Source organism: Culex pipiens, chromosome 3 (assembly GCF_016801865.2).
Source record: "Culex pipiens pallens isolate TS chromosome 3, TS_CPP_V2, whole genome shotgun sequence".
Classification (NCBI taxonomy): Eukaryota; Metazoa; Arthropoda; class Insecta; order Diptera; family Culicidae; genus Culex; species Culex pipiens.
In genome coordinates, this window is record NC_068939.1 from 55,726,457 (window position 1) to 55,787,404 (window position 60,948).

Below are 60,948 nucleotides of genomic sequence, written 5' to 3' on the forward strand. Positions count from 1 at the left end.
AGAAATGGATCAGGAGAGTCTCCGACGATGCTTTCAAGTCCTTGATAGCATACGTCGTGATGGTGGCGGTGGAACCATCTGGGACGCACATGAAGTTTGCCTTTGAAGAATTGTTTTCTCACAGACTGAATAATTCAACGCCGGGGCATGACGATGGAGAGGTATGCTTGGACTTGTTCGTATCGACTTGCACCTTCGGTATAGGGTCTCCTAATGCAGTTCGCAGTACCATTAGTGGAAAGAGGATTGTAGAAATTTACTCGAACAAATAAACATCTCACTGATTAGTAATGTAAATCTATCGGATTGATCTGGAAAGTATAGACAGCACCTGATCAATCACTGGCAAACGGTATTATGATATTGAAGATTTATGATGTGGAGCTTTCAATCATCACTTTATACAGTACCGTCAACTAGGGTGAAATATCCCACGAGTCACATGCTGTACTAGCTTATTTTTGGGACTGTTTTACCATTATTTACAATAAGCTGATAGTTATTTGTTCGTTGAATATTCTTGGTACAAGTAACTTGATAAATTTGATATTTTTGAACAAAAAATCCTCATCAAATGTCAAACTTTTTTTTTAAGTAGCTAAAACAGAGTTGACTCAACTTGGAACGGAAAGAAAATCATTTATTTCATTTTTATACATTTGCATACATCGCTGCTTCGAATTTCCTGAGTAATATCTCAAAAAACGGATATCTCTGGGTTTCACGAAATATTTTTTTTACAAATATTTCTAAATTTAATTTAAACATTAAATCATTTAAATTTTAATCGACATAAAAGTTTTCAGACCGAAGTTTCGGTGATCAAACGGTCGATTATCCGTAGGCATAGGCAGGTACTCAAAAAAAAATGAGTGATCAAATTTTGAAAAAGAAAACGATTTGACGAATTGATTATCACAAACAAACAAACTCGCGCTTTTTCGTATTTGACAGTTTGCGAAACTCGCAAACAAAGCAAAATGTACAAAACGTTTCTGCAAACAAATGCAACCAAACAAACAAAGCAGGCAAACTGCCAAACTATCAAAAAGTGCGAGTTTGTTTGCTTGTTTGTCATAGTCTAATACCTCCTTGTCAGATCTTGTGTGAAAAAAATGAGTGATTTTCACGAGGAACTAGGTAGTATTTTTATCAGTTTCTGTTAAATTATTTTTAACTCATAATTTTTGGTAAAATTGCTCAAGATAAAATTTAACCACCCAAAATGTTCGACCTTTCCAATTATTTTTTTACTGTGTATCCATGTATTCACGTTGGAGATGATTTTAAGGGACATATTTTAGCTCAAAGATCCTAAATGGGATAGTGCAAAAAATCGGGATTCGATTACGAAATGAAATTGTTCGAGTATGGACTAAGGACCCTAAATAGGGAGACTGGTCGAAGTGAATTTGACGTACCAAAATATACACGAGTTTGAGTTTACGCCCAGCAAAACTTGGCATTGTTTGGCAAGCTCAAAACATACGTTGCCAGATCGATTTTCGATTTCGAGGGTCTCTAGTATGGACTGTATCTTAAATCTAGATAATTTGTTTTAAAAAATCTTACCCTAAAAATATTTTAGTATACACGATTTTTACCTATACTTGTTTTATGAAAAAAATAATTCTTTTGTTTAAGGTTTATCTCGTTTAGTTTTTTTTCTAATTTTATAGCTTTAGGTTATTCCTTTATTTCAACCTTTAATCACAGACAAACAGACGGGTCACTCGAGTGTCGAACCATCGTCCTCCAAAAACGGTTATTTCAAATGCAATTTTGTTTCGGCATCCTCTCACCTGGCGCTGATGGCGCTGCTGCCTGTGACAGCTCGAGCGTCTTTTCTCAGTGTGTGTGATAACTGTTTTTTTTTTAAGTTGGGCGTGATCACGTGTGAGGCTGCAAATGATTTTATGAGCCCTTTTTTTATTTTGGGTGTTTTCATGCTCCACATTTTCTAAAAAAAATGTAGAGTTCTCCTGCCCAATGCTTTTTCATCTTACAAACTTGGTTTAAAGTTGATACTTGGCGAATTTTTAGATGGGTACTAGAGCATTAAAAATAAAGGAATTAAAATTACATTATTTGTGAAAGAAATTTCAAGATTTGCAAGCCAAGAATCGGATCCAATCAAGCCAAGAGGATCACCGAAATTGCAAATAACTAGTCGAAAATCCTTACCGAACTCCTGGAGTTTCTATCGCCGGAGCTTAGCACTGTTTCCGGATGATGAAAGTCGTCAACGGTTACTGAATCATTAATGTTTACCAAAATAAGTAATATGACGAATTATAATTAATTTAAAAATAAAATAGATTGAGCTGGATTTTTTTTAACTAACGGGTCTTGGCTAAAATTCAGGGAATAATAAAATAAAACTACTTTGATGATACAATTCAAAAAAGTGCTGAAAGTTCTACGTTTTAGCTTTGAAAACAGAACGGAAAAATCTACTTTTTCAGAAGTGTTTTTTTTTTTTCAATTTAAATTCAAATATACAAGTAACAACTGTTCTGGTCCTAAAATGTTAAAAAATTAACATTAATCTGAATGGACTAGGCATTAAGTAAAATGTATATTTGGAATTTCAGACAACATTCGTGAATTAATTGCTGTGTACAGATTCAATTAATTAGTCTGTTTTTTTTTACTAAATGATTTCCATGGAATAACCATGGAAAAAACATATTTATATCAGATTTCCTAGGTTTAAACGCATAAAATTAGATCCCTCGTGAAGCTATAAAGATTACACAAACCACACTTTCATCCAGAGATTTATCCTCTTTCAAACCATAAACTATAAATAAACCTTCAAACGAATATCTACCGGGAGGGGTAACTTTGAAATCGGCAAATTTATATTCCACACTCCAATAATCCAGCATAATACCTTTGGCCACCCATCGCGGCTGCAGTGCTTCGCCCGTTGGAACCATCCCGGCACATTCCTGAAGCCAATCGCACTTGTAGGTACAGGAATAGAATCGAACTGAGACGGTGGTAGGACGAAGGATATTTTATTCGCCGTTCGATGTGTGGCATTTCAAACGCTTTTCCATCGTCATCGTCGGGGGCCATTTTCCTGGAGGGAGAACGAACGGAATCATGACCCGAGGTGACGCTAGCGCTGACCGGAAGCAATAGAAAGGGGAAAAGCAAAGAAGAGAAACGGGAAGAAAATGGAACCATAGAGAAAAGAAGGAAACCCGGATGAAAATCTCGGACGGGAAAATCAACACAAAATAAAGAAGAATTCTGCACTTTGCTTTTGTGAGTTCGGAAAACGGCCACGGGGGGAAATGCAATCTGTTTCACCTTCCATTCATGGCTTGGTAGGGTGACCATTTTGAATATGGGTGCAAAAGATGACTGATTGTAAAATCCAGTAGTTGTAAGAAAATGTTCCTCAATTATTTTTTTTAAATTTTATTTTTTACTCTCAGGTAACCCTACCGAGCCAACTCACTCTAGCTCTTTCTCAATCGCCATTAGTTCGTTAGCGATCGAATCATTTTTAACGAGCTCGATTCGATCGTTTCTTTTTTTCCCTGTCGATTCTTTTCCTTTTGCCGCTTCGTAACACACACGTCTCGGAATTAAATGCCCCTCAAGGACACATTTTCTCCGGGATTTAGAAGAAGAAAAGTACAGAAAAAAGAAATCCAGAATGCAATTCTAGCTTCTTTGACTTGGCGCGCGAGATTGCAGCCACATTTTCCGGGTACAACTATTTCTTCTCCTGTGCAAGAAAGGTTTCCTCTCGATTGAAGCCCATCCTCCTTCCTCCTTTCGACCAATGCCAATGGTCTGGAAGTTGCTGCAGTTGGTGGATATGTTGGAGTTATTTTTGTTGCTTGTTGAAGCTTCACTGGAGACGCCTGGTGATTTAACATGAATATGCTTGCCTTGCACGCTTCATGAACTTTTACTGGAAAGTTATGGAAATGGCTTTAGCACTAATTCAACGAAACTTTTCGTGTGCATTTCGCGGTTTCCCACGAGTTTAAACTTATTCGACCGTTTTATTATATTGTTGGTCGATAAACATATCATCAAACTGTTTTGTAACAACAAACTTTTACAGCTGCATTTTTTATTGAACATTATGGATAGGAAGCAGGAATCTTACAGCATCTATTGCTTAAAATTACACAAATGCATTTCCATTTCAAATGTTATGAGTCCTGGTAGCAGCAATTCTTCAGCAAACAGATTGGTTAATTTTATCCTTAAAGTTTGAAAAATAAATCTAACATTTATAACCTTCGAAAACATAACATAACATTTTAGTTAATGAAATACTATAAAAATATGGCTTTCTTAACAGTAATTCCCCACGAAATATGTGCCGAAATAATTAGACCCGTATTTTTTTGTTGGCCCATTAGGGTGACCTACGCCGTGTCAGGGTGGTCTGAATTTTTCAAAAAATCATAACTCCGCACACTTTTAACCAGTTTTAGCTGTCTTGAGCGCAAACGAAAGAGTATTAGATAGGCTTTTAAGGAAAAATAAATAAAAGATTGAAATATCTAACCTAACATTTGAAAAGGTCAAATGAAAACTTAAAATGCTCTTTTGAAGGTCTCGGGGGACCAAAGAGCCTATGTCAGAAAATATTTTTATCAGATTCCTCGAAAAAATTTACATTACATATAAAAAAAATGGTGAAGTAATGTTTGCAATATTACGAGATAAGATTTTTTGAAAATGAAAACTGGGTTTTTCGACGCGCCGCACGAATAAATGGGAAAATGACGAAATTGCCAAAAAATCAACTTTTTTCACTAAAACTGCGATAACTTAAAAATGTTAGGGTACCAAAAGTTGCGTATTTCAATTACGAAAAGCGACGATATATTTACAAAAAAAATATATAAGGCCGTTGCAAATATTTTTCAAAGTTGTCTTTTGTCCTGAGTGGTTATTTTAGCCACTGATCACAAATTCATTGAACAAATTTTAAAAAAAGTATTTTTTCGTTACTATGATATAATGATGGTAAACTATGATAAATATTTGGGACATTTCATTTAATCCATAAACGACATTAGAAAATGGTGGGTTGTTTGGGTGAGACTTAGAAAACATCAATTTTCCTGTTTTTTAACCTTTGCATGGCAATATCTCAGCAACTAAGGGTCGTATCAACAAAGTTCAAAAAAGCAAAATATAGAGAATTTTCTCAGCTTTTCAAAAATATTTTTTCCAAAGGTGGGCAAACATGGGCACTAATTTTAAAAAATGAAAAACTGCGACTATTTTCAAAAAAGTTACCTAAAATTGGTTATAACTTGAAAACGGTGCACTTTATCAAAAATTCACTAAAGTACTTTTTGATTGCAAATTTGATTTTACATCGAAAAATGAAGTTGAAAAATTTTTGCGACCAATATTTCGATTTTTTGAAAAAATCTGTATTGATTCAAAAAATCATAACTCGGTCAAAGATTTTTTGCCCATTCTGGAAATTTCAGAAAAGTTGGCATTTTATGTCCTCTAAAACATATAAAAAAATAGTGTTTTTTTGCAAATCAAGTTTTAGTGACAAAAAGTTAAATTAAAAATCACCAATTTTTTTTTTACCGTGTATCATTTTTTTTCATTGTAGTCCATATCCATACCTACAACTTTGCCGAAGACACCAAATCGATCAAAAAATTCATTTAAAAGATACAGATTTTTGAATTTTCACATATCATATTTGTATGGACAGCTGCCAAATTTGTATGGAAAATTATATGGACAAACTAATGATGCAAAATGGCTTCTTTGGGCATACCAAAGGCACCCAAAAAGTTTCAGCCGGATTAAAAAATACAAAAATTAAAATTAAAGAAAAAAGACCGATTTCGTAGAGAACTGCTAATAAGAGTTCCTTTGGCACAAAATTTCCAAATCATAACCATTTCAGGGATAGTTCGCAGCTCCAAAGAAAAGGGGCCAAGAAACAGCTTTACGAACAGCAGACAAAAGAGAGGTAGCGATTTCTTTGGGCTTTTCTTCACCTCTCTAAACTATTGTCTTTCATATGGTTATAGGACCTATTCAACAAAAACTCTAGATTTCTTCATGATCAGTTCCTTACTACACAGCAAATTTTGGATTGCAATTTCAGTAAAATAAATAACTGAATGCGATTCAGTAATCATCATTTTTTTTTGGAATTCAGTAATGAACAAAAACATTGCTGAAAAATCAGTAACTGCATATCTGTTAAACTGAAAAATCATTTTGACTTGTTGTTTGGATGCTGCCGAGAGATAATCCTCTTTCAAATGTGTTGTGTTTTTTTAAATTTCGTATTGTGATTTTAAGAAACAAAGGTAAGAAAATTGTAAATAACAAATGCCTCGATGCTCACCAACTGTTTTTTTTTAGGTTCGGACGATTGATGAAATGAATGTATTAATAACAGTACTGGAAACATATTTAATGACAAGCAAAATCAAATTTTGATAACTGAAATACCAGCAACGATTGCTGAATCTTCAGCAAATGATCTGTCAAACTGCCACAAGAAAATTACTGAATTTTCAGCAAAATAATTTGACGTTTCTTTTGCTGAAATTTCAGTTGTTTTGACAACCATCTGTCAAAGTGACAAATATCAGTTAACTGAGAATTCAGTAAAATCTAAATTACTCAATCGTTTTCTGAAATTTCAGTAGATGAAAATTCAGTAAAACTTTACAGAATTTAGCAAAAAAAAATTGGTGTGTAGGTTTGTACTCTAAATTGGGAGCGTTCTTTTAATACGTAACACAACAATTTGGATGTTTTACCGTAGTACACTGAAACCCGGATAGTTTGATACCCATTGTTGTCAAACGAACGGGGCTACTTTTTAGTTTGACACCCTCTTTACACGGAGCTCACACGCCGACACGCACTACCTAAGGTTTACATTGATAGTGTCTGTAAACGCCGTGTAAAAAGTGACAATTCGACGTGTTCGGAATTTTTTGAACAATGGTGTTTGACAACTGGTTATGACGGTTGAGTGCTTTTTAATTCGAATACGTTCGGATTATCGAACATTCGAATTAGCGGACATTCGAAGTAGCGAAATTCGAATTAATGAATCCGCTCTGTACAAACTAAAAAGTGACAAACGAAAAAGTGACCAACCACCGGGGGTTGAGTTTACATAAAAATTGACATAAGACTTTAGGACCCTATTTAAGCTTAATATTAGGCCTTAATTGGTTAGGATCGAACAACTGCAAATTTGAATTTATCGCGTCACGCGATGTTAAATTTTTACGTGATTTTCACATGAAATTCAAATGTAAAGTCTTATGGGGTCACGTATGGGGTAGATTCACGTGCGAAACATGTGATTATGCTTCGTAATATATTAGGAGTTGGGTCCTAAAATGAAGCTTAGATTGCTGATATTATTGTTTACAGCGTTAAAGCTTATTTTTCTGAGTACAATGACCCTTTGTACGACCACAAAGAGTTTAAATGGATTTTTAAATGAATTTAAAAAAAATTAACCTCGCGGTCCTTCTTGACAGAAAAGTTCCTACTTGACAGCTCGTTCCAAGGGGACCATAGTTGATCCATCGATAGAATGTTGTCTTGGCATTTATTTTTATTTATTTATTTTTGCTTTAAAATGAAAAAAATGATCAGAAATGGTATTTGATCGTGTTTTTCACCGTTGTACATAAAAATTGACATAGTGCTTAAGTACCCAATTTTCACAAACAACGCCATCTTCACGCCTTCGTCCCGAAACAACACCCTTGTATGAAACTGCAACTACAATTTCAACGCGCCAAAACAAACCCCTCGTTCGTGATACAGCGACGCTTTTTTGCCTTTTTACCGCGTCGCTTTTCTTTTACGTTTGCTTTCTTCTCTCATTCGCGACGACTATCATTCATGACTTTTTGACATTACGCGCGTTCCTCTACTTCGCACACACTGAAAACTTCGTCTCCCTCGCGCGCGTATTCGCTCACACACACTACCGTCGAACTGGGTTTCTGTTTTTCTCGCTTTGAAGCACCGAGGGCGCATTCATATTTTCAGTTTAAATTTTATTATTATTTTTTTTTTTTGATTAAATTTATATTTTACAGAATCTTTGAAAATAAGGTGTAGAATAAATTTCGGCGAATGTTGCGAAAATGAAATTTATTTTAGAAAAATTTACTTCATTCAATCCAAAGTGGTGCGAATGAAAACACCCCTCTCTGTCGCGATTCATTCACACACAAGCCTGACTCTCGAAAGCAAAACCATAGAGCTTTATGACGTTTCGCGTACGCACACTAGCGCACCATTTGATTTTGCTGGCTGACAAAATTTAACCTCACTTTATTTTCGTGTACGTACACGCAATACATACGCACGTAGATTACTCTATTCACAAGCAAAGCAATCTGACAGTTAGTGCCCGTTCGAACGCGCCTTCGCGCACACACGCACAGTTTATACTGCTGCTGCTGCTCTGCGAAGCTGTCAGTGTGACGGACGACGAGAGAAACAACGTAACGGAGTTGAAGAAAAAAGTGGCAACCATTTTTCTCCGCGCGACGACGACGTTCCGTCCGTCGATCAAAGCAGTCTCCAAGCAAAATCGCGAGCTGTCGAAAGTTGTGGCCGTGCGCGTTTCGTCGTTTTTTTCGCGTAATATTTCGCGCGCCGTCGTGCCCTCCAGCGATTCCCCACGGGTGTGGGTCCGGCGGTTCCGACGCGAGTGGCCGTACCCTGTTGAGGCGAAACTTCCCGACCAGATCTCCCCGGGTCGTTCCGCAAAGAGTGAGTGTGTTGAAAAAAGAAGAAAGAGAAAAAAAGTTCGTCGCGCCAACCCTTCCGGATTTTGGGGAGGAAAGAAGAGTTCCGGATGTTTTAAGCGTTGGATCCAGCAGGAGAATCCCGAACCCGTTATCGTTCCGGAGCAGGATCGGTTCCCCCATGGTACGCAGGTGAATACACACAAACAAATTATCCGCTTGAATCGGGACAGGGGGACTGCTGCGCGGTTTGCTCCGGGGGTCTATTACGCGTCGCATTTACCCGCAGGCTGTCCGCTCTCTCCCCGGAAGTGCAGGAATTTTTCGTTCCGAAACGGGGTGCAGGTTAGTGACATTTTATTGTTGCTTCCGCTGCCTGCTGGATCGAAACGGGGCCCTGCGAAGAGAAATCTTGCCATCAGGCCTGCCGAACCAGCAGCAGGCCCATCAGGAGGAGGAAATAAGAGAAACAAAATCCACCCGAACTGGCGAGCGCAAGTGTATGGGTTGGACAGTGCGCGTGTGTTTGTTTGTGTGTGCACGAGGAATGGATCGCAGGGTGGCGACTGGGAAGAGGAGATTTTCAGATGATTTTTGGATGTTCAAAGGAATTTTCCACTCCTGACCGTAAATAAAAATGTTAGGAAATAACCTAACGAAAAAAATAAACACAGGCCAATTTGCTGCTTTTCACTATCACACCTAGATTTTTTTTTACCGTAGTTACGGTATTTGAAAAATCGGTAAATTTTGAATCAGTAAACCATCTGTCAAAATGAACAAAATTTTACCGAATTTGGGTTGTACGATGAACAATAATGAACTTTATTACCGAATTCGGTTATTTTAAGCTTTCCGAACTGTTCAGCAGTTGAAAATTCGATAAACTTTACCGAATTCTGTAAAAAAAATCAAAGTGTGTTACACAAATAAACACAACGATTACTAATTATTTTACAAAACTTTCAATAGAAACATGCTTGCTCACTTCCTACTAAGTTTGTTATTTATGTTGTAGAAATAAAACTGCAATTCAATATTAAACAATGATTATTACAAAATGTGTTATACATTGGTACACACATAGATTTGTTTAACCGAATTCGGTAAAGTTTACCGAATTTTCAACTGCTGAACTGTTCGGTAAACTGAAATTACCGAATTCAGTAAAAACACCGAAATTCGGTATTGCCCTGACTGAAAAGTCCGTCCGACGTCCGTCGTTTGTCGTACGTGCAATCGTACGACGTCGCACGACAATGTCGTGCGACATTCGCACGAATGTCATACGTTTTTGCACCAAAATGTCGTATTTGTCGTGCGATCGATCATCGAAATTGTTCGACATTGTCGTACGACATTCGACCGACGTCGCACGGTTTTGTTATTTAGGATGTCGTGCTATTGTCGTGTGCTGTCATTTCGGAATTTTTAGGTTATTTTCGAAATAAAATTCATTTTATTTGTTGTTTTGCTGATTTTTATTCTATATCTATTAGTTTCCACTGGCCTGGTACTTTGTTTTCCAAATATTCACTATCACTGCAGTCACAATTTTCCAAATTTCGCTTGATGATGGCCAATCCGGTAGAATTCGTGTGCTGCCCCGTGAGTAGTTCGTTCACCTCCATCGCTTTCACTCAGAGGTTGTACTCGGCCGCAAGTTTGTTCTTTTTTCCAGGTCTTAGTATTGATAATGGCGATTTTGACATTCTCTAAAAATCAAACACCACCAACACTTTCATTGTCCTGTTTGGAGACTGTTTGATACAGATCTGAAATGAATTAAATAAAAAAAAACTGTAACTAGGGGAACAGCATCTAATTCCAGCGTGCCTTTTATGTTGCCATATCAGCACTTTGACATTCAATTACAGCTCATAAAAAGCGTTTTCAACTGAAATCAAATGATAAATCGGCCAATAAGAAGTGAGCAAGCAAGTTTCTATCAAAAGTTTTGAAAAATGAGTTGTTTGAATAGTTAAAATAAGTAAATTGGATGGAGTCAGGAGCGAGTGCTTATTTTGCTAAACATACGAGAATTTCTCCTATTTGATACCTGGCGAAAATATTCAAATTATTTAAAATTTCTAGAAGTTAAGAATTTTAGAAATTAAGAATTTCAAAACATAAGAATTAATAAAATTTAAAAATTGTAGATAATAATTTTGTGTTTGTCAAATTTTCGATTCAATAATTTAATAATTTAATAATTTAATAATTTAATAATTTAATAATTTAATAATTTAGTAATTTAATAATTTAATAATTTAATAATTTAATAATTTAATAATTTAATAATTTAATAATTTAATAATTTAATAATTTAATAATTTAATAATTTAATAATTTAATAATTTAATAATTTAATAATTTAATAATTTAATAATTTAATAATTTAATAATTTAATAATTTAATAATTTAATAATTTAATAATTTAAAAATTTAATAATTTAATAATTTAATAATTTAATAATTTAATAATTTAATAATTAATAATTTAATAATTTAATAATTTAATAATTTAATAATTTAATAATTTAATAATTTAATAATTTAATAATTTAATAATTTAATAATTTAATAATTTAATAATTTAATAATTTAATAATTTAATAATTTAATAATTTAATAATTTAATAATTTAATAATTTAATAATTTAATAATTTAATAATTTAATAATTTAATAATTTAATAATTTAATAATTTAATAATTTAATAATTTAATAATTTAATAATTTAATAATTTAATAATTTAATAATTTAATAATTTAATAATTTAATAATTTAATAATTTAATAATTTAATAATTTAATAATTTAATAATTTAATAATTTAATAATTTAATAATTTAATAATTTAATAATTTAATAATTTAATAATTTAATAATTTAATAATTTAATAATTTAATAATTTAATAATTTAATAATTTAATAATTTAATAATTTAATAATTTAATAATTTAATAATTTAATAATTTAATAATTTAATAATTTAATAATTTAATAATTTAATAATTTAATAATTAAATAATTTAATAATTTAATAATTTAATAATTTAATAGTTTAATAATTTATTAATTAAATTATTTAATAATTTAATTATTTATTTATAATTTTATGATTTTAAAAATAACACCGACCAACAAAGTTTCTGCGCAGGCTCAACTCAAGGGGACCCCAAAAACATGTTTACCTTGTATTTTTCAAAAATTTCAAAAATATTTGGACAGAGCCGAATGGGTTTTCTCCAAAGTTTGTATGGAGAATTAGAGCTGTTCGCTACTCCCACAAACTTCATGCTGCCCCCTCGAGTTGAGCCAGGTTTTTATTCAGAATTTTAGAGTTTTATAATTTTTACTTTATTATTGTAAAATTTTTGAATACTAGAATTTCAAAAGTAAAGAATTTCAGAATTTTTGTGTTTGAGATTTAAAAAAAGTTTTGGCTTGTAGAATTGAAGAATTCAAGAATTATTTTTTTTATTATTTTATTGTTTAGAATTTATGATTGCATTAGGTTTGGATCCCCCCTCCTGTCCTCCCCCACGCACATTTCCATCGTCCTCTTTTTTCCTCCCAGCACACCTCCACCGTTTAAAAAAAAACACGACTCACCCCAATCCGCTTTCGATCGCAGACCGGTTCCTTCCCGTCCCATCTTCCGGCATGATCCGCCGGGTTAACGATGTTTCACGTTCTCTTCCACCGTCGCGAAGGCTGAAATCAGGAAATCTGGAACATAATGTTATGATTTAGCCGCTCGCCCACTCCGGCCGGAACTTTCCAGCAAAAAAAGGAACACAACTTACCAATCAACCAGCCAAAATCCTCACGAACCTTTACAACAATATTGTTTTTCTGATTTGATCAAGTCCGAACAAGATCAACTGAAGAGAACTGTCAAACTGTTTGCGTCGACGATAATCGACGTCGAATTGAAGGTAAATCGATGAAAAAAAACAATGTCGAGCATGTCGAGTGTTTGTCGCACGTTTGTCGTCCTTTCGACCAATCGATATCGAAACGGTAAAATCAAAACCGTGCGACAACTCGTACGACGTGCGACATTTTTCAAACAGGGTGAAAAAACGGCTAATATTCACTTTTGGCAAAAACGAGATATTAGCACCAGGTGATAGAGGATGTTCCAACGCATCTTCTGACTCTTGAATTTCACTGAAATAGTGTATAGACTTGGCTGCCGATGCGAAAAACCAAACGGCTAATATGCCACTCTTAAAGGAAATTGCCTTGACGGAGATTTAGTGACAAACACTAAAACGCGTTTTTCTCGGAATACTTGATTTGCCATAATAGCCGGATTTTCAATAATGGGCAGTATTGTTCATCGTACAATCGAAATTCGGTAAAACTTTGTTCATTTTGACAGATGGTTTACCGATCTAAACTTTACTGATTTTTTAACTACCGAATTCGGTAAAAAAAAATCTAAGTTTGTACAGTTGTAAAACTGTAGATATTATAAAAAATATCAATTCATTTTCAAAAATATGTTTTTTGATGGTTGTTCTTTTCCCGACCTATAGACTCCTTTTTTTCTATGGTTGAGCAAACACGACATTTTTGCTTACTTAACAAACTATCAACTTTGTACTAACAACTTTGTACACCCTTACCAAAAAATATAATTTTCTGGGTTCAATAACCCAATTTTTCATACGATTTTTTGAGTTCAGGTACAATCATCCCACATATTAGGAACAGGAACATTATTAGGAACAGTTTACAGATCGGCCAATGTTCAACAAATCATAGAAAATCGATAATTCTCGAGTTTTTTTTGAAAAGGTCCTATAAACAAAATTTTCAATTTTTGCTTTTTGGGTGTTTTTAGAACCGCCTTGAGTCAGGGGTATACAAAAACCCCAAAAACCAAAAATTGCAAATTTTGTTTATAGGACCTTTTCAAAAAAAACTCGAGAATTGAACATAATGATTTGCTTTTACTTTCATGTGAATGCTTTTCTTGCGATCTTTCGATTGATGCATAGACCGGCTGTACATTTTTTTTACGTTTTATATCAAGTTTTTAAAGAAAATCATTGACCCTTGAAATCCACAAATTGGGAACACTTTTTTCTTACGATGTAAACAAACTTTTTTTTTCTCTCCATGAGTTATATCTAGAGTTTTTTTTTTTTTTATTAGGTCCTATAAACATATGAAAGACAATAGTTTATTGCTCCTATTCAAAAAAAAACTCTGGATATTTTTTACAAAATAATGACTTCACACTCTGAAACTAATAAAACTCATGCTTAGGGAGCGTTCTTCTATTACGTAACGCAGTAAGGGGGGAGGGAGAGATTTCAAGAAAGTGTCCACGTGGTTTATGGATGAGCCCAAGACCCTATTGAATATTATGAGGTTTAGTGGAGTACTTCAAAAGTTATGCTTAAAAAATACATTTTTGAGCAGGTCCGGATGTTTGGAAAATTGTGTTTTTTTGTAAGAAACTACGTCATGTTATACATTTTAGAACGAGTCCAAAAGATTGATAAATTGACAATCCTATCAAAAGTTATGAGCAGTTTAGTGTTATTACACTTGTTACACTTTTTTAAAACCGAGTCTCAGATATTTTCAGAAATCTGGTCTAAATTTAAAAAAATGAATACCTACCTTGCTGATGATTCAGAAAAATTGAAGATCTACAACTCGATCAACAGAATGTAATGTAATGTAAATGTAATGAAGCTTAATTTATTAAACATAAAACATATAAAGGGGGAATGATGCTATTTCCACACAGAAAAAAAAAATCATGGTAATATTACATCTGGAAAGGGGTACATATTTTATGTCAAACAAAATGTATAATTTTACTTCTGAAAATGTGTAATTTTACCACTATTCTTGTGTAATGTCGCTTTTTCAGTCTAAATTGTGGTAAAATTACATCATAAAAGAGGTATTATTCAACCTTCTAAAATTACACCTTCCAAATTTACAATTATTTTTTTTATTTTTTGCTGTGCATCGTGCAACCGATATTCGGTAAAATTTCCTACATTTCGACAGACAGATTTTTAAACTAAAAAATATAGGTGTGTAGCAGCCCATTCTGTTTCGCATTCTGGATTTTATTTAAATCCATATCCGAATCTAAGATAACTCAAAATTAAATGAGTAAAAAATTTATGGTAATATTGCATATGGGAAGGGATACATCTTTTATGTTAGAAAAAATGTGTAATTTTACCCCTAAAAATGTGTAATTTTACCACTTTTTCTGGTGTAGTGTTACTTTTCAGTCTGAATTGAGGTAAAATTACATCATTAAGGGGATAATTTTCAACCTTCCGAATTTACACAATTTTTTACTGTGAATGGTATAACAGAGTAAATAAAACCTTTTTGTTTCTAAGACAGAACAATTTGGTCCAGTATCCAAGAGAATATTTTTTATAAAAAAGTGAAATAAACGCTCTGCCAATCTACCTGTGTGGATCAATCAGACCGCGCACAGGACTAACAATCTAGAAAAAGCCAATACGAATCCCCAACGGACGAAGACAAATAAATTAAATATAAGAGGTCAATACAAGATTAGTGAACTTTTTATTTTCCATGTGAGTAGGTGAAAAAACCTCTATAAAACGCTACCGTTATCCGGTTGCCACCCTGCGTTTCTACGGCTGGCGTAACTTGGTGTTGAAGTGCGCCCAACGAGAAGACCAAAAGCAGAGAAATTTTTGTTATTTTTTGCTGCTGCTGCTGGCACCTTTCCGTTCGACTTGCAATACTATAGCACACCCCCATCGCGTAGAGCCTGTCGCTGCTGCTCCTAGTTATTTTTTGCCGTCCAACTTCCGGTCGGAAGTGCTGGACACAGATTTGTTCGTCATCGTCTACCTGAGGGACGACCTGCACATAAACACACACTCACACACACGCAGATTGCGAATTAGTCAACGGAAAAGGCGTCTTTTACTCGTCGTCACCTTATCCCATCATTTAAGTAGAAGCAAGTTAAGGTGAGACCTATCAAGTTGCGTTGGACTGGGGCTGGTTGAAGCAAGCAAAAAAAAAAGAAGGAAGGTGTAATTAAAAATCGAAGTCCCGAGTCGAAACAGTGTGAAAGTGCGAGAGAGTGTTGTAAAAAGAGAGAGAGCGCGTTTTAAACTATGCTCAAAACGGAGGAGTGCTGTGAAGAGAAGAAAAAACAACATCAACGCTGAAATAGTAATGGTATCTACAACTAGTAATGGTAGTAGTGGTAGTAGTAGGGGCAGCATGTTTGGGAGATGATTGAAAAATTGGCGCTAATGTTTTCATGCTCGCAGCAAAAACGACAACAACAACAGCGTGGTGCGATGTGGTGTGAAATGTGTGACACAGAGGAGGAGGGAGACCACCCCCATTCTCTCTGTGCAGAGTGTATATATTCCAATATGTTTACATTTGATTTTAAGGTATTTTGGTCGTACGGTAATAACAAAACCAATGAAATATTAAAAGTGGAGTTAAATACCTTTATAAGTGACATGGTTTATCACCAAGTTGATTAAAATACTTCCAAATTGAGTAGCAGCTGTTCGTTTTATAAGCAGATGATTATGGGTTCGATTCCCATCTGCTCCAAGCGAGAAATGATCGAACAGTAGGGGAATTCTTGAACACTTCAATATATTTTTATTTAATTTAATTTTTGTGGCATTAACTACAGCGTCCAAACAAATTTTAAATGAAAGTTGATGTTAGAATTCATCAAATAACACAGTTTTGACATTTATTATGTGAACCCATATCCAAATAATTGATAAAACCAGTTAAGCTGTCAGGGTTTCGAAGCGTCCGGGAATTCGAAGCATGACGTTATTTTCTAATAATTATTCCTCAAATTTCAATAAAATTTTCATAAATTTTGGTCAGTCACTCAGATTTGTTATTAAAATGTCACGAGTTCAAATCAGAGGTGGATGGCTTCCTTGTGCAAAATAAGTTTAAGTCTTAGTTCATATTCATTAGGGTGGTCCAAATCCAGGCTTCCTCGGGGCTACCCCCTGAAATCAAAGATTGACCTATAACTAGGCTACATTCTAACATATTTTCTGACCACGGGAACCCCTCCCTATAACCGCTAGAAATTTCAGGGTGGATACTCAAGTCGGAAAATCGAGAAAGTCGGGAAAAAGTGGGGTATTCGCCAAAAACCACAAAAAAATCGGGAAAAAGTCGGGACTTTGTGATTTTTTGTCAAAAAATCTGGAAAAGTCGGGAAACCCAAGCCAATAATTTTGTAATATTTTTTACAACTTTCAACTTATATTCACTCAATTCTTTTACGTAACTAAGGTTAATTTTAAGGTTCCTCTGATTATTTCAATCTATTTGAGATTGAAAAGGCTTTTTAAGACATTAAAATCTTAATAATATTGAATGCATTTGACACAGATTTTCATTTTTGTGAATCAAAAGATTTCCAAAAATCCATCTTGAGTTCGGCTATAGTTTTTTTTTGTGGTTAAATATTTTTAATTGTTTAACAAAATGCATTAAGTCATCGCAACTTTTTTCTTCCAAATGTTTACCTTGAACTTATAATAGTAGAATTACTATAGATAAAACTTGATTGTCACATAAATATCGAATAAAATCCAATTGTTGTTCGTTCTAAATGAAAAACCTTTATTTCAAACAGGTTTAAAGTATTTATCTTTTCAAACATTTCGCATAAAATAGGCGGATTTGACGGATTTGAGACTGACAAACAGATAAATCAACATTGATTCAAAAAATTGATATCAAAATTAACAATTTTACAAAACATTTTTTTAAGCGAATTCCTAGATATTTTTCTAAATTCTATCAACAGAAATCGTGAATTAAGCGTTCTTTGAATTAAAATAAAATAAAATTTTAAATTCAGTTATCTTTAACGATTTGAAATTGATTTGCCTTTTTCAGTTGAAACAAAGTATCAAAAACTATACGCTTAACAAGTTTAAAAATAGACACTGAAATTTTAAGTATTGGTAAGCTTTTAGTTATTTTTCAAAGACTTATTGTTTATGTTTCTACTTTCGTTTTTACTCTGAATCAAAATAATGAGTGCTTCCATTTTTAGTTTCTGTTTTTATGAAAGTTGTCGATAGTTAGATTTTTTTAAATTCATGTAGATTTTTTTTAAGGGGTTGATAATGACTTTATTATTAAGAGTTTTTTGTTTGAAATAATTCTTTAGATAAGAAATGCATTTTATTTGAGTTTCTGGAAAAGTCGGGAATTTGAAAATGGGATTTGAGTGGTCACCCTGAAATTTGTATGGGAAAAATCATCAAAAAGTATGGAGATATAGCAACTGTTTAAGTTTTTTGCCTGTGGAGGGCGCAATAACTATCAAATTCTCACCAATTCTCGGAACTAAGATTTTCATTAAATTTGAAAAAAACTTCCCGAAGACAATTATATTTTTATTTTTCTCTAACAAGTTATTAGCTTCGGAAAATAACCATATTTGCGCGGACTCAAATTTGAAACTTAGCCTAGTGACGGGACTATCTGATTCCAGGGGGTAGCTCTAAGTAAGCCCGTATATACAATGCTGCGTTATAATTTGTAAATGTACATGAATTACTTATATTTCACTATTGATACAGTTTTAACATTTCCATTTTTTATAACATAATCATTCGAAATGTGTCCGTGGGCCACAAAACATATTTGAATTCAATCTAAATCCCAATATCTGTGATACCTAAGTTCTAGAATAAATCGCTCCTAAACACCAATTATCTTTTTAACAATCATCTCTTTTTCTTTTTTATTTAAAGCAAAACCTGGCGAAAATATTCAAATTATTTAAAATTTCTAGAAGTTAAGAATTTTAGAAATTAAGAATTTCAAAACATAAGAATTAATAAAATTTAAAAATTGTAGATAATAATTTTGTGTTTGTCAAATTTTCGATTCAATAATTTAATAATTTAATAATTTAATAATTTAATAATTTAATAATTTAATAATTTAGTAATTTAATAATTTAATAATTTAATAATTTAATAATTTAATAATTTAATAATTTAATAATTTAATAATTTAATAATTTAATAATTTAATAATTTAATAATTTAATAATTTAATAATTTAATAATTTAATAATTTAATAATTTAATAATTTAATAATTTAATAATTTAATAATTTAATAATTTAATAATTTAATAATTTAATAATTTAATAATTTAATAATTTAATAATTTAATAATTTAATAATTTAATAATTTAATAATTTAATAATTTAATAATTTAATAATTTAATAATTTAATAATTTAATAATTTAATAATTTAATAATTTAATAATTTAATAATTTAATAATTTAATAATTTAATAATTTAATAATTTAATAATTTAATAATTTAATAATTTAATAATTTAATAATTTAATAATTTAATAATTTAATAATTTAATAATTTAATAATTTAATAATTTAATAATTTAATAATTTAATAATTTAATAATTTAATAATTTAATAATTTAATAATTTAATAATTTAATAATTTAATAATTTAATAATTTAATAATTTAATAATTTAATAATTTAATAATTTAATAATTTAATAATTTAATAATTTAATAATTTAATAATTTAATAATTTAATAATTTAATAATTTAATAATTTAATAATTTAATAATTTAATAATTTAATAATTTAATAATTTAATAATTTAATAATTTAATAATTTAATAATTTAATAATTTAATAATTTAATAATTTAATAATTTAATAATTTAATAGTTTAATAATTTATTAATTAAATTATTTAATAATTTAATTATTTATTTATAATTTTATGATTTTAAAAATAACACCGACCAACAAAGTTTCTGCGCAGGCTCAACTCAAGGGGACCCCAAAAACATGTTTACCTTGTATTTTTCAAAAATTTCAAAAATATTTGGACAGAGCCGAATGGGTTTTCTCCAAAGTTTGTATGGAGAATTAGAGCTGTTCGCTACTCCCACAAACTTCATGCTGCCCCCTCGAGTTGAGCCAGGTTTTTATTCAGAATTTTAGAGTTTTATAATTTTTACTTTATTATTGTAAAATTTTTGAATACTAGAATTTCAAAAGTAAAGAATTTCAGAATTTTTGTGTTTGAGATTTAAAAAAAGTTTTGGCTTGTAGAATTGAAGAATTCAAGAATTATTTTTTTTTATTATTTTATTGTTTAGAATTTATGATTGCATTAGGTTTGGATCCCCCCTCCTGTCCTCCCCCACGCACATTTCCATCGTCCTCTTTTTTCCTCCCAGCACACCTCCACCGTTTAAAAAAAAACACGACTCACCCCAATCCGCTTTCGATCGCAGACCGGTTCCTTCCCGTCCCATCTTCCGGCATGATCCGCCGGGTTAACGATGTTTCACGTTCTCTTCCACCGTCGCGAAGGCTGAAATCAGGAAATCTGGAACATAATGTTATGATTTAGCCGCTCGCCCACTCCGGCCGGAACTTTCCAGCAAAAAAAGGAACACAACTTACCAATCAACCAGCCAAAATCCTCACGAACCTTTACAACAATATTGTTTTTCTGATTTGATCAAGTCCGAACAAGATCAACTGAAGAGAACTGTCAAACTGTTTGCGTCGACGATAATCGACGTCGAATTGAAGGTAAATCGATGAAAAAAAACAATGTCGAGCATGTCGAGTGTTTGTCGCACGTTTGTCGTCCTTTCGACCAATCGATATCGAAACGGTAAAATCAAAACCGTGCGACAACTCGTACGACGTGCGACATTTTTCAAACAGGGTGAAAAAACGGCTAATATTCACTTTTGGCAAAAACGAGATATTAGCACCAGGTGATAGAGGATGTTCCAACGCATCTTCTGACTCTTGAATTTCACTGAAATAGTGTATAGACTTGGCTGCCGATGCGAAAAACCAAACGGCTAATATGCCACTCTTAAAGGAAATTGCCTTGACGGAGATTTAGTGACAAACACTAAAACGCGTTTTTCTCGGAATACTTGATTTGCCATAATAGCCGGATTTTCAATAATGGGCAGTATTGTTCATCGTACAATCGAAATTCGGTAAAACTTTGTTCATTTTGACAGATGGTTTACCGATCTAAACTTTACTGATTTTTTAACTACCGAATTCGGTAAAAAAAAATCTAAGTTTGTACAGTTGTAAAACTGTAGATATTATAAAAAATATCAATTCATTTTCAAAAATATGTTTTTTGATGGTTGTTCTTTTCCCGACCTATAGACTCCTTTTTTTCTATGGTTGAGCAAACACGACATTTTTGCTTACTTAACAAACTATCAACTTTGTACTAACAACTTTGTACACCCTTACCAAAAAATATAATTTTCTGGGTTCAATAACCCAATTTTTCATACGATTTTTTGAGTTCAGGTACAATCATCCCACATATTAGGAACAGGAACATTATTAGGAACAGTTTACAGATCGGCCAATGTTCAACAAATCATAGAAAATCGATAATTCTCGAGTTTTTTTTGAAAAGGTCCTATAAACAAAATTTTCAATTTTTGCTTTTTGGGTGTTTTTAGAACCGCCTTGAGTCAGGGGTATACAAAAACCCCAAAAACCAAAAATTGCAAATTTTGTTTATAGGACCTTTTCAAAAAAAACTCGAGAATTGAACATAATGATTTGCTTTTACTTTCATGTGAATGCTTTTCTTGCGATCTTTCGATTGATGCATAGACCGGCTGTACATTTTTTTTACGTTTTATATCAAGTTTTTAAAGAAAATCATTGACCCTTGAAATCCACAAATTGGGAACACTTTTTTCTTACGATGTAAACAAACTTTTTTTTTCTCTCCATGAGTTATATCTAGAGTTTTTTTTTTTTTTATTAGGTCCTATAAACATATGAAAGACAATAGTTTATTGCTCCTATTCAAAAAAAAACTCTGGATATTTTTTACAAAATAATGACTTCACACTCTGAAACTAATAAAACTCATGCTTAGGGAGCGTTCTTCTATTACGTAACGCAGTAAGGGGGGAGGGAGAGATTTCAAGAAAGTGTCCACGTGGTTTATGGATGAGCCCAAGACCCTATTGAATATTATGAGGTTTAGTGGAGTACTTCAAAAGTTATGCTTAAAAAATACATTTTTGAGCAGGTCCGGATGTTTGGAAAATTGTGTTTTTTTGTAAGAAACTACGTCATGTTATACATTTTAGAACGAGTCCAAAAGATTGATAAATTGACAATCCTATCAAAAGTTATGAGCAGTTTAGTGTTATTACACTTGTTACACTTTTTTAAAACCGAGTCTCAGATATTTTCAGAAATCTGGTCTAAATTTAAAAAAATGAATACCTACCTTGCTGATGATTCAGAAAAATTGAAGATCTACAACTCGATCAACAGAATGTAATGTAATGTAAATGTAATGAAGCTTAATTTATTAAACATAAAACATATAAAGGGGGAATGATGCTATTTCCACACAGAAAAAAAAAATCATGGTAATATTACATCTGGAAAGGGGTACATATTTTATGTCAAACAAAATGTATAATTTTACTTCTGAAAATGTGTAATTTTACCACTATTCTTGTGTAATGTCGCTTTTTCAGTCTAAATTGTGGTAAAATTACATCATAAAAGAGGTATTATTCAACCTTCTAAAATTACACCTTCCAAATTTACAATTATTTTTTTTATTTTTTGCTGTGCATCGTGCAACCGATATTCGGTAAAATTTCCTACATTTCGACAGACAGATTTTTAAACTAAAAAATATAGGTGTGTAGCAGCCCATTCTGTTTCGCATTCTGGATTTTATTTAAATCCATATCCGAATCTAAGATAACTCAAAATTAAATGAGTAAAAAATTTATGGTAATATTGCATATGGGAAGGGATACATCTTTTATGTTAGAAAAAATGTGTAATTTTACCCCTAAAAATGTGTAATTTTACCACTTTTTCTGGTGTAGTGTTACTTTTCAGTCTGAATTGAGGTAAAATTACATCATTAAGGGGATAATTTTCAACCTTCCGAATTTACACAATTTTTTACTGTGAATGGTATAACAGAGTAAATAAAACCTTTTTGTTTCTAAGACAGAACAATTTGGTCCAGTATCCAAGAGAATATTTTTTATAAAAAAGTGAAATAAACGCTCTGCCAATCTACCTGTGTGGATCAATCAGACCGCGCACAGGACTAACAATCTAGAAAAAGCCAATACGAATCCCCAACGGACGAAGACAAATAAATTAAATATAAGAGGTCAATACAAGATTAGTGAACTTTTTATTTTCCATGTGAGTAGGTGAAAAAACCTCTATAAAACGCTACCGTTATCCGGTTGCCACCCTGCGTTTCTACGGCTGGCGTAACTTGGTGTTGAAGTGCGCCCAACGAGAAGACCAAAAGCAGAGAAATTTTTGTTATTTTTTGCTGCTGCTGCTGGCACCTTTCCGTTCGACTTGCAATACTATAGCACACCCCCATCGCGTAGAGCCTGTCGCTGCTGCTCCTAGTTATTTTTTGCCGTCCAACTTCCGGTCGGAAGTGCTGGACACAGATTTGTTCGTCATCGTCTACCTGAGGGACGACCTGCACATAAACACACACTCACACACACGCAGATTGCGAATTAGTCAACGGAAAAGGCGTCTTTTACTCGTCGTCACCTTATCCCATCATTTAAGTAGAAGCAAGTTAAGGTGAGACCTATCAAGTTGCGTTGGACTGGGGCTGGTTGAAGCAAGCAAAAAAAAAAGAAGGAAGGTGTAATTAAAAATCGAAGTCCCGAGTCGAAACAGTGTGAAAGTGCGAGAGAGTGTTGTAAAAAGAGAGAGAGCGCGTTTTAAACTATGCTCAAAACGGAGGAGTGCTGTGAAGAGAAGAAAAAACAACATCAACGCTGAAATAGTAATGGTATCTACAACTAGTAATGGTAGTAGTGGTAGTAGTAGGGGCAGCATGTTTGGGAGATGATTGAAAAATTGGCGCTAATGTTTTCATGCTCGCAGCAAAAACGACAACAACAACAGCGTGGTGCGATGTGGTGTGAAATGTGTGACACAGAGGAGGAGGGAGACCACCCCCATTCTCTCTGTGCAGAGTGTATATATTCCAATATGTTTACATTTGATTTTAAGGTATTTTGGTCGTACGGTAATAACAAAACCAATGAAATATTAAAAGTGGAGTTAAATACCTTTATAAGTGACATGGTTTATCACCAAGTTGATTAAAATACTTCCAAATTGAGTAGCAGCTGTTCGTTTTATAAGCAGATGATTATGGGTTCGATTCCCATCTGCTCCAAGCGAGAAATGATCGAACAGTAGGGGAATTCTTGAACACTTCAATATATTTTTATTTAATTTAATTTTTGTGGCATTAACTACAGCGTCCAAACAAATTTTAAATGAAAGTTGATGTTAGAATTCATCAAATAACACAGTTTTGACATTTATTATGTGAACCCATATCCAAATAATTGATAAAACCAGTTAAGCTGTCAGGGTTTCGAAGCGTCCGGGAATTCGAAGCATGACGTTATTTTCTAATAATTATTCCTCAAATTTCAATAAAATTTTCATAAATTTTGGTCAGTCACTCAGATTTGTTATTAAAATGTCACGAGTTCAAATCAGAGGTGGATGGCTTCCTTGTGCAAAATAAGTTTAAGTCTTAGTTCATATTCATTAGGGTGGTCCAAATCCAGGCTTCCTCGGGGCTACCCCCTGAAATCAAAGATTGACCTATAACTAGGCTACATTCTAACATATTTTCTGACCACGGGAACCCCTCCCTATAACCGCTAGAAATTTCAGGGTGGATACTCAAGTCGGAAAATCGAGAAAGTCGGGAAAAAGTGGGGTATTCGCCAAAAACCACAAAAAAATCGGGAAAAAGTCGGGACTTTGTGATTTTTTGTCAAAAAATCTGGAAAAGTCGGGAAACCCAAGCCAATAATTTTGTAATATTTTTTACAACTTTCAACTTATATTCACTCAATTCTTTTACGTAACTAAGGTTAATTTTAAGGTTCCTCTGATTATTTCAATCTATTTGAGATTGAAAAGGCTTTTTAAGACATTAAAATCTTAATAATATTGAATGCATTTGACACAGATTTTCATTTTTGTGAATCAAAAGATTTCCAAAAATCCATCTTGAGTTCGGCTATAGTTTTTTTTTGTGGTTAAATATTTTTAATTGTTTAACAAAATGCATTAAGTCATCGCAACTTTTTTCTTCCAAATGTTTACCTTGAACTTATAATAGTAGAATTACTATAGATAAAACTTGATTGTCACATAAATATCGAATAAAATCCAATTGTTGTTCGTTCTAAATGAAAAACCTTTATTTCAAACAGGTTTAAAGTATTTATCTTTTCAAACATTTCGCATAAAATAGGCGGATTTGACGGATTTGAGACTGACAAACAGATAAATCAACATTGATTCAAAAAATTGATATCAAAATTAACAATTTTACAAAACATTTTTTTAAGCGAATTCCTAGATATTTTTCTAAATTCTATCAACAGAAATCGTGAATTAAGCGTTCTTTGAATTAAAATAAAATAAAATTTTAAATTCAGTTATCTTTAACGATTTGAAATTGATTTGCCTTTTTCAGTTGAAACAAAGTATCAAAAACTATACGCTTAACAAGTTTAAAAATAGACACTGAAATTTTAAGTATTGGTAAGCTTTTAGTTATTTTTCAAAGACTTATTGTTTATGTTTCTACTTTCGTTTTTACTCTGAATCAAAATAATGAGTGCTTCCATTTTTAGTTTCTGTTTTTATGAAAGTTGTCGATAGTTAGATTTTTTTAAATTCATGTAGATTTTTTTTAAGGGGTTGATAATGACTTTATTATTAAGAGTTTTTTGTTTGAAATAATTCTTTAGATAAGAAATGCATTTTATTTGAGTTTCTGGAAAAGTCGGGAATTTGAAAATGGGATTTGAGTGGTCACCCTGAAATTTGTATGGGAAAAATCATCAAAAAGTATGGAGATATAGCAACTGTTTAAGTTTTTTGCCTGTGGAGGGCGCAATAACTATCAAATTCTCACCAATTCTCGGAACTAAGATTTTCATTAAATTTGAAAAAAACTTCCCGAAGACAATTATATTTTTATTTTTCTCTAACAAGTTATTAGCTTCGGAAAATAACCATATTTGCGCGGACTCAAATTTGAAACTTAGCCTAGTGACGGGACTATCTGATTCCAGGGGGTAGCTCTAAGTAAGCCCGTATATACAATGCTGCGTTATAATTTGTAAATGTACATGAATTACTTATATTTCACTATTGATACAGTTTTAACATTTCCATTTTTTATAACATAATCATTCGAAATGTGTCCGTGGGCCACAAAACATATTTGAATTCAATCTAAATCCCAATATCTGTGATACCTAAGTTCTAGAATAAATCGCTCCTAAACACCAATTATCTTTTTAACAATCATCTCTTTTTCTTTTTTATTTAAAGCAAAACAATTGAATCATTTCGCGGACCAAGAAATCTAACCCGCTAACAGCGCCAAAAAGAAGCAATAACCAGGTCCCAGGTCTCTGCTGTCGCCGCTGCAGCCGCCCGCACGCCGGACAGCAGGAACCTTCCCACCGTCTCAACTCCAAAGGGCATGTTTTCCACTTTTATTGGACTAATTGGTAAGTGTTGTAGCTGGGTAACACAGTAACATGGTTACATCAAAAACACTCGCACTGCACATCACCACAAACACACATACACTCCTTTACCCTCGCTCGGTTGCCGTATCCTTTGGCGGGTGGTGCTTCTTCCCGTGACCTTGAAATCACTTCCTTCGCGCTTGTTTGCTCTGCGCTGAACTTTTCGTCCCTCGTTTGTCATCTATCAAAATTTGAGTTTCTTTTTGTGATCCATTTTTCTCAGTTTAACATAATCAATTGAGCGAAGAATCGCCTTTCTTTTTGCCTGAATTTTTTTAAAGATAAGTTTAAAAAATTAATCATAGTCAGCATAAACCGGAAGTCGAGAAATGTTATCCCACCCTACAATCCTTAAGGAGCACCCCCCAAACGATCCCTTCACAACACTTCATCCCTCGCCAACGAAGACTTTTATGATTTGCTCATCAAATTTAAATTTATTATTCGCCTTCCGTTGTGTGCACGCCCGATGCCAATCAAAAATCCCTGCGAGCCAAAAGGATTTATCTGTTCTTCCAAAAGAGAGAGCAATGGAGAGTGGGAGAAAGGCAAAGCTTCTTCTGGAAACGAGCCCCACCCCTTCCTTGGGGCATCTTTCCGCTCCAAACCCCGAACCCCTACTCCCTCTTCCACCTTCAGTTTGAGTCTTATTCGATTTTTCATTCTGATTTTGTTTTTTTTTTCGTTCTTCTTTCTTTTTATTTCCATGTCAACCATCCCACCCCCCAAATCACACTCCGCCGTCGGAATCACCCACCCAGGAAAGCGTGTCCGCCGTGTCCCAGGTCCCATGACCCAACCACTTCCTGGAGGAAAGCTGCCGCCGTTGCTTTGAAAAATTGATTTTCAGTTTTATTTTTCGTTCCTTAAAAACAAGAGAGCTTCAAACACTATCAATACGACCGCCCCTCCCCTCCCCTGCCCCAAACTTTCTTCCTTTCCCCCGCAACAACAACAAAAACAGCTGGGAGGAGGAACAGCCAGCCAGCCAGCCAACCCACGGAGAGAGAAGGAACGCGCGCGCCGGAAACTGATCAGAAAACGTGTTGTTGTTATTCATGAATTTTATAGATATTCAATCATGGTGGGAGGTCCCGTGCATTGCTCACTACTGCTCGTTGTTTAGTGGCCCCTTCCAGTTGCCGGATTTCGACATCGAGGTGAGTTTCGACCGGGAGAGGGAGGGACACTTTTTTTGAAGTTTTCTTAAAAAAAAATTGGGTCAATTTTCTTGGGGACCATCCATAAACCACGTGGACACTTTAGGGGGGGGGGGGGGGTATGGCGATTGTCCACGATCCATACAAAAAAGATTTTTTTTGTATGGACAATTGTCCACGAAGGGGGGGGGGGGTAACAGATTCCCAAAAAGTGTCCACGTGGTTTATGGATGGTCCCTTGGGAGAAAGTGTTGAGAAAATAGCTTTAATCGGTATCCTACATTTTAAGAAATAAAATGTATTGTATTTTCCCTGTAAAAAAAAGATATATGAGTTTAAAAGATTTTGATTTTATCGAAAAATCAAGACTCTCTCTATTTTCTTTAAATAGATTTATTTTTTTCCAAATTTTTCTCTTTTTTCAATAATTCACAATAAAGCATTTTAATGCAAAATTAAGTTATGCAAAACAAGTTTTTTTTAAATGAAATTTTCCCTTCTTTTATTTGAAATTCCCTGGAGATGGAGCCACACGTTGCCGTCGTTTCAGGGCTATTTGCCAAGATGGTTTCCGATGTTGATATATATCACACATTTATTTTAAATGTATATACTTGTGTTGATAGAAATCACAACTATTATACTATGTAAAATTGCAAGATATTGATTTTTGTTATTTACATCTCAATATTCTTGTTTGTAAAATCTGATATGAACAGTTTTTAATCTTTTTGATACATCGTTAGCTTAGGTAGAAATTCACAAAGCAAAGCAACGCTTACACAAAACAGTAAGAGAGGCCTCTTCTAGGCATTGTGATTTTTTTTTCTTTTTTTAAGAGTTGGTGTTTGGTTAGGATTTGGTATTTTGATAAATGAATTTTTTTGCAAGGCACTCAGAATAGTTAGTTTTTTTTTTGTAACTTTAGGTTGTTTAATAGTTCCAGACTCCATCTATGTGTAAGCGAGTTAAGTAATGCTTTCAGAATCTCTGATTTCAATTTATGTGGTATACTAACCATTCGGAATAGTCAAAAATCCATAGAGTCTCGATCAATCAATAGTGAAATGATATCGGACAAAATTCGTTAATCTGTTGAACTAACGGTTTTCGGATTATGGTTGTATCGACCATTGTTGCGAATCGAGGATCTACTGGAGGTTTGACGATCAAATAGAGCCTAACATTTCAAAGGGACACATGGGATTTGTAAACAGGAGTGTATCTCTTCCACTCAAATAACAGTTTACAAAGGTACGATAGGGATACACTCCTGTTTGCAAAGCTTGTGTGTCCTAATAAAATGGAAGGCACGAAATAGTCGTCTTAACGAAGAGTGTTCAACTTGTAAATTATGAACAGTTAATTAATGGTTATTGGTTTTGAGGCGGCAAGATAGGTTTAAAAACTAGGTATAGGAATGTTTGGCATTGTAATTAAAATTTTTGGGATTTGAGATTCAAGTTACTTTCTGACAGTTTAGTTAAGGTTGTTGATTCAAGCTAGTTAGTTTTGCATAAATGATTAATTGGATCTAAATGATTAGTTGAATTGGTCGAAGTGTTTTATTTAATTGGCAGATCTCCTTCTAGTTGTAATGTAGGACAAGACTACTGACGGTCGCGACAGGACGTGGCCCAGAAAAAGGCCTCAAGATTTTTATTCCCTAGACAAGTTAGTTTTCATCTTTCGCTTTCATATATATTTTTTTAGTTTCCTTTAAATTTGAAATACATGTTAGGTTTCCTTTGTATAAATCTCCGATTAGTTACATTTTCTTATTTAATTATCTAATAATTTAATTTTCTCCGGGCCTTTTAACTTTGAATCAAATTTTCAGATTTTCTTTATTCAGTGTTAAACTTAGATTACCGTAACTGCTCAAGTCATCCAAGTTCTTACTACTCACACCTACACTAATTTTCTTTCACCTTCCCCCTCCCGATCCCCTATATCTTCCGGTGGTGTTCATTTGGTATGCAATACTAGTTCGGCCACTACCCTTTTTTCGACAAGAAACCGGACTTGGACTGACTTGAGGCCGCGTCCCCCACCTTGCTCCGTAAAACGAAAACGAAAACGAATTTTCCCTTCTTTTATTTGAAATTCAACTCAAAGAAGAGAAAATTTCAATGTTATATTTATATTCTCTATTATGAAGTACTCTTCAAATATCGACAGTTTAGCTTTTCGATGCAATGTTCCCATCTTTTACTCAAAATTTAACTTAAAGAAGGGAAAATCTCTCAATAGTTTCACATTTTGGCCTTCCTCAATATTCGAAAATTAGGCCTTTTTAGGCATTTTCCTTCCTTTTTCAAATACAACCTAAAGAAAAAGATGTAAATTCCGCTCTTCTTTAAATATTTCGCAATTTAGTTTTTTTCGCTCTTTTTTTTTAATTCAACTTAAATTTAAGAAAATTTCAGCCTCCAACAAAATTGGAACGGTAACTTTAACTCGCTAGTTCTCGAGCATAATTATGAGAGATTTTCCCTCTGTATGTTAAATTTCAAACATAAGGGAAAATTTCATAAAAAACGCAATTGTAAAATGTTCAAAACAAGTAAAAACTTTGAGTTCTTTAAAGTTGAATAATTTTGTTTTTTTTTTTTTGCTTTGAGGGTGTTTTTTCAACCGCCTTGAGTTATGCGTACCTATTCAAAACACACCAAAAAGAGAAAAATATAAATTATGTTCATTGAATCATAAAAAAAACTCCAGAAATATACATTCCTACTTTAGTTTGAATATTAAATAAATGAAGGAAAAAATACATAAAAAACTTAATTGCTAAATATTAAGAATAGGGAAAAATGTACATCTTTTAAGAAATAATTAATAAGGGAATATTTTTTTTTTAATTGCAAAGAAATAGTTGCAAAATATTCGAAAAGGGGAAAATGTAGGTACAGATATTATCATCTATTTGGAAAAAAATACAAAAACCCTAGATTTTTTGAAAAAAAAAACAAAATCTCTAAACATAAAATTAACTGTTTAAAAATCAAATTATGCTGGTACATTTTTTTTTTGTTAAAGTTTTTGCCAAGGTTACGCCTTTTTGATAAGTTCTCTATCTGATTTTTTTTTTGCAATTCATCTTTGCGATTAACTTTACGCAGTAGGCCTGGCCATTGTACAGTATTTCGGTATGGAAAAATTAGGGATCATCCATAAACTACGTGGGCACTTTTTTGGAATTTTAAAACCCCCCTCCCCTTCCTTCGTGGTCAATTGTGGGTCATTTTACCTCAACTGTACACAAAAAGTATAAATTTGAAATCGACTTTTTCTGATCAGGCTCAAATTTGGTGGAGCTATATCAAAACATGTAAGAATCCCTTCTTTTATGGAACCCCCAAAAGTTTTGCGATTTTCGTCATTTTTTTTTCAAAAAACCTCTGTTTTCAAATGGCCATATGTCGGAAACAAAAAATGATAGAGCAAAACTTACTGCGATGGACATTGCCATGTGTGAAAGGGATACACTCATTGTTTACATTTGTTTCATTTGTTCAAAAAATAGTCGAGGATTACACATTTTACCTTTATTGTTTGGTGTTTGGTTAATGATATTTGTTTATAAAAAGTCAATAATACAACCAAAGGAAAAATATACATCAAAATCTGCAACAGTGGATTTGCTGCAGAAAATATTACATTTTATGACAGTTTTTGCAGCAAGCTCTTAGATCATTTTTGTGTGTGAACATAGGGGGATGGCGTCGCTATTTTTAGACCACGTTTTCCACTTTTTCTCATAAAAACCGACTACTTTATCGACTTCATCTCGCTGGGCGAGATAGGACGGCGTTTATTTTTAGACGATAGCTCAGCACTTTTCCACTCTTGCACTTAAAAAAAAAACACGATGTAACGCCACGTCCCTATGACAGCGATCTACAGTTCTGGTCTTATTTTGGCCATTTTGATAAGTGATTGACACATAAAATACATCATTTTTCAGAAGTTTTTGAACTGTTATTAAACAGTTTTCAATAAATAACACCTAATGAAGGAATAAAATTAAAGATATCACAAAGAAACATTTTGCTCTTTGACACTTAATTGATACAAATGAGAATTTAAAAATGGTTTTTTAAAAACAGCAAAAAAGTGCGAAAACATAAAAGTCTAAAAGGGATTTTTGGTGACGAATGACCACTGCTTGATTAATTTTATCACCTTTATGAAATAAACAACAATTTCTAGTGTCCCAAACATGATTAAAAATACTAATTGTTATGCCTGCCATCCACCCCGCTGCAGGACCTCGAGGAAGCCCTGCTGACCGATGCCGACACCGAGAGCGAGGTCGACCTGAACAAGGTGCTGTACACCGCCCGTCTGCTGCCGGATCTGCTCGTGGCACTGCTGAAGGGTTGCGACGCGCTCAACAAGATCGCCTCCCACATCAGCCCGAGCAACTATCAGATGTTCTTGCGGCGTCTGTTCCGTCAGAAATGCCAGGTTGGTTGCTTCTTTTGAGCTTTTATGGTGGACTTTTGTGGTTAACATTCTACGAACTTTTAGGAATACAACATTGACGACAACCCGTTCAACACCGATACGGACTTTGAGAAGCTGCCGCTGCGCACCAAAATCCTCATCTTGAAGTACCTGTGCGACTTTCGTCTGGACTCGGCTGACGTGTTCGCCACATTTTCCAACCTCGAAGCGGACAGCCTGCGGGTGGAACCACTTGGGTAAGATTGAGCAATTCTCGGCTTAGATCACATATTAATTAACATCCTCTGCACAGCTACGACAGCAAGGGCTCCGCGTACTGGTACTTTTTCGGCACCCGTCTGTATCGCGAGGACTACGAGGGTGGTGCCACCGGCAAGAAGAGCGCCAAATCCATTTCGTCCAAGGGTGGTGGTCGCTCCGTGTGGCAGGTCATTTGCTTCACCGAGGAGGACTGGAAGAGTTTGGCCGGTAAGCTTGGCGGCTCGCGGAACGAGAACGAGCGCGCTTTGCACCAGCAGCTCGTGGAGAACTTTCTGCCCAACATTCCGAAGATCTTCCGCGACAAGGAGCGCGAGCGACGCAGCAAGTGAGTATTGTTTGTAGAGAAAATAAGAAGTTCAGGGTTGTTACGGACGGCGCGGATTTGCTGGCTAATTTTGCTCAGGCGTGGATTTTGCGCGAATGACAATTTTGACATATAAAATAATTGAGAGAGATAGAATTACTTTCAAGTTATTAAGAAATATATTATCAGGAATCAAGACATCAAGATATTGCAAAAACTTTGATTTCTTATAACTTCTTACTGAAACAAAATTGAATTTTCTTCCAAAAATGTTTGTTTGAGGTTTTGAGAAGAGATTTTTTTAGAATGTATTGTTGAGGATTTTTAAAATAAATTTATTACTACACTCAATTAATTTTTTAACATCTTGAGGACTTATTTCAGTGGGCGTTCTGTGCTTAAATCCTGAATATGTGCTTGATTTGCATCTTGGGGAAAAAATAAAAAGATCAAAATATTCAAAAATAAAAGGCAACATTCAAAATTCGAACTTTCAGAAATTCAAAACTTTTTTTCATTTTTATAGTTTTTTTAATCCAAAAATTAAAATTCTGATTTTTATAAATTCCAAAATTAAAAAAAAAAATCCGAAATTTTGCAAACTTCATCATTAAAAAAATGTAAATTCAAAACTTTATAAATTTATGAATAAACAAAATAATTAAACTTTAAAAAGCCCAAATTTAAAAATTATTCAAGAATTTAAAAAGTTAAAATTTATAATTATTCAAGAATTTTAAAATTTATAAAGCCAAAATTTAAGAGCGAGTTTTTCACCAATGTGTAACAGGTCGTATCGAGGTGCTCCGATTTGGATGAAACTTTCAGCGTTTGTTTGTCTATACATGAGATGAACTCATGCCAAATATGAGCCCTCTACGACAAAGGGAAGTGGGGTAAAACGGGCTTTGAAGTTTGAGGTCCAAAAAACATAAAAAATCTTAAAATTGCTCGCATTTCCGTAAAACTTCATCAATTCCAACTCTCTTAGATGCATTCGAAAGGTCTTTTGAAGCACTTCAAAATGTGCCATAGACATCCAGGATTAGTTCGACTTTTTCTCTTAGCTTTTGCAAATTACTGTCAAAAATGGATTTTTTTAAAACCTTGATATCTTTTTGCAACATCCTCCAACACCCATACTCCTATAGGTCAAAAGATAGGTAATTACATGGACTATAAGCCTACGGTGTTAACTTTTTGGCCATTCCCAGTTTTTCTCATAGTGTTTCGATTTTTCTAGAACAAACATTTTACAACGTTAGTTTTTGCCCTGTAGGCCGCCATAGCGGCACTTTTTGGGCTCAAATTTGTCATATTCGGAATTCTCGGACAATTTCACGTAAGTTAGAAGTATTGGAGTTGTAAATTTGATTGGAAAAATTGCCATTTAGAATGAATTAAAATATGTTTTAACAATTTGTTGGATTAGGGGTAAAACAGGTTTTCGCCTACTTGATACAGCATTTGACGTATTGATCACATGGAAAACTAAATCTAACGTTTTATTCCAAAATGTTTTATTTAATTATTTTAGACCAAAAATACAACTCCAATACTTCTAACTTACGTGAAATTGTCCGAGGATTCCGAATATGACAAAATTGAGACCAAAAAGTGCCGTCTTCTTGGCTTGCAGGGCAAAAATTAACGTTGTAAAATGTTTGTTCTAGAAAAATCGAAAAACTATGAGAAAAACTGCGATTGGCCAAAAAGTTAACACCGTAGGCTTATAGTCCATGAAATTCCCTAACTTTTGACCTATGGGAGTATGGGTGTTGGAGGCTGTTGCAAAAAAGTATTAAGGTATTAAAAAAATCCATTTTTACAGTAATTTGCAAAAGCAAAGAGAAAAAGTCGAACCAATCCTGGATGTCTATGGCACATTTTGAAGTGCTTCAAAAGGCCTTTCGAATGCATCTAAAGAGTTGGAATTGATGAAGTTTTACGGAAATGCGAGCAATTTTAAGATTTTTTATGTTTTTTGGACCTCAAACTTCAAAGCCCGTTTTACCCCACTTCCCTTTGTCGTAGAGGGCTCATATTTGGCATGAGTTCATCTCATGTATAGACAAACAAACGCTGAAAGTTTCATCCAAATCGGAGCACCTCGATACGACTTCTAGAACAAACCGAGCAATATTTACAAATACTGCCTCTTAAACGTTCGAGAAATTTAAAATCTCGAAATGCTTCATTGCTTAAATTCTTAATTCATTAAATTATTAAATAATAAAATTCTTAAATTCTTAAATTTTTAAATTCTTAAATTCTTAAATTCTTAAATTCTTAAATTCTTAAATTCTTAAATTCTTAAATTCTTAAATTCTTAAATTCTTAAATTCTTAAATTCTTAAATTCTTAAATTCTTAAATTCTTAAATTCTTAAATTCTTAAATTCTTAAATTCTTAAATTCTTAAATTCTTAAATTCTTAAATTCTTAAATTCTTAAATTCTTAAATTCTTAAATTCTTAAATTCTTAAATTCTTAAATTCTTAAATTCTTAAATTCTTAAATTCTTAAATTCTTAAATTCTTAAATTCTTAAATTCTTAAATTCTTAAATTCTTAAATTCTTAAATTCTTAAATTCTTAAATTCTTAAATTCTTAAATTCTTAAATTCTTAAATTCTTAAATTCTTAAATTCTTAAATTCTTAAATTCTTAAATTCTTAAATTCTTAAATTCTTAAATTCTTAAATTCTTAAATTCTTAAATTCTTAAATTCTTAAATTCTTAAATTCTTAAATTCTTAAATTCTTAAATTCTTAAATTCTTAAATTCTTAAATTCTTAAATTCTTAAATTCTTATATTCTTAAATTCTTAGATTTTTAAATTCTTAAATTCTCAAATTCTCAAATTCTTAAATTCTTAAATTCTTAAATTCTTAAATTCTTAAATTCATAAATTCTTAAATTCTTTAGTTCCTAAATTCTTAAATGCCTAAATTGTTAAATTCTTAAATTCCTCAATTCTCCAATTCTTTAAAACATATTTAAATTTTTAATTCTAAATTATTAAAATCTTAAATTCCTGAATTACTGAATTCCTTAATTCTTAAATTCCCAAATTCCTGAATTTAAAATTTCCCAAATTCTTACATTCCTAAATTCCTAAATTTTTGAATTCTTAAATTCCTAAATTATTTTCTTGAAAAAAGGAACTGCAGATTTCTTAAATTGTGGACCTTTAAAAAAATAAAGACTGCAGAATTTTTAAAATTAATTTTTTAACATCTTGAGGACTTATTTCAGTGGGCGTTCTGTGCTTAAATCCTGAATATGTGCTTGATTTGCATCTTGGGGAAAAAATAAAAAGATCAAAATATTCAAAAATAAAAGGCAACATTCAAAATTCGAACTTTCAGAAATTCAAAACTTTTTTTCATTTTTATAGTTTTTTTAATCCAAAAATTAAAATTCTGATTTTTATAAATTCCAAAATTAAAAAAAAAATCCGAAATTTTGCAAACTTCATCATTAAAAAAATGTAAATTCAAAACTTTATAAATTTATGAATAAACAAAATAATTAAACTTTAAAAAGCCCAAATTTAAAAATTATTCAAGAATTTAAAAAGTTAAAATTTATAATTATTCAAGAATTTTAAAATTTATAAAGCCAAAATTTAAGAGCGAGTTTTTCACCAATGTGTAACAGGTCGTATCGAGGTGCTCCGATTTGGATGAAACTTTCAGCGTTTGTTTGTCTATACATGAGATGAACTCATGCCAAATATGAGCCCTCTACGACAAAGGGAAGTGGGGTAAAACGGGCTTTGAAGTTTGAGGTCCAAAAAACATAAAAAATCTTAAAATTGCTCGCATTTCCGTAAAACTTCATCAATTCCAACTCTCTTAGATGCATTCGAAAGGTCTTTTGAAGCACTTCAAAATGTGCCATAGACATCCAGGATTAGTTCGACTTTTTCTCTTAGCTTTTGCAAATTACTGTCAAAAATGGATTTTTTAAAACCTTGATATCTTTTTGCAACATCCTCCAACACCCATACTCCTATAGGTCAAAAGATAGGTAATTACATGGACTATAAGCCTACGGTGTTAACTTTTTGGCCATTCCCAGTTTTTCTCATAGTGTTTCGATTTTTCTAGAACAAACATTTTACAACGTTAGTTTTTGCCCTGTAGGCCGCCATAGCGGCACTTTTTGGGCTCAAATTTGTCATATTCGGAATTCTCGGACAATTTCACGTAAGTTAGAAGTATTGGAGTTGTAAATTTGATTGGAAAAATTGCCATTTAGAATGAATTAAAATATGTTTTAACAATTTGTTGGATTAGGGGTAAAACAGGTTTTCGCCTACTTGATACAGCATTTGACGTATTGATCACATGGAAAACTAAATCTAACGTTTTATTCCAAAATGTTTTATTTAATTATTTTAGACCAAAAATACAACTCCAATACTTCTAACTTACGTGAAATTGTCCGAGGATTCCGAATATGACAAAATTGAGACCAAAAAGTGCCGTCTTCTTGGCTTGCAGGGCAAAAATTAACGTTGTAAAATGTTTGTTCTAGAAAAATCGAAAAACTATGAGAAAAACTGCGATTGGCCAAAAAGTTAACACCGTAGGCTTATAGTCCATGAAATTCCCTAACTTTTGACCTATGGGAGTATGGGTGTTGGAGGCTGTTGCAAAAAAGTATTAAGGTATTAAAAAAATCCATTTTTACAGTAATTTGCAAAAGCAAAGAGAAAAAGTCGAACCAATCCTGGATGTCTATGGCACATTTTGAAGTGCTTCAAAAGGCCTTTCGAATGCATCTAAAGAGTTGGAATTGATGAAGTTTTACGGAAATGCGAGCAATTTTAAGATTTTTTATGTTTTTTGGACCTCAAACTTCAAAGCCCGTTTTACCCCACTTCCCTTTGTCGTAGAGGGCTCATATTTGGCATGAGTTCATCTCATGTATAGACAAACAAACGCTGAAAGTTTCATCCAAATCGGAGCACCTCGATACGACTTCTAGAACAAACCGAGCAATATTTACAAATACTGCCTCTTAAACGTTCGAGAAATTTAAAATCTCGAAATGCTTCATTGCTTAAATTCTTAATTCATTAAATTATTAAATAATAAAATTCTTAAATTCTTAAATTTTTAAATTCTTAAATTCTTAAATTCTTAAATTCTTAAATTCTTAAATTCTTAAATTCTTAAATTCTTAAATTCTTAAATTCTTAAATTCTTAAATTCTTAAATTCTTAAATTCTTAAATTCTTAAATTCTTAAATTCTTAAATTCTTAAATTCTTAAATTCTTAAATTCTTAAATTCTTAAATTCTTAAATTCTTAAATTCTTAAATTCTTAAATTCTTAAATTCTTAAATTCTTAAATTCTTAAATTCTTAAATTCTTAAATTCTTAAATTCTTAAATTCTTAAATTCTTAAATTCTTAAATTCTTAAATTCTTAAATTCTTAAATTCTTAAATTCTTAAATTCTTAAATTCTTAAATTCTTAAATTCTTAAATTCTTAAATTCTTAAATTCTTAAATTCTTAAATTCTTAAATTCTTAAATTCTTAAATTCTTAAATTCTTAAATTCTTAAATTCTTAAATTCTTAAATTCTTAAATTCTTAAATTCTTAAATTCTTAAATTCTTAAATTCTTAAATTCTTAAATTCTTAAATTCTTAAATTCTTAAATTCTTAAATTCTTAAATTCTTATATTCTTAAATTCTTAGATTTTTAAATTCTTAAATTCTCAAATTCTCAAATTCTTAAATTCTTAAATTCTTAAATTCTTAAATTCTTAAATTCATAAATTCTTAAATTCTTTAGTTCCTAAATTCTTAAATGCCTAAATTGTTAAATTCTTAAATTCCTCAATTCTCCAATTCTTTAAAACATATTTAAATTTTTAATTCTAAATTATTAAAATCTTAAATTCCTGAATTACTGAATTCCTTAATTCTTAAATTCCCAAATTCCTGAATTTAAAATTTCCCAAATTCTTACATTCCTAAATTCCTAAATTTTTGAATTCTTAAATTCCTAAATTATTTTCTTGAAAAAAGGAACTGCAGATTTCTTAAATTGTGGACCTTTAAAAAAATAAAGACTGCAGAATTTTTAAATTCCTGAGTGGTACTATTTTTGTTACCATAGATTACAGAAATTCTGATAACTTTGGAGCATTTTGGAGTCATATTTTAGGTTAAAACAATCCAAGAAGGAAATAATACTTAATTCGTGTTTCGATTTTTCTGAGTGATTCTTTGGCGAGTATCATCGATTACAAGCTATTTATAAATTTATAATTTTGTTTTTTAATTTGTTAATATTTTTGGATAAATATTATTTAGTTTTATATCTAAATGTTTTAATTTTCATTTTAGATTTCTTCTTTTTGCCAAAATTATTGTTGTGGCGTTTCCTTCTGCTTTACTACTTCCTAGCAAAAATAAGTTTGTCCATAAAACTTCGGCGTTTCAAGATTCTGCTTTTTGAGATTCGGCCTCTTTCTGGATTTACCTAATATTGTTTTTATTGAATACAACTTTAGTTAACGTTTGTGATTTTTGCGTTCCTTCCGACGGAGCCCTTAAACATAAAATGTTTAAGTTTTGTTCTCAAATACTTTCTTTTTTATTTAATAAAAAATGAAATTATTAGGACAAACGTATGTTTGTCCCGAAATTATTTTTCCTAATATGGCGCAGATTTCGCGCGGTTTGGGATGGCGTGGATTTTTTTTCGATTTCTCCGTAACAAACCTGCAACATGCAACAAACCTGCAAGATGAAGAGCTTAGAACTTAACTTTTTTTTACTCTTTCGCAGACTGCTGGCCCGCCGCACCTCGTCGCGCATCAAAGTCTACGAGGAGCGCCGCCTGGTGGATCTGTACCGCCAGCAGCAGGAGCTCGAGACGCGCAAGCAGCAGCGCGCGCTGCAGGAAAGCGTCACAAACACCCGGGCGAAGCTAAGCGAAAGCCGGGCCAAACGTGCCGAACGACGGTTAGAAGCCAGAGCTAATTAAGCGAGACAAACAGAATCAAACGCAGACACGCACGCACACCAAAAATTAAAAATATCAAACAAAACCGCTAAAGCAAAGCACATCTACGCCCAATCGATCTCTCGCAAGAAAACACAACTTGGAAAGCTTTTAAAAACAAGATTTGGCACCGATCAAAAAGTCCAAGCTGAGCAACAGAAACAAATAGAGCGAGAGAGATTGCGATTGTCTCTAGATGTTGTTTTGTTACTTCTTCTATCGTTAGTTGCTGTATGTATGCATGATGTACCGAATCATCATTTCATTATTATTTATTTATCTTACTCTATTCTTCTTTACTTTGATAACTTTTAAACTTTCTTCTCATTCATTATCATTTCATTCTCATTTTTCGCTTTTTATCAGTAGTTTTTTCATGGGAATGCTTCTATCAATCACACTCTCAAAAGAAACCATACTAATTCCGACCCTTTCTCTCCGCCCCGACCTCTTTCCAGATCACGCTCGAACTCGGTCACAAGTATAGTATCAACCTATGCCAGCTCAGCCGAACCTCTCACGAGTGATTTTATTTTTCAGCCAAAAGAGCGCGAAAACAACCTAATCGCAAATACTACTTTTAGCAAGCATCCTCACCGGCACGGCCACAAGCACCACCACCACCGTCAACGGCAACGCCGGCATCATCGCCGTCATTCGACGCCACCGGTGGCGCCCTGTGGCGCAGCATCTCCCTCGTCGGAGCTAGGCTCGGAACAAACGCGCAGCACCGCGACGGACAATCTTGGGCTAGTGTCGTGTTCCACCTCCAAGCGGGACGAAGAAGAAGCGGAAGAACCGCGGTGTCGTGAAGTGGAAGAAGAAGACGACGACGTGCAGATCGTCGAAGAACACGGGGACGAAGATCTCGAAGAAACGGACAGTGTCAGTGTGAACAACAATAACAACAATACCGCAAAGTGCGCCGAACTTGGGTCGGGAGTGAGTGTCGCGAGCACGAGCAGTGGCATCAGCAGCAGCCGCAAGCGCGGCAAAAGTGTCTGCTCCAGCGGATCCGCGGCCAATTCGTCGCCCACACCGCCCCCGCAACCACAACCGCCTCCGCCCGACGGGGACCAATCGGTGAAGAAGCGTCGCCCGCGGAAGGGCTTCAGTGCGGAGATCGAAGGGTTGCTGCAGTACAACCGAAACATGGCGCCGACCACGACGAAGCTGCCCGGCCGGCAAACGAACAACTCGCTGTCGTCGGTCACGGGGCCGGTGATTTTGCCGTTTGCCGATACGCCCACGCCGCCGCCGACGGCGACGACGACGACGATTTCGCAAGCGTCGTCAAAGGGTGGCGGCACGGCGCCGGAGAAAAAGGAGGGCAAGGACGGGAAGGAATCGGCGGCGGCGTCCGGTGGTGAGAAAAACGCTGCTGCCGGCGGTGGACGGAAGAAGAAGAACAAGGCGTCGGAAGTGTGAGTTTATTTGCTGGGATTTTTTAGTTTTACTCACCCTGTTACTAACCCGTACATTTGTTGAAACAGTTTGGGAAGAAGTATTAACCATTTTGTTAGATTTTTGTTTGATTTATTATTTGAATAAAAGCTTTGTAGTTCATTCATAATTCGCATCATTTTTTTTTCTCTACGTCATACTAACTCTGGGTTTCGGTCATCTGCTTGAGTTTACAACTTGGCCCAGAAAATTTGTTCTTATAAGGTACAGATTTTTTAATACTTTGATAGCCTTAAGCAGCCATTACACTACCGCAAACAAACAAACAAACTTGCACTTTTTCGTAATTGACAGTTTGCCAAACTCGCAAACAAGGTAAAATGTATGCAGGCTGACGTTTGTACAAACAAATCCAGGCAAACAAACAAAGTAGGCAAACTGTCAAAAAGTGCCTTTGTTTGCCGTAGTGTAATAGCTCCTTTATTGTATGGACAATAGGGTGATCATAAAAAAGGATATTAGGTACGTCCCCTAAGTTGATCCCTTAGACTAAAATACGTAATATGTGCCAATTTTGAGCAAAATCGGTTAAGGTTTAAGCTAAGAACGGAAATCGGAAGGATCCCCAAGGTGCGCGCTTGCGATTTTTGGGGAAAAAATAAAAAAGATGAAAAAAATTCAAAAATGTATGATGTTAAAATTAAAAAAGTTGAAAAAAAACTGGAGGATTAAAAAAAAAAGAGCCCACTAATAGTAAATTTCAAAATAACTTTAATATTCTAAACTTTTAATTTTTTTAAAATCTAAATTTTAAAGTTCTCAATGATTTAATCTTTAATTTGTTGAGTGCTGCCATCTCAAATGACAGAAAATCAGATATTTTTGGGGCATGTTGTAATGAAATAACTAGCCATAGTCTTAACATTTGAATGCAAAAAGTGTTTTAAAATGCATTTTACACTAGTTCAGTTGTTTTGCAATCATTAGTTTTCATTTGACGAAAACAGAAAAATTAGCGAAATTTTTTTTTTTTAATACTGAACATCGACAATTTTCAAAAAAATCAAAAGACGTTTAAATCAACCCAAACATACTAAAAATGATTTCAAACACAGGGGATACATTTAAAATCAATTTCGGCTGATTGCACTTAAATTTCCATTGAAATATTGAAGTTTTTTGAAAAATTACTACATTATAATACATTGAATTTTTGAAATTCTGTTTTTTTTTTAAAGATAACTTCACTGTTTGAATATTCGTATACATATTTGAATTTAAAAATTTAATTAATTTTTTTATCTTTTATTTTTTTATAATTTTGGAATTTTTTTTTTGAATAATTTTCAAATTCTTAAATTTTTTGAATTTGGGAATTTAAATTAATTTTTTTTATCTAGATTTTGATTCAAAAAATTTTTATTTGTAATTTTCATATTCTTAAATTGTTTTTTTTTTCGAGCATTTGTATTTTTGAATTCCTCAACCTCTAAAATTTGCAATTGCGAAATCTTAATTTTTTTTAATTATAGGCTTTTGAAATTTCGAATTTTCGAGTTCTTGGATTTTAGAAATTTTAAATTAGTTATGTCTAGACTTTGTAATAGTTTGATTTTTGAATATTTGTTTTTTTTTTGTTCCTAAATTTCTGATTTTTGTGTTTCTAATTTCCTGATTTTTGTATTTTTGAAATTCTAAATTTTTTGGAATCTGAAATTTTAATACTTTTGAATTTTTGAATATTTTTTTTTGTATTTTTAATTGTTGATTGCTGAATTTTGTAATTTTTGAATTTATTTGCAAAAAATTAGATGATTACTGTTGTGGCTTTTCCATCTGTTTTACTTCTTCCCAAGCAATTCGGTTGATTCTGAGTTTTCAATATTGTTATATCGAATTATGCAAACGTTTGCAAGTTTAAGACGCATCCAAATAAGCAAACAAGCAAGGTTCCCGTTTTTCGGTTCAAAGATCAGAAATTAACAGTGTTCCTGCGAACACGCGTTCAGTGCGTTTGTACCTCGCGTGCAAAACGCCGTGCGGGTGACGACATAGTTCCCTCACGCTCCCTCGGCTGTAAACTGGTGTTTCATTCTCCGCTGCAGTCACACTACACCGTCTGCGGCAGAGAGAGTGAGAAGCAGTCATCCCTCGTTTACACTGCGTGCAAACCTTGAGTGCGCTGTTCGTGTAGACTTGTACGGCGTTTCGGGAAGACTGGAAATCACTCTCTCATCGCCGAATGACACGCGCGCAACCATTTGTGAGCGAATACGACGCACTTACTGCCAGCGACTTTGGTCAATCGCTTCTTACAGCGATACAAATACTTCGTGAATTGCTTTGCCTACTCCGTCCGTCGACCCGAGTCAAAATATTGTTGATAATATTGATTTTAAGCATTTTAATTAGTGATCAAAGCAAAGCCGATCGCAAACTATTTTGAGTCAGCTTTGAGCGACGTAACGCATGCGGTCTCTCTGTCCCATTCGCTGTACCTTTCGATTGGAATAGGAGGGATAGCAAAAGAGAGAGAGAGAGCATACAGTTGCGAATTGGTGTGGAAGTGACAAGCGGTAGGAAACGATCAGAGCAGTTTTGCATCGCGTTCGATTTGTGCTCGCGAGTGAATCAATCAGATCCCTTGCAAACAAGCATCGCGCGACGAAACGAAAACGAAGAAAGGCCAATTTTAACTTTTTTTTGCTATATTATAAATCATAAACAATATTACTTTTTAAATTTGAAACCCTTATTATTTTTTAATTTTTAGAGAGAAAATGGTAGATAACATAGATTGTAATGTCCCTCTTTTATTGTTTCACCACCACGCAATCCAACCCCTGTACATAACCAAAAACCATAATCATCGTATGACGGAACGTGGACCACCTGTAAATGACCCGCAAACCCCCGTGTGCACGATCGTGTTCTACCCCATCACCATCGCACCATTAATCGAACCACCTCCTACGTTTGTGTGTGTGTATATTAACCCGGATCCCCAACTGTTGTACATATTCGCACCACCTTACCTGGACACCTCCGGTGACGACTGACGGATATTTCGGTTCTGGTTGGTTCTGGCAGTTTCACCACAACAATCTCGTCCACTCTGATCTCGTCGTTTAGCTTCACCGAAACCGAGGAGGTGCTGCAGATCGGCATGCACAAGGTGCTCGAGTACATCAAGAACCACGACGACGCGTGGCCGTTCATGGACCCGGTCGACGAGGACATTGCGCCGCGCTACTACTCCATCATCCGGCGGTGAGTCATTGATCGAGGAGGTGTTGATAATCATTTTTATTTTTCTGTGTGATTTTAGCCCGATGGATCTGCAAAAGATGGAGGAAAAGCTAGACAACGGGGAGTACCTGACGTTCGCCGATTTCCGCAACGACTTCAAGCTGATCGTGAACAACTGCCGGCTGTACAATGGTCAAGCCAATGGTGAGTTACTTAGGATGTTTTTGAAGCTGAAGCTAATTTGAGTTTTCCCCCTCAGAATACACCGAGATGGTCAACAACCTGCAGATTGCGTTCGAGAAGGCCACCAAGCGCCACTTTGACTCGAACTCGTCGGACGAGGAGCAGCAAACGCTCGAGTATCCGATCTTCAAGGAGAAGCCAGCGGCGGCGGCGGCGACGACATCGTCGTCGGCCGGAGGTGGCAAAAGCCTGAACGACGACTCCGCCGCCAAGAAGGACTCCGGAAGCAAGAAGAACCAAAAAAGCAGCAGCAGCAAGAAGGACTCCAAAGTGAAGGATCGCAAGAGTGGTGGGAAAACCAGTGAGATTAGTGACGAGGGCAAGCCCAAGTCAAGCGGTGACAAGGGAAGCGCGAAGAAGAGCAGTAAATCTAGTGAACCGGAAGCGAATAAATCTGCGGGGGGTAATAAAAACTCCAAGAGTTTGAAGCGCAAGCGGAAAGAGAAGGACAAGGTGGGCAAAGGTGGCAGCAGTAAAAAGTTTAAACGCAACGACGACAGCAGTGACGGCGAGGAAGACGAGCTGTCGGTGGAAGACGACGAGGACGAGGAGGAAGACGACGGTGTGCGGAAAAGTGACCGGGAAGAAGTGGTCTCCGAGGGGGAAGATGTACGGAGATCGCCTTCGCCGGTGATGTACGAGGGTAAAAAGAAGAGCGCGGCCAAAGCGAAGAAGCGCGAAGCGGAAAAGGTGAAGGAAAAGAGCAAGAGCGGCAAAGTTAAGAGGGAAGAGAAGAAGTCGTCGAACAAACGGGGCAGAAAGAAGTCGAGGTCGCGATCGCCGCCGCGATCGCGGACGCCTTCGCCGAGTCCTGTAGCGAGCCGGTCGTCGACGCCGCTGAAGAAGGCGGGCACGCCGGTGAAGGGGAGGAACAAGAAGCTGGACAGCAGCTCGGTCAGCAGTTTGAACTCGTCGCAAGCGACGCCGGTGAAGAAGCGTGGCAAGAAGCAGCAGCAGAAGGAGTTGCCGCCGAGTGAGGACGAGTTGGACGTTACGGAGGAAGAGGTGCCGACGCCGGTGAAGAAGCGAGGCAAGAAGCAGCCGGAGTTGCCGCCGAGTGAGGACGAGCTTAACGTTACCGAGGAGGATTTGGTGAAGCCGCCGCCGGCGGCGCCCGAGGAAGAGGAGGATCGGGAGACGGACCTGAGCAACTTTGCGGATATCGATGATATTCGTGAGGGCCGGGTTAAAGATGAGGAAGTCCGAAAAGACTCCGATGGCGGCGGAAGTGTGGAGAACGCACCAAGCAAGGGTGAAGGCAAGAAGGGAAAGAAGAACAAAAAGAGCAGCCAGAAATCAGGGAAATCCAAAGGAAAGAGCAAAGACGAGGAAAAGGTCAAGAAGAGCAAGTCGAAGAGTAAAAGTGGCAAGAGTAAAAAGTCCAAGAGCAAGAGCTTTGAAACTTCGTCGATAGTGTCGTCGAGCGAGGACGAACCTTTAGTAGAACCGCCAAAGGAAAAGAAGAAACACCACAAGGAGAAGGAAATCAAAAGTGCCTCAAAGAAACAACCGAAGGATTTCTCCAAGTACACGACGCTTCCGCGCGGCGATCGCAGCCGTTCCCGGAGCTTCTCCCGGTCGCCAAGTCCGGCGGCGCCCTCAATCCACGAGGAACGTGGATACTCTTCCATGTCGGAACGATCGGTGAATTTCGACGACGACGAGAAACCCGCGGTTCCCGCTCGACCCATCACGCCGGACATCATCGACAAGTACGATCTCATCAAGCAGCGACGTCGCAACCAAACGGCCTCGGTTCCGCCGACCGCCAGCACCACCCCGTCATCTTCCACATCCAGTGAAAAACCCGCCAAGCAAAAGTCCAAATCTTCGGACGCTGCCGGCGGCGGCGGCAGCAGCCGTAAAAAGCAGAAACACAACCAGAGTACCAGTTCAAGTGCCTCGACAGACGCCGCCCCTTCAACGCCCAGTACGGCCACCAAACCCGCAAAGGTCAAGGAGGAAAAGTCCTCCTCCAAAGGAGCGAAGGAATCCAGTGGGAAGAGCAAAAAGAAACGGAACCGATCGGTTGAAGCGAGTCCGCCTGCGACGCCGGTGGCGGATCGCTCGCGATCTCCCGTTTGGACGGTTCCGGAAGTGCCGGCTGAAAAGACCCGCCCGTCTTACAAAGACGAGAAGGTGGAGCCGGACAAGAAGGCCGACCCCAGCGACGAGTACGACTTTGTGGACGATTCGCCGACCGAAGCGGTAACGCCAAAGATCCCCTCCCCGGTACCTTCACCAGTGGAAAAACCGCCAAAACCTCCCAAAACCAAGTCGGAATCGCAGAAGAAGCCGTCGCAAAAGTCCGGCAAAGCGAACGCCACTAAACCTCCGAGCGCGCCGGCCAACAAACAATCCAAAGGAGGTGGAGCCACTTCCGCCGGCGCTGCCGGTGGTGCCAACATGGAAGCCCTGGAACTGGAAACCGAGCAGACCCTCAAGGACATCAACAAGTGGTTGGAGAACACGCCCCGCTTCAGCGAGTACAGCTCGGCGAGCAATTCCCCCTCGCGGTACATTATGGACGATCTGGACGCGGTCACGGCCAAAATAGACGCCGCTGACTTCCGCAAACCGATCACGTTGGCGCAAATCCCACCCGAGGAAGCCGACAAGCCTCCGATCATCCTTTCCCCACGAGCAAACGACCCGCCACCATTGACAGCTGCCCTGTCGTCGGCACCACCTCCAGTTGCCACTCCAAAAGAACCGCCAGTCGTCAAACCGGCAAAGCAACCAAAAGACCACGAAGCGACCCCGAACATCAACAACAACACCAGCAGTACTCCAATTCCAACCCCGCAACCCCCAAAACCCCAGTCAACGCCAGCACCAACCCCGCCAGTCGCCGCGACGACACCAGCGCCCCCACCCTCGGAACGACCCCCCCTGGGACCACCCCCGATAATTCCGCCCCACTCGCAGAAAAAGGAACCGAAAGAGCCCAAGCGCAAGTCGCTCAAGGAGAAGCTCAGCCAGCTGGGCAAGCAAAAGCGGGACACCGTCCACCGGACGATCGACCGGCTGCAGCCGGGCAAGTCCAAGGGCAACCTGCTCAGCAGCATCCAGAATCTCAACAAGCCGGAGGAGCTGTTCCCGCTGGGGGCGGGCGCCGCCGGTCCGGGCGGGCTCGGCCCGAGCAAGGTCAAGGAGGTGAAGAACTCGCTGATCGTCAAGACGGACGAGTCGAAGCCGAAGCTGAGTTTGGGCACGGTGCTGATTACGGAGGGGTTCGGACTTGGGCAGCAGCACGCGTTTGCGGACGAGAAGAAGGAAGGTGGTGAAGAGGCACCTGGGAAGGTTAGTGTTGACGAGAAGAAGTTTGGCGAAACGGAACAACCTGCGTTGAACAGTTCGAAGGACAGTGATGACGGTGCAGCGGCGAAACTGTTGGTTCTGGAGGACATGAAGGCTGCCAAGGCGGAGCTCGCCAAAACAGATCCCGGCAAGGTGGTTGAATCGCCGGAGAAGGTCATCAAGGCGATCGCCAAATCGGACAAACCGTCGGCGACTCCGAACCTGTCGGCGTGGTTCAAGGCGTTTGGCGCGCCAAAGAAACCGAAGAAATCCGACGACGGCGAAGAAGGCGGCAGTAAGAACTCACCGGAAGGTGAGGGCAAGGGCGGAGAAAATACTTCCCCGTCGGATTCTGGCTTGAACGTACCGCTGGTGCCCAGCTTGGAAAGCCCCAGCTATCCGTCGTTGCCACCGGCGCCGCGGCAGCGGAAGGCGAGTACGGGAAGTACCGTTTCGGAGCGATCCTCGTACAGTCAAGATCCGGACAGCCCACGGATTGGTATTGACGAACGGATCGGAGTCTACCCGGCGCCTTATCCCAGCCCGATGGGAGCATCTCCGGTGATGACTTCGCCGCGCATGGATGAAACGCAAAAGAGTCCGTACCCGTTGAACGGAGCCATCAAGGTGGGCTTCTACCAGGACACCACGACCAAAAGCAGTCCGGAGAAGAGCTGCAGCCCAAGGGAGTTGCCACCGTCCCCCTACCCGCAGTACTCACAACATCTGTACACGGCCAACTCCGGAATGGCCGGTGGTACCAACAATATGTATGGAAACAATTACGCTTACGGTGCCACGACGCCAAACGCTCCGACAGCCCCAACGGCACCATCCACGGCCAACACGACGGACACGTTCAAGAACTACGACCAGTACAAACAGCCGGCCTCCCAGGAATCGGACTACAACTCATCGATGAGCCCTAGCACGAACCCCAACTCGCCCTACCACAACCAGGCGTCGTCTCCGTACCAGCAGCAACCCAACTCGCCGTACCAACAGCCGCAAAACCAAAACTTTGCCCAGCAGCAGCAGTCATCGATTGCGTCGCCGGCCTCGTCCGGACCGCTGTCCCCCTACAGCAACGCCTCACTAGCACCTCAATCGTCAGTACAACAAAGCCCGGCCCAGTCCGTGAGCGGTCACTCGCCTTTCAACCCATCGCCAACGTCGCCTTATCAAACGCCACAACATCCATCGCAGCAGAACCAACCCCAACAGCAGCAGCCGACTCAAGCGCAAAAGCCCGCCCCAACGCCCCAATCCAAACCAAATACGCCCATCCACCAAAGTCCAAACTCGCCGTTCTCCCAGTCGAACCACAGCTCACCCTACTCCCAGCAGGACCCCAACTCGCCGTACTCCCAGGGCCAACTGTCCCCCTTCCAGCCAATGTCCCCGAAACCCCCGACCGTGCCCGCCGCCGCCGCCACCACCAACAACAGCCTCAAGCTGGCACCGCCAATAATAACGCCCCAGCAAGCGGCGGCGGCCGCCGGCGTCACACTCCCCGACTCGCCCGTCAACACGCTGTCCCAAACGTCACCGCACCAAAACACCGGATCTCAGCTGCAGCAGCCTCAACAACCGTCACCCCAGCAGCAGCAGCAACAGCAACTAAATGCCCACTCGGGTTGGAATCAACAGCAGACCACATATTCGCAGTACGCGTCGTCGGCGACGTCGTCGGTGGATGGAGGAAGCACGTTGGGAACGAATCTTCCGGCACCGGCGCACATGCATCATCACCCGCAGCAGCAAATGGCGGCGCCGCAAACGCAACAGCAGCAGCAGCAAATTAAGCCGCAGCTCATGGATGCAAGGTGAGAAGATATTTTGATTTATTCCAGGGTGTATTTTATTGATATTGAAATTCGAATTGAAATCGTCAAAGTACCATCCGAGCAATGATGCTATGGACTTTTTTTCGCTTATTAGAAGCATCGCTTTTCATCCCATCAAATAGAATCTCTGTAGCTCGTTTCGCCAAATCAAAATGTTGCGCATTGTTTGTTTGATATCAAAAACTTTAAAATTCAAGTCCTGAATTCAGAAATTCTCAATACTTCAATGTGCGTTTTTATTAGAATATAACAGTCCTGTTTCAGGATGTTATATTTGAAATTAAGAGATTTGTAGAACATTTCAAATTAGATCAATTCATAAGCTGAATGCTCTTTCAGGGAAAATATATTTTGAGAAAAAGCCCTGAATCCATGTTTCTTAAATTCTTAAAAATCTTTAATTTTTTATTTTTTTATTTTTCAATTCTCATATTTGTTAATTCTTAAATTGTTTAATTCATAAAATCTTAAACTCTAAAATTTAAAAATTTTAATATCTTAAAATCCTAATATACTCAAATCTTAAAATCTTAAACTCTTAAAGTTATAAAATCTTAAAAACCTAAAATCTTAAGACACTAAAATTTTTAAAATTTAATTCTTATGATCTTAAAGTCTTAAACTCTTAAAATTTCAAAATCTTCAGCTCTTAAAATTTTAAAACCTTAAAATCTAGAGCATGAGCATGAGCATGGTTGACTGCCAATGAGCTGCTACTCCGTTATTGACGGATCAGCTGAAGTTAAACAATGAATCAAAAATGATCAGTGGGAGCCAACCATCCGTTCACTGTTTAACCTCTGAAGATCCCTACTTTATTAGTCAATACCGGCGCCCTCCCAAGAAGCCTGCAGTTCAACGAAAGGGAGGAATGTTAGTCCGATAGTTGAAGTTGCAGACTCATCAAGCACACAGTTTTTCGCTATATACTTGTTGATACCGCTTGAGACCGTTGAATCCACAGCATCTCCTTCAAGCATCACATGATTATTATTTTTTTTGGGTTAGTAGGATAAGGTATTGGCTTTTCGATGCCTCCCGAGCTACGATGCTATGGGGAGGACTTTCATAACAAACCCGTCGGCGAGCCTTCCGAGCAACGATGCTATGGGAAGGTCTTTCTGGTTAACAAACAAAGTCACTCACACACAATTATTTCACTCCACTATTAAATAATCCAAAATGTCAGTGCGTCTTTCGATCATTATATAGAAATGGCTTTTTCACCATAAAAAATAAAAACCTTATTCGAAAAAAATATACACAATTTACCCGACGCCGTGCCTTCCGATCAACGATGATATAGGAAGGGCTTTGAAAATCACAAAACAATTAATTAAGATCACAAAAAACACCAATTACTCAACGAAAATTACGCTCAAGACACAAACTATTCAGTAAGTCATGCTATTATTCGATTACCATAATCACTCACTCCATACGAATAGCGACACAAAAGCACACCAAAAAATTAACCTGAATAATCACGACTTCGCGTCCCCTCTTCCAGCGCACCAATGATGCTATTATTCGATTACCACAATCACTCACTCCATACGAATAGCGACACAAAAGCACACCAAAAAATTAACCTGAATAATCACGACTTCGCGTCCCCTCTTCCAGCGCACCAATGATGCTATTATTCGATTACCACAATCACTCACTCCATACGAATAGCGACACAAAAGCACAAAGAAAATTAACCTGAATAATCACGACTTCGCGTCCCCACTTCCAGCGCACCAATGATGCTATTATTCGATTACCACAATCACTAACTCCATACGAATAGCGACACAAAAGCACACCAAAAAATTAACCTGAATAATCACGACTTCGCGTCCCCACTTCCAGCGCACCAATGATGCTATTATTCGATTACCACAATCACTCACTCCATACGAATAGCGACACAAAAGCACACCAAAAAATTAACCTGAATAATCACGACTTCGCGTCCCCTCTTCCAGCGCACCAATGATGCTATTATTCGATTACCACCATCACTCACCCCACACGAATAGCGACACAAAAGCACACCAAAAAATTAACCTGAATAATCACGACTTCGCGTCCCCACTTCCAGCGCACCAATGATGCTATTATTCGATTACCACAATCACTCACTCCATACGAATAGCGACACAAAAGCACACAAAAAAAAATAACCTGAATAATCACGACTTCGCGTCCCCACTTCCAGCGCACCAATGATGCTATTATTCGATTACCACAATCACTAACTCCATACGAATAGCGACACAAAAGCACACCAAAAAATTAACCTGAATAATCACGACTTCGCGTCCCCACTTCCAGCGCACCAATGATGCTATTATTCGATTACCACAATCACTCACTCCATACGAATAGCGACACAAAAGCACACCAAAAAATTAACCTGAATAATCACGACTTCGCGTCCCCTCTTCCAGCGCACCAATCTAAAATTTTAAAACCTTAAAATCTAGAACTCTTAAACTCTAAAATTTTTAAATTTTAAGTTCTTAAAATCCTAAAACACTCAAATCTTAAAGTCTTAAACTCTTAAAATTTTAAAATCTTAAAAACCATAAATCTTAAGATATTAAAATTTTAAAAAAATTGATTCGTATGATCTTAAAGTCTTAAAATCTTAAACTCTAAAATTTCAAAAATTTAAGATCTTAAATTTTTAATCATTATGATCTTGAAGTCTTAAACTCTAAAATTTCAAGATCTTAAAATCCTAAAATCCTAAAATCTTAAACTCATAAAATCTTAAACCCTAAAAATCCTAAAATCTATTAATCTTAAGATCTTAAAAATTTAAAAATTTTAATTCTTATAATGAGCTTAAAAATTTAAAAATCTTAAGCTCTTAAAATTTTAAAATCATAAAATCTAAAATCAATTTACATGAAATTAAAGAATTTTAAAATCCAATACCTAAATTCTGAAATTCTTTTTATTTTGAAATGCTTTGGTCCCTAAATCCTCAAACTCTCTAATCTAAAAAAAAAATCAAATCTTAAATTCTACATTAATGAAATTCCAGAATTTTTGATTCTTCTATTTTTTGAAATTTCGTTTTCCTGAATTTGAGTTTTCAAAATGTATATAAAAAAAATGTTTTTTTTTTATTTTCCGTAATATTGAAAAAAAATTCAACTTAAAAAAATCACGAGTTCACAGCTCTGAAAATTAAAAAAAACTTGGGCTCAAAAATATTAAAAATTCAAAGCCCAAAATTCCAATATTATATTTATTTACAATTCTATGTTCCAAAATATCAAGAATTTTAAAATTCAGGTCCCGAATTCAGAAATACTTTAATTCTCAATATTTCAATATGCGTTATCATTAGAATTTAACAGTTATGTTCCAAGATGTTACATTTGCATTTTTTTAGTTAAAAAAAATATAAAATTCGTTAATTCTAAATTTTTTAATTCTCAAATTTAAATATAAAAAAACTTTGAATCTAAAATTCATAAAATCTTGAAATTTTAAAATCCTATGATCTTAAACTCTAAAAATTTTAAAATCTTAGGATCTTAAAATCTTAAAGTCTTAAAATCTTAAAATTTTTAATTGTTAAATTATTAAATTCCTATTTTTTTAAATTGTTAAATTTAAATAATCTTTCATCATTAATTTGGAAAATTCTCAAATTCTGAAATAACAAAATTCAATTTACCAAAAAAATAATCAATTCCTAAATTCTGATATCCTTTAGTTTCTAAATCCTCAAATAGAAATTCCAGAATTTTTAATTCATTATATTTTTGAATGTATTTTTTTTAAATTGTTTATTTGAATTTCTTTATTTCAGATTTTCGATAGTTTCCAATTATTTTAAATTTTGTTTTCTTGAAGTTGAGTTTTTCAAAATACAGTCCAGATTGTCCATGCTCCATACAAAAAAAGATTTTATTTGTATGGAAATTGTTCAGAGATTTCCAAAAAAGTGTCCACCTGGTTTGTGGATGGTCCCTATCCGAAGTTTTGATTATCCGAAGTGAAATTTTGACAAGGCTCTCGGATAATCGGGTCTAGATTATATTAGAATTTTATTTTATTTTTTGTTTTGTAATATCCGGATTTTTGAGTTTCAAATTTTTTATTTTGGTTTTTTATTACATTTTCGATTTTTTTTAATTCCTAAAACATAAACAGTTTTTTTTTAGATTTCAAATTTTATATTTCTTTCGTGTAGAAAAACCCACATTTTATTTTGAAAAAGTCGAACCTATCTCGGATTTCTTTTAACTTAATTATTTTTCTATGTTATGTAAAATTTATTGAGGGATCCGATGTAAGTATTTTCAAATATAGGCTCTTCGGTCACGAGACCTTCAAAACAGGTGATATTCGAGTTAAGTGACCTCAAATTAATTATAGAAGTTGCATTTGTGTAATCGACATGGTAGTCGATTGAATGTAGAAATCCTTTAATGTTGGTTTTTCCATTTGGGACGCCATTTAAGACGCCGTCTTGAGTATTCGGTTTCCTTTGAAAATGGGGTAATTCTACAGGCAGCTTCGTCCATCCAAATCAAAAGACCTTATCATTTTCAGGAGAATACAAACTCTTATTATTAAAAAACTCTCCTAAAATCTTTTTTAATTCTGCTCTTGAATCACAAATCATTTTCCGTCGCGTCTCCCCGGTGAAATCTACCTCACCCGATCAAAATTGATACCGTTAATTTCTTTGCAGTTCGAATAGTCAACAACAGCAGCAGCAGCAGCAGCAGGCCCATCCATCGTGCCAGCAACAGCAACCGCAGCAGCATCATCCAAACTTGAGCAACCTGACGCCAGCGCACAGCCAGTCGTCGTCCAACCTGCAGCAGCAGCAGCAACACCAACAATCGCAACACCAACAGCACAGTCATCTGAGCAACTTGCTGAGCAACAACCCTTACACGTCCAACTACGGCCGTCAAGCGTACGAACAGCAGCAACACGTTGGGCAGCCGGACAAGGGCGTCAAAGTACCTGAGCTTATCAATTTGGGCTATAACAGTGGCAGTAACGAGAGCAGTGCCAGCAGCAAGAGTCAGCAATTGCAACAGCAACAGCAGCAGCAGCAGCAACAGGAGATGCCGATGAACATGGGGAATAAAGTGGCGGCGGTGGAGGTGGCCAAGGAGCAGGCCAGCAAGCAGCAGCAGATGTTCGAACTGATGGGTTCGATGGCGTACGGTAATCCGATGGACATTTCAATCAGCAAGAGTAAGGCCTTCGATATGTTTAATCGGGCGGCTACGATGACCTTCCCGAGGGGTTTTCCGAGTGGGCAACCGCAGGACGTTGGGAAAATGGGTTACGGGGGAGGATCGGGGTACGATCAGCAGCAGATGGTGACGAACACGAATAAGGCCCACGATATGAGCGGATCCAATCCGTACGGCGTGCCGCAGCATCATCAGCAGCCCCAGCAGCAGGCTCATCAGCCGAAGGTGAATCAGAGTGCGGCAGCTTCGTCGAGTGGTCCGTACGATCAGCGATCGAGCGTTCAACAGCAACAGCAGCAGCATCATCAGGCGCCTTCCCAGGCCAACATGGATCTCAACACCGGGTACAAATCGTTTGGCGGAACGCCTTCGTCTACGCTGATGGATCCGGCACTGCGAAATTTGGCATCGCTGTCCTCGCTGTATCAACCCGAGGCCAGTTATTACGACAAGAACATGCCTCCGGCGGCGCACAGTATGTTCAAGAGTTCCGGCGGAGTCGTCCCCTCGTCGGCCTCGTCGACGTCTGCGTTGCAACAGATATTCAACAACTCGATGGCGACCACGATGGCGTACAACGCGGCGGCCGCTAGTAGGGATCAGCAGGGAGCGGCGGCGGCGTACGGCGGGAATTACCACCATCAACCCCAGCAGAAGGCTCCACTGAACGTACCTTCGGTGCAACCTCCAGCGCCACCCGTGGAGAAGCCAAAAAGAGGTCGCAAGAAGAAACAAGATCCGCAAGAGCTGTTGCAACAGCAGCAGCAGCAGCAAGCGGCTCTTCAACAGGCCCATCAGCTCCAGCAACAGCAACCCAACCCGGCCCATCAGGGATTCCAGTCGTACTCGGGCATGAAGTCGAGCCAACCGCCAAGTTCTTCCAGCAACCAACAGTCCGGCGGGTCGTCATCGTTGGCGAACGCCGGCTCCGGTAACGCGAATGCCGTTGAGCCATCAGCGATTTCGCTGAAAACGGCCAACGTGCTCCAGGGCAGTGCGTTCAACTTTGGCCCGGGCCCGGCCGGACTCGGTCTTCCGACGAGTCTGTACGGCGAAAACTCGCCCTACCTGGAAGAGTTCCGAACCAACCCCACAAACGCTTACCCTTACCTTCCATCTAGTCACCGAGGGTCAGCCGCTTCCAGTGGGGCAGTCGGAGCGGCCGCTTCCGCCGCCGCAGACGGGTCGGACAAATCCATCAACCCGGCAGCTTCGTCGGCCTCGGCCGTCCCAGTTGCCCCCTCGCCCTACCACCAGTTTCTGTCCCATCCGTCGTCCCGCCCGTCCCCGTACCAGTTTATGAACCAGCTCGATCCGCTGCACCAGCAGTACATGATGCTGAACCAAAGTCTCGGGCTGGGCGCACCCGGAGCGCACGGACCTCCGGGCGCGTACGGCGGTCAACCGGGCGCGTACCATCCGGCCCTCGGAATGCACAAGACGCCGTACGACGCGATGAATACGATGAACCGACCGCCGTGGATATAACAGCAGCAGGACGTTGCCACGCCCGGGAAGGGCGGTGGTGACGGCATGGCTTCGACGACGGCCGGAGCGACCAGCAGTGAGCAACCTCCTCCGACGAGGGAGTCCACTGGTGGCGTAGGTGTCGTGACGCGGAACGAATCCGTGGTTTGGGACGCCCGGCGGAACCATCATGGGAGCTTTTAGAGGGCGAGCAACGGTGATTTTTAATTTTAAAGTGTTTATTTTTTCTTCTCGTTGGAGGCAGGGAATAATGGTGTTTTTAAAATACTTTAAAAATCTAGATTATTGAGAGAAGATTCTGGTTGATTGGGAACAAACCAATCAGGCCAATTTAAAGTGTGTACTATTTTAGTGTAAAATTTGTAGTGCTAGATTTAGAAACGTTTTTTGTATAGCCTTTAAAAAATATCAACACATTATATTTTTCATTTTTACTGAAAAATAACTGTATTTTACAAGACGTGCGCGCACGCGCGCTGCTACTCAATAAAAGTGGATCCGCAATCGAGCCATACTTCGGGAGAGGAACTTTTAATTGTGCGTGCAATATCAAAGTTTGTAGTTGGTCTCCGTAGACACAGATTACCTTTCGTGCCCTTGATGAATCCACAAAGTGGTCGCGCAAGGAAGGATGGCGCGCAAAGAATGTGCAGTGATGAATAGTTAATTTACGACCCCTCTTTGGATAATTGTTAAATGTTGTCTTTTTGATTAGTTTTTTTTACCTCTCTATTTTTGTTTCTTAACTGATAATGCAATGTCGCGATCCCAGATTAGCAAAATAATGAAAAAAAAGCCTTCCAAAAGGTCATCAATTGTGCTAAGGTAAATAATAAATGTGAAACAAGTTAGATTAAATCGTTACTTTCGTCGTTTTAGGTTAGCGAAACTGTCTTATTCTCACTTCCACTCTTAGATGTAAACCGAACCAAATGAGATTAAACCAAACTAACGGTTTCACGGTTATGCTTTACAAGAGCTGTTTTACCCAATTCATTGAAACTGTGTTCTGTTTCTTGCTGCTGGGAAAAAAATCAAAGGGCAATTCTCTACGAATTCGGCCGATTTCGAGCATTTTAATTTTTGTCTGGTTTTATTTTATTTGGCTCAATTTTTGTGTTTACCCATAAAAATCTCCATACAATTTTGGCAGCTGTTCATGCAAAAATGGTACGTAAATATTGGAAAATCTGTAACTTTTCAAGGAATCTTTTGATTGATTGGTGTCTTCGGCAAAGTTGTAGGTATTGATGAGGACTATTCAGAAACAATAGCTACACGGAAGAAAAAAAAAATGTGATTTTTCAATTAACCCTCTACTGCCCAAATTTTTTATTTTTCCCGTGTTTAGAAGGTCGTTTTGAGCAACTTTTGTTTTACGAAAAACTTCACTTCTCTTGTTTTGTGTTTTTCTTGTTTCATTTTATGTATTTTAATTTGCATTTATCTTGTTTAGTTCACGTTTGTTTTTGGTAGTACTTGGCCTTTTCTACCACCTCCTATCATTACATTTTGCCTATCTAATTTTTTCGTGTTTATACTGTCACTTTTCAATTTTTTGCTTGTTTTTCACATTTTCTGCTATAAAATGTCATCATTATCACTTAAATTGTAAAAAATGCGTAGAGGCATAGTCTGGAACACTACAAAAATTACTGCACACTTCTTTTTACTTAAAATATAGGAAATGCTAGTTAAAAACACAGCCAAAGTTGACCCTAAAAAAATTTTTTTTTAGAACATTGGCAAAGTTACATAAAACAAGTCAAACTTCCAACCCTTAAACTTTCTAAAATTTTAAGAACTCTTCTTTCCAATGCTTTTTAAAAACCAAAAATTGATTTTTGGCGATTTTTTATATCAAATCCCGTTTAAAGTGAGGGTTGGGTTGTCGCGGGTTAGCTTTTTTCACAAAAAATCAATTTCCCAAAATCCATATTTTTAGATTTTTGAAATTTTTTATGTTGCGGATTTCATTTTTTTTAAATCAAGACTAACATTTAAAAAGGGCGTAATATTGAATGTTTGGCCCTTTTGAAATGCTAGAGTTGGTTTTATTTTTTTGAAAATTTTGTTTTCGAAAAGATCGGAAAATTTCACGAATGTTTCATATTTTAACAATCAAAATCGGACCATTGGTTGCTGAGATATCGACATTAGAAAATAATGGGTTGTTTGGGTGAGGGTTAGAAAACATCAATTTTTCTGTTTTTGAATCTTTGCATGGCAGTTTCTCAGCAACTAAGGGTCGTATCAACAAAGTTTAAAAAATCAAAATATAGAGAATTTTCTCTGCTTTTCAAAAATATTTTTTTCAAAAGTGAGCAAACATGGGCACCAATTTGAAAAAATCATAACTGCGACTATTTTCAAAAAAGTTACCTAAAGATGGCTATAACTTGAAAACGGTGCACTTTATCAAAATTCCACTAGAGTACATTTTGATTGCAAATTCGATTTCACATCGAAAAATGAGGTTTGCAACCAGTATTTCGATTTTTTGAAAAAAATCAGTATTGATTCAAAAAATCATAACTCGGTCAAAAAATTTTTGCCCGTTCTGGAAATTTCTGAAAAGTTTGCATTTGATGTCCCCTAAAACATATCAGAAAAAAATGTGTTTACTTGCAAATCAAGATTTAGTGACAAAAACTGAAATTTAAAATCACCAAACTTTTTTTACCGAATATATTTTTTTAAGTGTAGTCCTTATCCATACCTACACCTTTGCCGAAGACACCAAAACGATCAAATAATTATTTTAAAAGATACAGATTTTTGAATTTTCATTTTTGTATGGACAGCTGCCAAATTTGTATGGAAAATTATATGGACAAACTAATGATACAAAATGGCTTCTTTGGGCATTCCGAAGGTACCAACAAAGTTTCAGCCGGTTTAAAAAAAAATAAAAAAAATCCCGTTTTCGTAGAGATTTGCTCTGCTGTAAAAAAATCAAACTATTGTTTAAAAAGAAAAAACAAACGCGAAGCGCTTATATTCTCTCTCAGAAGTGGACAACAATCGCACCAAAAAATAATACACGCTACCTACCACACGAAATATTCAGGATATGCAACACACCGCAAATAGCAAGATAAACGTAAACGTAAAACCAACATTCCAGTTCGGCCACGAACTGTGTAACAAAAATCACACAAGAAAAGCAAGTTTAACTTATCGCTTATACACATTGAAACACTCACACAAACTCACACGTAGGAATCTTTTCTTATGCCTTTTTTAGAAACGATACAAAAAAAGCAAAACAATAAACCGCGTTAGAGATATATCAGGACGACAACAATACAAAAGTAAAAGTACTTGTAGAATTCTAAACCGAACAAAAACAAAAAACATCAAGCAAATCACACACACCACAAACTTAGCCTTTTTGAAAAACAAATAGTAGAAACCAGGTAAAACCACTCGGCGCGAACTGGGTCATCTGTCGAAAGCGAGAAATTCTTGAGAGGCGAATGATCGTGTTATCATTGAATCAAAATAAAACAAAAAACGTGCAGAGAACGCACTCAAATCTTACGATTCGTTATTCAGCCTGTAAATACACAAACACACAACTCTATTTCAAGTTTTTATTGTTTATCTATTCAGGTCAGCGTTCGAAGCAAAATCAAAACTACAACCAAGCATATAATTTGTAAGCGTGTGTAAATATTTAGTTTTTAATTGCGCGATCTAAAAGTACGTTTTCCGTTACTTTAACTGAAATGTGAAGAAAGATCAAACACCCGTACACAATATCTTTATCGATGTTTGCGTAGCATCTAACAGATCGAGTAAACAGGAGTAGCAAAATAAAAAAGATAAAACAAAAACATATGGAAATGTTTGAAAAAACTTTGTGTACTGGAAAACTTAAGATTTAGTGACAAATCTAAAACAAACAACAAAAAAATGCCGAATAGGGCACAATTTATGTTTTCATCTTTGGGGTAAATCAACATGTTATTTAATAAATAAATTAAACCATATAAATATATACACACAACAACAACAAGGTAAACAAGATTAGTTTTATAGATACGCTATAAAAGAAAAAAGAAACACATGTAACTGCGTAAGTAAAGGGCAGAAAAATATATTATTATAATTATTATTACTGAGAGAATAACGTTACAACAATTGAGGACACAGCATACAAATATAAACAACAATACAAACTACAAAAAAAAGTGTGTGGAAGTAGTAGAAAAAAATATACAAAATAAACTGTGAATGAGACAAGTGTAAATGAAAAATAAAATGAAAAAATATATTTAAACTTTGTTGCTTGGATTTATTTAAAAGGTAGACGGAAAGAAATTATCACGTTGTACAGTGGGGCCAGGTGTGGAAAAATTCGATAAATGAAAGTTGAATTTTCGTAGTTTTATTATAATTTTTCTCGTGCCTTAAAAAATATTTTTTCCTAATTATGAGCAAGATAGTGTGAAATGAGATTTTCTGAAGGCACATACATTTTTTATTTTATTTCTG

At 36.2% G+C, this 60,948-nt stretch overlaps 1 protein-coding gene and 1 long non-coding RNA gene across 5 annotated transcripts; one reads left to right on the plus strand and one right to left on the minus strand.

The window, feature by feature from the left end:
- The first annotated feature begins 8,484 nt into the window (after nucleotides 1-8,484).
- LOC120420352 (protein split ends-like) lies at nucleotides 8,485-60,733 on the plus strand. 4 transcript variants are annotated; one of them, XM_052711214.1, is made up of 12 exons: nucleotides 8,485-8,948; nucleotides 26,262-26,443; nucleotides 27,226-27,624; nucleotides 31,897-32,097; nucleotides 32,161-32,333; nucleotides 32,390-32,683; nucleotides 39,476-39,652; nucleotides 40,151-41,116; nucleotides 44,187-44,366; nucleotides 44,425-44,549; nucleotides 44,605-49,714; nucleotides 54,441-60,733. In XM_052711214.1, the coding sequence occupies exons 3-12, from the start codon at nucleotides 27,523-27,525 to the stop codon at nucleotides 56,446-56,448; spliced, it is 9,336 nt and encodes a 3,111-aa protein (XP_052567174.1). In that variant the 5' UTR covers nucleotides 8,485-8,948; nucleotides 26,262-26,443; nucleotides 27,226-27,522; the 3' UTR covers nucleotides 56,449-60,733. The 4 variants fall into 4 exon arrangements, with proteins under 4 accessions (XP_052567174.1, XP_052567173.1, XP_052567176.1 ...); XM_052711213.1 differs by having other exon boundaries at nucleotides 27,536-27,624; XM_052711216.1 differs by lacking the exons at nucleotides 8,485-8,948; nucleotides 26,262-26,443; nucleotides 27,226-27,624; ... (1 more) ...; nucleotides 32,161-32,333; nucleotides 32,390-32,683 and having other exon boundaries at nucleotides 39,510-39,938; nucleotides 40,151-40,215; nucleotides 40,277-41,116.
- Nucleotides 9,937-12,836, minus strand: LOC128093646 (uncharacterized). Its single transcript, XR_008212660.1, has 3 exons — nucleotides 12,571-12,836; nucleotides 12,377-12,493; nucleotides 9,937-10,531 (listed from the first exon to the last, which is right to left on the minus strand). It is a non-coding gene; the product is annotated as an uncharacterized LOC128093646 (long non-coding RNA).
- Nucleotides 60,734-60,948: the final 215 nt, after the last annotated feature.

Bases quoted from the DNA above. Each gene is read 5' to 3' on its own strand.
- LOC120420352 (XM_052711213.1), top strand. From the start codon at position 26,416: ATGTTTTCCACTTTTATTGGACTAATTG. The intron at 32,098-32,160 runs GTTGGTTGCTTC...ACGAACTTTTAG, and splicing joins TGTTCCGTCAGAAATGCCAG to GAATACAACATTGACGACAA. The intron at 49,715-54,440 runs GTGAGAAGATAT...ATTTCTTTGCAG, and splicing joins CCGCAGCTCATGGATGCAAG to TTCGAATAGTCAACAACAGC.